The 72,089-nt window shown below is 33.3% G+C and overlaps 2 protein-coding genes across 2 annotated transcripts; both read left to right on the top strand.

The window, feature by feature from the left end:
• The first annotated feature begins 27,847 nt into the window (after window positions 1–27,847).
• Window positions 27,848–31,523, top strand: LOC139840076 (uncharacterized). Its single transcript, XM_071830296.1, has 8 exons — window positions 27,848–28,037; window positions 28,361–28,472; window positions 28,706–28,896; window positions 28,986–29,080; window positions 29,461–29,856; window positions 30,086–30,194; window positions 30,331–30,973; window positions 31,198–31,523. The coding sequence occupies exons 1-8, from the start codon at window positions 27,903–27,905 to the stop codon at window positions 31,320–31,322; spliced, it is 1,806 nt and encodes a 601-aa protein (XP_071686397.1). The 5' UTR covers window positions 27,848–27,902; the 3' UTR covers window positions 31,323–31,523.
• An 11,270-nt stretch (window positions 31,524–42,793) lies between these two features.
• On the top strand, window positions 42,794–44,969 carry LOC139844649 (spliceosome-associated protein 49-like). Its single transcript, XM_071834879.1, has 4 exons — window positions 42,794–42,954; window positions 43,930–44,141; window positions 44,470–44,581; window positions 44,743–44,969. Exons 1-4 carry the CDS (start codon window positions 42,921–42,923, stop codon window positions 44,829–44,831), a joined length of 447 nt encoding a protein of 148 aa, XP_071690980.1. The 5' UTR covers window positions 42,794–42,920; the 3' UTR covers window positions 44,832–44,969.
• The last annotated feature ends 27,120 nt before the right edge of the window (window positions 44,970–72,089 follow it).

Raw genomic sequence — 72,089 nt, forward strand, 5'->3', positions numbered from 1 at the left:
AAGAGCCTAAACTGCCCAAAATGCTAGCAGGCAGTACATCCGACATCTGAACAAGGAAAATAAATTTTCCATGTCAGTAAGTCAAAAAGCAAGCACGTATTAGGCCAACAGTTTAAATCATGTATAACAATAAGTAGCATGGCAATAACAGCAAATCGTACGAAGGTAGCATGCAATCGAAAGCAAGTAATATCATGCAGTAGTGAAATCATGTAATAGCATACGGCATATAGCAATAAAAGTAAGCAGCAGCATGCAGTAAGCTCAGCAGAAACACGTAAACTTGCAAGTTGTAGATTAGTCCTATTAGTGAATCCTACTCGGGTCGGTCTTAGACTCACTAATGCAACCTAATTCCCTACAACCAACGCTCTGATACCAAATGTGATGTCCCGTACAAAACCATCGTGTACGAATCATCAACAATAGGATCATTACAAGGTTAAGTACTATATGCGTTTTCAAAAAGAGTTTGCATTCATAAATTAAGTGATGTCTAAACCAACATCGAATGTTTTACAATCCAAAAGCATGCTTCACTAAGTAGAAGCAAATAATAAGTGTACGTGACCACAACGGTCGTTACAAGTCATAGTTCAAAAGTACTAATGTTTGAATGCAAAATAAAGTAGTTCATGCGATGACAACTCTAAGCAGCGGGTGTCTACAGCATGACTAGTACACAGCGGAAGCTAACCTCAAGCACCTAAGAAAAACATGCTTAAAAACGTCAACACAAAGGTTGGTGAGCTATAGTTTAAGTATAACAGTAAGTAAGGTAGGCCACGAGATTTCAGTGCTACAAAGAGCGTTTCAAAACAGTATGATAAAGTATATGTTAACCGTGGGCACTTGGTAACTAACTTAACGTTTATACCCCCTGAAAGTACACTTGGAAAGTGCGTATGTCTACGAAGTATTAAGCACTCGTTAAATGCTAGCGCTACTAGCCCGAGTGGGGATGTCAAACCCTATGGATCCATATCTAAGATTCGCGTTCACGGTTCAAAAACCAATGATTAAACGTTACCGAGCTAAAGGGAATGTTTATACCATTGTATAACCCACACATATATAAGTTTAAGTACTCTTGCCTAGTATGTAAAACATAAAATCCACATGTATTCTCAGTTCCCAAAATAAGTTAAAGTAAAAAGGGAATGCTATAAATCACAATGATAATGTAGTCGTGAAGTCGAGTCGAGAAAAGTGTGCAAGTAATCGGTCCGAAGGTCCTCAACCTAAGGCAAATAGTACTAAGTCAGTAAATCGTCTTAATAGGTTTAAAAGTATGTAAATAAGGTCTCAAAGGGTCATCATCATTCATCATCAAACAAAAGGCGTAAAGTAAGTTTCGTTTATGAAAGTAGTTTAAAACAAAGACTGACTTTGGTCAGTCACCACGGCCTCTACCCTTACTGAATTAAGGTGAGACCAGTGTCCATGGCTCTGTATATGAGTCCTTTAAGTGTGGTAAAATTTACAGAAGCAAACTCGTCTTCGTTTAACCGTGGTGACGGTTTAAGTGCGAGTAGGTCTGAAATTTCTGCACAACGTTAAAAGGACCTAGTGACGATCGGAGGGCCATAAATCCTAAACCGTAACTCGGATGAAGACGAGTCTTAAATGAAAAGTTATCTACTCGAAAAGATCTATTTGAAAATAATAATCACAACAGACCAGGTTGTAGTGACCCGAAGTTTTCCATGTTTATATATATTAAATGAAATTGTTATTTACATGATTAAGTGTTTCCAACATGTTAAGCAATCAAACTTGTTAAGACTTGATTAATTGAAATAGGTTTCATATAGACAATTGACCACCCAAGTTGACCGGTGATTCACGAACATTAAAACTTGTAAAAACTATATGATGACAACAAGGAGTTTTAAAAGAGGGAAATTTAAAGGATGAAATACCCAAAGGATCGGAGAAGCATCTTAATATTCGGGAAGACGGAACCCGGTATAGAGCTGAAAGGATTTGGGTACCAAAATTTGGAGATATGAGAGAAATGGTACTTAGAGAAGCTCATAAAACCAGATACTCAATACATCCTGGAACGGGGAAGATGTACAAGGATCTCAAGAAACATTTTTGGTGGCCGGGTATGAAAGCCGATGTTGCTAAATACGTAGGAGAATGTTTGACGTGTTCTAAGGTCAAAGCTGAGCATCAGAAACCATCAGGTCTACTTCAACAACCCGAAATTCCGAAATGGAAATGGGAAAACATTACCATGGATTTCATCACTAAATTGCCAAGGACTGCAAGTGGTTTTGATACTATTTGGGTAATAGTTGATCGTCTCACCAAATCAGCACACTTCCTGTCAATAAGAGAAGATGACAAGATGGAGAAGTTAGCACGACTGTATTTGAAGGAAGTCGTCTCCAGACATGGAATACCAATCTCTATTATCTCTGATAGGGATGGCAGATTTATTTCAAGATTCTGGCGGACATTACAGCAAGCATTAGGAACTCGTCTAGACATGAGTACTGCCTATCATCCACAAACTGATGGGCAGAGTGAAAGGACGATACAAACGCTTGAAGACATGCTACGAGCATGTGTTATTGATTTCGGAAACAGTTGGGATCGACATCTACCGTTAGCAAAATTTTCCAACAACAACAGCTATCATTCAAGTATTGAGATGGCGCCATTTGAAGCACTTTATGGTAGAAAGTACAGGTCTCCAATTTGTTGGAGTGAAGTGGGGGATAGACAGATTACGGGTCCGGAGATAATACAAGAAACTACCGAGAAGATCATCTAAATTCAACAACGGTTGAAAACCGCCCAAAGTCGACAAAAGAGCTAGGCCGACATTAAAAGAAAAGATATAGAATTTGAAATTGGAGAGATGGTCATGCTTAAGGTTGCACCTTGGAAAGGCGTTGTTTGATTTGGTAAACGAGGTAAATTAAATCCAAGGTATATTGGACCATTCAAGATTATTGATCGTGTCAGACCAGTAGCTTACCGACTTGAGTTACCTCAACAACTCGTGGCTGTACATAACACTTTCCACGTCTCGAATTTGAAGAAATGTTTTGCTAAAGAAGATTTCACTATTCCGTTAGACGAAATCCAAATCAACGAAAAACTTCAATTCATCGAAGAACCCGTCGAAATAATGGATCGTGAGGTTAAAAGACTTAAACAAAACAAGATACCAATTGTTAAGGTTCGATGGAATGCTCGTAGAGGACCCGAGTTCACCTGGGAACAAAAAGATCAGATGAAGAAGAAATACCCGCATTTATTTTCAGAAGATACGTCAACACCTCCAACTGCTTAAAATTTCGGGACGAAATTTATTTAACGGGTAGGTACTGTAGTGACCCAAACTTTTCCATGTTTATATATATTAAATGAAATTTTTATTTACATGATTAAGTGTTTCCAACATGTTAAGCAATCAAACTTGTTAAGACTTGATTAATTGAAATAGGTTTCATATAGACAATTGACCACCCAAGTTGACCGGTGATTCACGAACGTTAAAACTTGTAAAAACTATATGATGACATATATATGGATATATATATAGTTAACATGATATTATGATAAGTAAACATATCATTAAGTATATTAACAATGAACTACATATGTAAAAGCAAGACTACTAACTTAATGATTTTGAAACGAGACATATATGTAACGATTATCGTTGTAACGACATTTAATATGTATATATCATATTAAGAGATATTCATACATCATATTATCATGATAATATAATAATTTAAAATCTCAATTGATATTATAAACATTGGGTTAACAACATTTAACAAGATCGTTAACCTAAAGGTTTCAAAACAACACTTACATGTAACGACTAACGATGACTTAACGACTCAGTTAAAATGTATATACATGTAGTGTTTTAATATGTATTCATACACTTTTGAAATACTTCAAGACACTTATCAAAATACTTCTACTTAACAAAAATGCTTACAATTACATCCTCGTTCAGTTTCATCAACAATTCTACTCGTATGTACCCGTATTCGTACTCGTACAATACACAGCTTTTAGATGTATGTACTATTGGTATATACACTCCAATGATCAGCTCTTAGCAGCCCATGTGAGTCACCTAACACATGTGGGAACCATCATTTGGCAACTAGCATGAAATATCTCATAAAATTACAAAAATATGAGTAATCATTCATGACTTATTTACATGTAAACAAAATTACACATCCTTTATATCTAATCCATACACCAACGACCAAAAACACCTACAAACACTTTCATTCTTCAATTTTCTTCATGTAATTGATCTCTCTCAAGTTCTATCTTCAAGTTCTAAGTGTTCTTCATAAATTCTACAAGTTCTAGTTTCATAAAATCAAGAATACTTCCAAGTTTGCTAGCTTACTTCCAATCTTGTAGAGTGATCATCCAACCTCAAGAAATATTTATTATTTACAGTAAGATATCTTTCTAATACAAGGTAATACTCATATTCAAACTTTGATTCAATTTCTATAACTATAACAATCTTATTTCGAGTGGAAATCTTACTTGAACTTGTTTTCGTGTCATGATTCTGCTTCAAGAACTTTCAAGCCATCCAAAGATCCTTTGAAGCTAGATCCATTTTTCTCATTTCTAGTAGCTTTATCCAGAAAACTTGAGGTAGTAATGATGTTCATAACATCATTCGATTCATACATATAAAGCTATCTTATTCGAAGGTTTAAACTTGTAATCACTAGAACATAGTTTAGTTAATTCTAAACTTGTTCGCAAACAAAAGTTAATCCTTCTAACTTGACTTTTAAAATAAACTAAACACATGTTCTATATCTATATGATATGCTAACTTAATGATTTAAAACCTGAAAACACGAAGAACACTGTAAAACCGGACATACGCCGTCGTAGTAACACCGCGGGCTGTTTTGGGTTAGTTAATTAAAAACTATGATAAACTTTGATTTAAAAGTTTTTCTTCTGGGAAAATGATTTTTCTTATGAACATGAAACTATATCCAAAAATCATGATTAAACTCAAAATGAAAGTATGTTTTCTAAAATGGTCATCTAGACGTCGTTCTTTCGACTGAAATGACTACCTTTACATAAACGACTTGTAACTTATATTTCCGACTATAAACCTATACTTTTTCTGTTTAGATTCATAAAATAGAGTTCAATATGAAACCATAGCAATTTGATTCACTCAAAACGGATTTAAAATGAAGAAGTTATGGGTAAAACAAGATTGGATAATTTTTCTTGTTGTAGCAACGTGAAAATTGGTAACAAATCTATATTAATCATATCCTAGCTAACTTATATTGTATTATACATGTATTCTAATATATTATGTAATCTTGGGATACCGTAGACATATATGCAAATGTTTTGACATATCATATCGACCCATGTGTATATATTATTTGGAACAACCATAGACACTCTATATGCAGTAATGTGGGAGTTAGCTATACAGGGTTGAGGTTGATTTCAAAAATATATATATACTTTGAGTTGTGATCTAGCCTGAGACGTGTATACACTGGGTCGTGGATTGATTCAAGATAATATATATCAATTTTTTTCTGTACATCTAACGTTGGACAACTAGTTGTAGGTTACTAACGAGGACAGCTGACTTAATAAACTTATAACATCAAAATGTATTAAAAGTGTTGTAAATATATTTTGAATATACTTTGATATATATGTACATATTTGTTATAGATTCGTGAATCGACCAGTGGCCAAGTCTTACTTCCCGACGAAGTAAAAAATCTGTGAAAGTGAGTTATAGTCCCACTTTTAAAATCTAATATTTTTGGGATGAGAATACATGCAGGTTTTATAAATGATTTACAAAATAGACACAAGTACTTGAAACTACATTCTATGGTTGAATTATCGAAATCGAATATGCCCCTTTTTATAAAGTCTGGTAATCTAAGAATTAGGGAACAGACACCCTAATTGACGCGAATCCTAAAAATAGATCTATTGGGCCTAACAAACCCCATCCAAAGTACCGGATGCTTTAGTACTTCGAAATTTATATCATATCCGAAGGGTGTCCCGGAATGATGGGGATATTCTTAAATATGCATCTTGTTAATGTCGGTTACCAGGTGTTCACCATATGAATGATTTTTATCTCTATGTATGGGATGTATATTGAAATATGAAATCTTGTGGTCTATTGTTATGATTTGATATATATAGGTTAAACCTATAACTCACCAACATTTTTGTTGACGTTTTAAGCATGTTTATTCTCAGGTGATTATTAAGAGCTTCCGCTATCGCATACTTAAATAAGGACAAGATTTGGAGTCCATGCTTGTATGATATTGTGTAAAAAATGCATTCAAGAAACTTATTTCGTTGTAACATATTTGTATTGTAAACCATTATGTAATAGTCGTGTGTAAACAGGATATTTTAGATTATCATTATTTGATAATCTACGTAAAGCTTTTTAAACCTTTATTGATGAAATAAAGGTTATGCTTTGTTTTAAAATGAATGCAGTCTTTGAAAAAAAAAAACGTCTCATATAGAGGTCAAAACCTCGCAACGAAATCAATTAATATGGAACGTTTTTAATCAATAAGAACGGGACATTTCAGTTAGTATCCGAGCGTTGGTCTTAGAGAACCAGAAAAATTTGCATTAGTGTGTCTTATCGAGTTTGTTAGGATGCATTAGTGAGTCTGGACTTCGACCGTGTTTTCTTTAAAAATGATTGCTTAACATTTTTGTTGGAAACTATATATTATTAATATGTAAATATTATGTGATATATTAATCTCTTAACGTGTTTGATATTATGTGATAGATGTCTACCTCTAGAATAAGTCCCATTGACTCACCTAATAATAATGAAGAGTCAAATGTAAATTGGAATAATTCGTTGACTGATTCACAAGTTCCCGAAGAGGAACCGGAATAAGAGTCGGAACCGGAAGAAGAATCGGAACCGGAAGAAGAATCGGAACCGGAAGAAGAAATAGAACCAGTGGGGGAAATAATAAAACGGTTAAGTAGAAGAAAATCCTCAACCAACCGACCAAAGTTAATTATGGTCAATGGTGTTTCCGCCAAGGAAGCAAAGTATTGGGAGGATTACCAATTCTCCGATGAATCGGATCCCGACAAGGAATCTGATGATGTTATAGAAATTACCCCAACACAATTTAATAAGGCAAAAGAGAACAATAAGGGAAAGGGCATAAAAATAGAGAAATTTGATTCCAAACCCGATGAACTTTATATGTATCGTCAACACCCGTATTTTTTAAGTTGTGACAATAACCCGGGAACCTCTAAACCACCAGGTTTTTCTAAACCAATGTGGAAAACGACGGCTCGTATTAGGGGAACATCATATATCCCTAGAAACTTGTCAAAACGAACCAAAACCGAAGAAGAAGAAACGAGCGAGTCGGAATAAGATAGTTGTATTCGTGTGGTGTAATATATGTAATATATTGTGCTTATGCTTTATGATATATGTAAAAATTACTTGTATTAATAAGGTTTTTATTTTATTTTTATGAATCTAACTCTTGTCTATTTTACAGTATAAAAACACAAAATGGATAGACAACCCAATATTTTAAGAGACCTACCCGGAGACATGATTGATGAAATCTTGTCTAGAGTCGGTCAGAATTCCTTGGCACAACTATTTAAGGCGAGATCAGTTTGTAAGACATTCGAAGAACGTTCCAAGAATTCCTTGATTTATAAAAGGCTTTCGTTCGAAAGATGGGGGATATCACATTGGGAAATCCATAAGTTACGATGTGTTTATTTTGACGCATATATTGCGGGGAACCCAAATGCTATTTTACGCAACGGGTTAAGAAATTATTTTGACTCAATATATCCGAATATAGGACTTCGTGATTTAGAAAAAGCGGCTAACATGTAACATAAAGAAGCATGTTATACTTACGGCTTAGTAATGTTCGCTTCTCACCAAAGTGAGAACAAGAACATCGGGCTACAATTATTAAACAAAACGTTCCCACAAGTGACGGAGTCGGTAATTGGGGTAATAAATGAGGTTTTTATATTGTTAAGGGACTGTTGGATATTACGTAACCCTCATCCCTTTGACGACATTACAACACGCTGTCTTATCAAAGGCCATAACGGTTATGTTCCACAAGACCAAGGATGGGAAGTAGTACTAGTAAAACTAGAATGCATGACTTATTTCTGGACGTATGAATTACGTGTCTTTATTGCCTTTACTTAACGACTTGTGTACTAGCTAGAATTATCTTCACAACTATCTTGTATCAAAGTTATTGTGTGCTATATTTCATGCTATATGTAAAATAAGCGGTATTGTAAGTTTGTAAAATATTGTGTAAAAGTTTGAACGCGAAATATTATTATAATCAGTTTTTCATATAGAATTGTAGTAGTTGAATTGTATATTAGCTACTAAGTATGAACTTAACGGGTAGGTACTAACCGAATTTAAACTTATAAAATGCTAATATGAAGAAAAAGCTTTTATAAATGAGTTCATATTATGCTACGAGATACTATTGACTACTCTTAATATTCTGTATAATTAACTTGTTTCATTTGACTATTTGAAGGAAATGGCACCGACTACTCGACAAACCTTGAATATGAGTGAAGAGGAATTTCGTGCCTTTCTTGCTTCAAATATAGCCACAGTACAAGCTGCGCTACATACCAACAATAACCTTGGATCTAGCAGTACAGGAAATCGTGTAGGATGCACCTACAAAGAATTCGCTGCCTGCAAACCTTTGGAATTTGATGGAACCGAAGGACCGATCGGATTGAAACGGTGGACCGAGAAGGTCGAATCGGTGTTTACCATAAGTAAGTGTACTGAAGAGGACAAAGTGAAGTACGCTACGCATACCTTCATAGGTTCTGCGTTAACATGGTGGAATACCTATCTAGAGCAAGTGGGACAAGATGATGCTTACGCACTACCGTGGTCAGCATTCAAGCACTTGATGAACGAGAAGTACCGTCCCAGAACGGAGGTCAATAAGCTCAAGACAGAACTTAGAGGGTTACGCACCCAAGGATTTGATATTACCACGTACGAAAGACGATTCACAGAATTGTGCCTATTGTGTCCGGGAGCGTTCGAAGATGAGGAAGAAAAGATCGACGCGTTTGTGAAAGGATTACCGGAAAGAATCCAAGAAGATATAAGTTCACACGAGCCCGCCTCTATACAACAGGCATGTAGAATGGCTCACAAACTAGTGAACCAGATTGAAGAAAGAATTAAAGGACAGACTGCTGAAGAGATCAATGTGAAGCAAGTCAAAAGAAAGTGGGAGGAAAACGGTGATAAGAATCACCAATACAACAACAACAGCAATTACAACAATAATCGCAACAACTATCCCAACAATCGCAACATCAATCGCAACATCAATCGCAACTACAACAAATGGCCCAACAACAACAACAACAACAACAACAACAACAACAACAACAACAACAACAACAACAACAACATCAACTACAACAATCATCCCAACAACAATAATAACCGCAACAACAACAACAATCAGAAGCATCTATGCCAAAGGTGTGAAAAGTATCACTCGGGGTTCTGCACCAAATTTTGCAACAAGTGTAAAAGAAATGAACATAGCGCGGCGAAGTGTGAGGTCTACGGACCAGGGGTTAACAGAACAAAAGGAACAAATGGTGTCGGAATGAGTAATGGCGGAGCAAGTAGTGTCGGAGCAAGTTATGCCAATGTAGTTTGTTGTAAATGTGGAAAACCGGGCCACATTATTAGAAATTGCCCGAACCAGGAGAACACGAATGGACAAGGCCGTGGAAGAGTTTTCAATATTAATGCGGCAGAGGCACAGGAAGACCCGGAGCTTGTTACGGGTACGTTTCTTATTGACAATAAATCTGCTTACGTTTTATTTGATTCGGGTGCGGATAGAAGCTATATGAGTAGAGATTTTTGTGCTAAATTAAGTTGTCCATTGACGCCTTTGGATAGTAAATTTTTACTCGAATTAGAAAATGGTAAATTAATTTCAGCAGATAATATATGTCGGAATCGAGAAATTAAACTGGTTAGCGAAACATTTAAGATTGACTTGATACCAGTAGAGTTAGGGAGTTTTGATGTGATAATCGGTATGGACTGGTTGAAAGAAGTGAAAGCAGAGATCGTTTGTTACAAAAATGCAATTCGCATTATACGAGAAAAAGGAAAACCCTTAATGGTGTATGGAGAAAAGGGCAACACGAAGCTACATCTTATTAGTAATTTGAAGGCACAAAAACTAATAAGAAAAGGTTGCTATGCTGTTCTAGCACACGTCGAGAAAGTACAAACTGAAGAAAAGAGCATCAATGATGTTCCCGTCGCAAAAGAATTTCCCGATGTATTTCCGAAAGAATTACCGGGATTACCCCCACATCGATCCGTTGAATTTCAAATAGATCTTGTACCAGGAGCTGCACCAATAGCTCGTGCTCCTTACAGACTCGCACCCAGCGAGATGAAAGAACTGCAAAGCCAATTACAAGAACTTTTAGAGCGTGGTTTCATTCGACCAAGCACATCACCGTGGGGAGCTCATGTTTTGTTTGTCAAGAAGAAAGATGGTACATTCAGGTTGTGTATCGACTACCGAGAGTTGAACAAACTTACCATCAAGAACCGCTACCCACTACCAAGAATCGACGACTTATTTGATCAACTACAAGGCTCGTCTGTTTATTCAAAGATTGACTTACGTTCCGGGTATCATCAAATGCGGGTGAAAGAAGATGATATTCCAAAGACTGCTTTCAGAACACGTTACGGTCATTATGAGTTTATGGTCATGCCGTTTGGTTTAACTAATGCACCAGCTATGTTCATGGACCTTATGAACCGAGTGTGTGGACCATACCTTGACAAGTTTGTCATTGTTTTCATTGATGACATACTTATTTACTCAAAGAATGACCAAGAACACGGTGAACATTTGAGAAACGTGTTAGAAGTATTGAGGAAGGAAGAATTGTACGCTAAGTTTTCAAAGTGTGCATTTTGGTTGGAAGAAGTTCAATTCCTCGGTCACATAGTGAACAAAGAAGGTATTAAGGTGGATCCGGCAAAGATAGAAACTGTTGAAAAGTGGGAAACCCCGAAAATTCCGAAACACATACGCCAGTTTTTAGGACTAGCTGGTTACTACAGAAGGTTCATCCAAGACTTTTCCAGAATAGCAAAACCCTTGACTGCATTAACGCATAAAGGGAAGAAATTTGAATGGAAGGACGAACAAGAGAAAGCGTTCCAGTTATTGAAGAAAAAGCTAACTACGGCACCTATATTATCATTTCCTGAAGTGAATGATGATTTTGTGATTTATTGTGACGCATCAAAGCAAGGTCTCGGTTGTGTATTAATGCAACGAACGAAGGTGATTGCTTATGCGTCTAGACAATTGAAGATTCACGAACAAAATTATACGACGCATGATTTGGAATTAGGCGCGGCTGTTTTTACATTAAAGACTTAGAGGCACTACTTATATGGGGTCAAAAGTATTATATATACCGACCACAAAAGTCTTCAACACATATTTAATCAGAAACAACTGAATATGAGGCAGCGTAGGTGGATTGAATTATTGAATGATTACGACTTTGAGATTCGTTACCACCCGGGGAAGGCAAATGTGGTAGCCGACGCCTTGAGCAGGAAGGACAGAGAACTCATTCGAGTAAAATCTATGAATATAATGATTCACAATAACCTTACTACTCAAATAAAGGAGGCGCAACAAGGAGTTTTAAAAGAGGGAAATTTAAAGGATGAAATACCCAAAGGATCGGAGAAGCATCTTAATATTCGGGAAGATGGAACCCGGTATAGAGCTGAAAGGATTTGGGTACCAAAATTTGGAGATATGAGAGAAATGGTACTTAGAGAAGCTCATAAAACCAGATACTCAATACATCCTGGAACGGGGAAGATGTACAAGGATCTCAAGAAACATTTTTGGTGGCCGGGTATGAAAGCCGATGTTGCTAAATACGTAGGAGAATGTTTGACGTGTTCTAAGGTCAAAGCTGAGCATCAGAAACCATCAGGTCTACTTCAACAACCCGAAATTCCGGAATGGAAATGGGAAAACATTACCATGGATTTCATCACTAAATTGCCAAGGACTGCAAGTGGTTTTGATACTATTTGGGTAATAGTTGATCGTCTCACCAAATCAGCACACTTCCTGTCAATAAGAGAAGATGACAAGATGGAGAAGTTAGCACGACTGTATTTGAAGGAAGTCGTCTCCAGACATGGAATACCAATCTCTATTATCTCTGATAGGGATGACAGATTTATTTCAAGATTCTGGCGGACATTACAGCAAGCATTAGGAACTCGTCTAGACATGAGTACTGCCTATCATCCACAAACTGATGGGCAGAGTGAAAGGACGATACAAATGCTTGAAGACATGCTACAAGCATGTGTTATTGATTTCGGAAACAGTTGGGATCGACATCTACCGTTAGCAAAATTTTCCAACAACAACAGCTATCATTCAAGTATTGAGATGGCGCCATTTGAAGCACTTTATGGTAGAAAGTACAGGTCTCCAATTTGTTGGAGTGAAGTGGGGGATAGACAGATTACGGGTCCGGAGATAATACAAGAAACTACCGAGAAGAACATCTAAATTCAACAACGGTTAAAAACCGCCCAAAGTCGACAAAAGAGCTAGGCTGACATTAAAAGAAAAGATATAGAATTTGAAATTGGAGAGATGGTCATGCTTAAGGTTGCACCTTGGAAAGGCGTTGTTCGATTTGGTAAACGAGGTAAATTAAATCCAAGGTATATTGGACCATTCAAGATTATTGATCGTGTCAGACCAGTAGCTTACCGACTTGAGTTACCTCAACAACTCGTGGCTGTACATAACACTTTCCACGTCTCGAATTTGAAGAAATGTTTTGCTAAAGAAGATCTCACTATTCCGTTAGACGAAATCCAAATCAACGAAAAACTTCAATTCATCGAAGAACCCGTCGAAATAATGGATCGTGAGGTTAAAAGACTTAAACAAAACAAGATACCAATTGTTAAGGTTCGATGGAATGCTCGTAGAGGACCCGAGTTCACCTGGGAACGAAAAGATCAGATGAAGAAGAAATACCCGCATTTATTTTCAGAATATACGTCAACACCTCCAACTGCTTAAAATTTCGGGACGAAATTTATTTAACGGGTAGGTACTATAGAGACCCGAACTTTTCCATGTTTATATATATTAAATGAAATTGTTATTTACATGATTAAGTGTTTCCAACATGTTAAGCAATCAAACTTGTTAAGACTTGATTAATTGAAATAGGTTTCATATAGACAATTGACCACCCAAGTTGACCGGTGATTCACGAACGTTAAAACTTGTAAAAACTATATGATGACATATATATGGATATATATATAGTTAACATGATATTATGATAAGTAAACATATCATTAAGTATATTAACAATGAACTACATATGTAAAAGCAAGACTACTAACTTAATGATTTTGAAACGAGACATATATGTAACGATTATCGTTGTAACGACATTTAATGTATATATATCATATTAAGAGATATTCATACATCATATTATCATGATAATATAATAATTTAAAATCTCAATTGATATTATAAACATTGGGTTAACAACATTTAACAAGATCGTTAACCTAAAGGTTTCAAAACAACACTTACATGTAACGACTAACGATGACTTAACGACTCAGTTAAAATGTATATACATGTAGTGTTTTAATATGTATTCATACACTTTTGAAAGACTTCAAGACACTTATCAAAATACTTCTACTTAACAAAAATGCTTACAATTACATCCTCGTTCAGTTTCATCAACAATTCTACTCGTATGTACCCGTATTCGTACTCGTACAATACACAGCTTTTAGATGTATGTACTATTGGTATATACACTCCAATGATCAGCTCTTAGCAGCCCATGTGAGTCACCTAATACATGTGGGAACCATCATTTGGCAACTAGCATGAAATATCTCATAAAATTACAAAAATATGAGTAATCATTCATGACTTATTTACATGTAAACAAAATTACACATCCTTTATATCTAATCCATACACCAACGACCAAAAACACCTACAAACACTTTCATTCTTCAATTTTCTTCATGTAATTGATCTCTCTCAAGTTCTATCTTCAAGTTCTAAGTGTTCTTCATAAATTCTACAAGTTCTAGTTTCATAAAATCAAGAATACTTCCAAGTTTGCTAGCTTACTTCCAATCTTGTAGAGTGATCATCCAACCTCAAGAAATCTTTATTATTTACAGTAAGATATCTTTCTAATACAAGGTAACACTCATATTCAAACTTTGATTCAATTTCTATAACTATAACAATCTTATTTCGAGTGGAAATCTTACTTGAACTTGTTTTCGTGTCATGATTCTGCTTCAAGAATTTTCAAGCCATCCAAAGATCCTTTGAAGCTAGATCCATTTTTCTCATTTCTAGTAGTTTTATCCAGAAAACTTGAGGTAGTAATGATGTTCATAACATCATTCGATTCATACATATAAAGCTATCTTATTCGAAGGTTTAAACTTGTAATCACTAGAACATAGTTTAGTTAATTCTAAACTTGTTCGCAAACTAAAGTTAATCCTTCTAACTTGACTTTTGAAATCAACTAAACACATGTTATATATCTATATGATATGCTAACTTAATGATTTAAAACCTGGAAACACGAAGAACACTGTAAAACCGGACATACGCCGTCGTAGTAACACCGCGGGCTGTTTTGGGTTAGTTAATTAAAAACTATGATAAACTTTGATTTAAAAGTTGTTCTTCTGGGAAAATGATTTTTCTTATGAACATGAAACTATATCCAAAAATCATGATTAAACTCAAAGTGAAAGTATGTTTTCTAAAATGGTCATCTAGACGTCGTTCTTTCGACTGAAATGACTACCTTTACAAAAATGACTTGTAACTTATATTTTTGACTATAAACCTATACTTTTCCTGTTTATATTCATAAAATAGAGTTCAATATGAAACCATAGCAATTTGATTCACTCAAAACGGATTTAAAATGAAGAAGTTATGGGTAAAACAAGATTGGATAATTTTTCTTGTTGTAGCAACGTGAAAATTGATAACAAATCTATATTAATCATATCCTAGATAACTTATATTGTATTATACATGTATTCTAATATATTATGTAATCTTGGGATACCGTAGATACGTATGCAAATGTTTTGACATATCATATCAACCCATGTGTATATATTATTTGGAACAACCATAGACACTCTATATGCAGTAATGTGGGAGTTAGCTATACAGGGTTGAGGTTGATTTCAAAAATATATATATACTTTGAGTTGTGATCTAGCCTGAGACGTGTATACACTGGGTCGTGGATTGATTCAAGATAATATATATCAATTTTTTTCTGTACATCTAACGTTGGACAACTAGTTGTAGGTTACTAACGAGGACAGCTGACTTAATAAACTTATAACATCAAAATGTATTAAAAGTGTTGTAAATATATTTTGAATATACTTTGATATATATGTACATATTTGTTATAGGTTCGTGAATCGACCAGTGGCCAAGTCTTACTTCCCGACGAAGTAAAAATCTGTGAAAGTGAGTTATAGTCCCACTTTTAAAATCTAATATTTTTGGGATGAGAATACATGCAGGTTTTATAAATGATTTACAAAATAGACACAAGTACTTGAAACTACATTCTATGGTTGAATTATCGAAATCGAATATGCCCCTTTTTATAAAGTCTGGTAATCTAAGAATTAGGGAACAGACACCCTAATTGACGCGAATCCTAAAAATAGATCTATTGGGCCTAACAAACCCCATCCAAAGTACCGGATGCTTTAGTACTTCGAAATTTATATCATATCCGAAGGGTGTCCCGGAATGATGGGGATATTCTTAAATATGCATCTTGTTAATGTCGGTTACCAGGTGTTCACCATATGAATGATTTTTATCTCTATGTATGGAATGTATATTGAAATATGAAATCTTGTGGTCTATTGTTACGATTTGATATATATAGGTTAAACCTATAACTCACCAACATTTTTGTTGACGTTTTAAGCATGTTTATTCTCAGGTGATTATTAAGAGCTTCCACTATCGCATACTTAAATAAGGACAAGATTTGGAGTCCATGCTTGTATGATATTGTGTAAAAACTGCATTCAAGAAACTTATTTTGTTGTAACATATTTGTATTGTAAACCATTATGTAATAATCGTGTGTAAACAGGATATTTTAGATTATCATTATTTGATAATCTACGTAAAGCTTTTTAAACCTTTATTGATGAAATAAAGGTTATGCTTTGTTTTAAAATGAATGCAGTCTTTGAAAAAAAAACGTCTCATATAGAGGTCAAAACCTCGCAACGAAATCAATTAATATGGAACGTTTTTAATCAATAAGAACGGGACATTTCACAGGTCTACTGGTCTGTTACAGAAACAGCAGAACAGTAGGCAGAGAACAGTATGCAGAATAAAAATGGGTTCCGGTGAGTTTGGTGCTTGATGTTCATCATGATTCTCATCCTTGATGCCTATAGCTTCAAGTGTACAACTCATTGATGTGTTTGCATCATCTTGACCAAGATTTAACCATCATAACCCAAGTGCAAGTCTAAGACATGAAGCACAACTCACTTAAGTGTTGCAAGTGTTTTGATGAACCAAAGTTACATCAAAGTCTTAGATCTAACACATACATGAACTTTAAAGCTAATAACAAGTTACAAACTTGAAAGTAAACTAACTAATCAAGATCTTTAAGATGTAGAACATAGTTCTTAGTTAGATCTTGAAGATCCAAGACCCAAAAGTCTAGATCAGGCATAAGTATACAAAGTTATATTTAAAGAAAACTTATTTACATGTTCTTGAACTTTTAAGTTATCTTTAAGTTTCAAGAAAGTATGAGATCAAGACTAACTTGTAGTACTTTACCAACAACAACAACAAACATGAAATTAAAGTGTACAAAATGATAAAGTAAACTAAGTAATCAAGTAAAAGTTCATGGTTTGTTCATACTTTTAAAGATTCAACCAAAGTTTTGATCTTTAAGTAAAGTAAACTTTAAGTTTACTTTAAGAACTACAAGTATGAATTTAACAACTATGAATTTACAAACTTTTGAAACAATGAAAGTAGAATCATAAACTAGTAAGTTTATGTTCTTGTGTTCTTGATAAATACAAGATATTATGAAGAATCAAACTAGTAAGTTTGATCTTGTAACTAGTAAAGAATAACTAACAATTACATGTAACAAACTAACAACAACAAGTAATCAAACTACAAGTAACAAAAGATGATGATGATACATGTGTATAGGTGGCGGTTTTTGTAAGAAAAAAAAGAAGAGAAGAAATAACTTGTTACTTACAAGTTAGAGAGAAAAGTAAGAGAAAAATGAAGTGCAAGTTGAAGTGTGTTTTGAATGAGAGAATGAGAGTGAGTAAATAATGAAAATTGAAAACAAATCTCTCCCTTTCTCTACCCCATAACCGACGGCTTTTGGCTCCAATTGGGGGGGGGGGGGAATTAGTTCAATGGATTATTACATGTAAAGCCTTCAAAAGTGTGGTTATTAGGTGTATGTGCATGGGGATTGTGATGACCCGAAAATTTCTGACCAAATTTAAACTTAATCTTTGTATGATTAACATTTCCGACACGATAAGCAAAGTCTGTAATATTGAGTCACGACAGTTTTGGAACTATATTCATATAATCAATTATTCTTTGACTGTTCCCTATGATTCACGAACAATATATATATAACTTAATGTGCATATATATATATGATTTCAAGTTATTTAGTAAACGATAGTAACATTCGTTTGTTAATTCGATTGATATTTAGATAAGTGAACTAAAACGTTTAAAATAAACAAGTAAAACACTAATTTGCTACAGTATTTTCGAATTGCTAGAGTACCCAAAATGCTACAGTGTTTTCGAAAATCACTATTTGATACAGTAAAAATTGACTTTGCTACAGTGAATTGCTACAGTAAAATTGACTTTGCTACAGGAAAACGCTATTTCAAAATAAAAAAAATGTATATATGTATATGTATATACTACGAGACGATAATTTATAGAAGTAAATGACCAAAACACTCGAAAGTTTAAGATACACTTTGAGTGATATAATTTAGGGATAATTTAAGTTTATATTTTGACAAAGGTACGAGTCACGAAACAAAAAGTACTAGTTTTCTCAGCGTACGAAAGGGCGTTCGAAAAACCGGAACCGGGACATAAGTCGAGTGACAACGTACGACTTATCGGAACAAAAATTACAAGTCAACTATGCACGTGAATTTAATATAATATATAATTAATTAATTTAAATTATATATATTATATTTATATTTTATTATGTCGACAAATGTTAGGACAAAAACACGTGAGCTGGAAAAATAGGGCCATGCGATCGCATGGCCTGTGGCCTTCAAACCCATGCGATCGCATGGGAGGTCTGGCCAGGCGAGGTCTATAAATTTCATCGATTTCAGCTCAGTTTACACACATATATATTCATCTTACTCCGTATTTATATTATTATTTATATTATTATTATTATTATTATTATTATTATTATTATTATTATTATTATTAAGATTAATATTATTATTAATCTAATTATTATTAGTATTATACCTAAAATACTACGACGAGGTCATGAGCGTGTCACTTTCAAAATATGTTTTCAAGCGGGATAGAGTTAAGGAAATTATGGGTTATTGCCATGGAGGTTATGGGTAATGTTCGGGGGTATATTTATGAATCAAATCTAGTGTTTATTATCTCCGTTACGTCTACGTACTTTTCTACAATATTGATATGTTGAGATCTACAGTTATTTGGTAATCCGTGTTTCGATCACATTTTGGTGAACGACTTTATATGCTGCTAAGGTGAGTTTATAGTATCCCTTTTTAAATACTTTAAATATTTTTGGACTGAGAATACATGCAAATGCTTTATTAACCGATATACAATATTTATATGCGTGAGTTTCATAAGATCCCTTTTACTCTCTACATTTTTGGGATGAGAATACATGCAAATACTTTATTAACCGATATACAATATTTATATGTGTGAGTTTCATTTGCTCCCTTTTTAATTGCTTTTGCAATATATATTTTTGGGCTGAGAATACATGCACTTTATTTTAAACGCAATGGATACAAGTACATACTAAATTCTACACTGAGTTTGAACCGAAAATCCCTTAGCTTTGGTAACTAGTAACTGCCGGTTATAAGAACTGGTGGGCGCGAGTAGTTATATATGGATCCATAGGGCTTGATATCCCCGTCCGAGCTAGAGCACTAGCCTTTTAACGGACGTATGCTATTTGAGAAGCGTACACGTTGGTTTGCGTGTATTATTAAGATGATTATACAAAGGGTACAAATTATATATACGTTAAGTTTAGTTACCAGGGTGCTCAATTTCGTAGAATATTTTGATAAACGTTTCTGGATGAAACAACTGAAATCTTGTGATCCACCTTTATATACAGATTATACGAAACATTAAAACTATGAACTCACCAACCTTTGTGTTGACACTTTTTAGCATGTTTATTCTCAGGTTTCCTAGAAGTCTTCCGCTGTTTGCTTAGATGTTAGACAAGCTATGTGCATGGAGTCTTACATGACATATTTTTCAAGGAAACGTTGCATTCACCAAATCATCACCATGTATCTTATTTTGACTGCATTGTCAACGGAAGTACTGTTGTAAACTATTATTTATGGTGATTGTCTATATGTAGAAATCATCAAATGTCGAAAATCTTTGATTTAAATATTCATTTATGGTGTGCCTTTTCAAAAGAATGCAATGTTTACAAAACGTATCATATAGAGGTCAAATACCTCGCAATGAAATCAATGAATGACGTATTCGTCCATATGGATTTAGAGCGATCGTCACAGTTGGTATCAGAGCGTTGGTCCTAGCGAACCAGGTCTTGCATGAGTGTGTCTAACTGATAGTTGTTAAGATGCATTAGTAAGTCTGGACTTCGACCGTGTCTGTATGTTAAAAGTTTTGCTTATCATTTCTTGTCAGAAATTACATGCTTATCATTCTTAAGTCTAGACACGTTTTACTGCATTGATTGCATGAATAGTGTATAGACAAAATTCATATCTTAGCGTATCTGTTACTATTAACTTTGACTGACATCTTCTGAAAATTTCTCCGTAATTTACGGAATTTTGGTATTATATATACATATGTAAATTATGTATTGAAGAGTACCAATCTAAATTCTATTTCATATCAAAAATCATCTATCTAATTTTACAAGATGGATCCCTTATCCAATTCAAATTCCTTAAATTTCGACAGCTATTCAGATATGGATATTCACCTGAACTCTGAAGAAAGTGTAACCGGAATGGATAAACCAATTAGCCATCATCTATTCTGGATGAATTGGGGATGGGTTCGTAGCCTACTTAATTATTGGAGACAAGAAGAAGGCGATCCCTTCCATCCACCACATTGCCCTCTTAGCGAAGAACCTGAAGCACTTACCGGCGAACCTGTTCGTAATACCATTTTCTCTCTCATCTCCAGAATATCTCGTCATGATCATATACTCTCTCAAATTCTGGATCTTATTCATCTGCTCGTCCGAACCGCCAATCATCCCGGTGTAGTAGAAGAAGTCAACGAGCTTCGTGCTCGGGTAGTGGCTTTGGAGAATATGGTGCAAAGGTTACAAGCACCAGCAGCATCACCGGCATCAATAGTACCACCGACAACAACACCAACAGTACCATTACCACCACCAACAACATCCGCATCGCAAACCTTAACTTCACAATCTGTTCCACGAGCATCAACGTCATACGCACCGTAGATACCAAGAAATACCAGCAACAATAACTGATGAAGTATTAACTCATTTCCCCTGAAGAAATTTTATGTATATTTAATATATATGAATTTTGAAATCAAAATAAATCTTTTCGTACCAAGTTATTACGTGTGAATCTTAACTGGTAGGTACTACTCGGTTAATTCATATTACTAATATGCTATGATGTACATCCTTCGTTAATGACTTAACCATCGTTAACTACAATCTCTGTTTCCAACTTAATGAATTCCGGTTCATAATAAACTAAGTATATTATTCAATTATATGGTTGATTTTATACTTTCATCTTCGATGTATTCGAAACTTTCTAGAAAACATCATTCGTACCTTGCGAAGTTAGCAAGAGTTCCATGAGCACCAACATGATTCACTGAGAAAATATCAATAAAACTGAGTATTGATTACATTAGTGAAATACTCCGTAAAGATTATTAAATCTTTAATGTTTTAGAGATTATTCATTTCTAATTCAAGTCAAAAATCAAATGAGCTTAATATGATATTAACTCATCAAATCTGTATTACATCTGAAGAAAATATACATACATATATTTTCATAAAGACGGTAATAAAAATTCTTTTGTACAAAATATTACTTGTGAAATCTTTAACGGGTAGGTAATTCCCGGGAAATATATAAGTTCACAATTAATATGTTATACTGTACATTCTTCAACTTTGATTCAAAAATTATTAACTATGCTCACAACGATATACAATCATTTCCATACAAATTCAATTACATATTCTGATATTGACGGATCAGAATCCAAGTCAAGATTTAACGGGTGACATCATTCTTAGATCTCTACATCTTTCAAAGCTATACTTTGACTTCAAAAATGTGAAAGATCCTTTAGCATTGTTATTACTGAAAATAACCTTGCAATTTCTTTTCAAAGTATCCAGTATTATCAACCGTTCAATCAGTCAACGACGACCTTTCAGACTTGTAACTTTGGCATATACGTTTTTGTTATCAGGGAATCTTTCATGTTCCACCACATTAGCAGTAAATTTACCAACAACTTCATTGATCTTTGACCTTCCGAAAAATCCTTATACTCATTGAAACTGTATCATGTACTCATTCACATCTTGTAACGGCAATTGCCATACCAACTATCGGGAATTAGCAATCAGTATCTTGAAATCTTGTAGCACGTCTACGCCAACAGTTATATGTGTACATATAACGTCTACCTCATGAACTTACATACTTCGAATGTGAAGTTTCCGAAAAACACCCCAAACTACGAAACTAGTTCTCCGAATTTTGGAAAAATGTTGATGAAGCAGCAAAAACTGTAAACGACCTTAACAGTCAAAAGTTTGATGATAAAGAATAGTATGGTGGTAAAGCAGAGAAAAAGAGAAGGTTTGGAATTGAAAAACGGATTGAGCAGACCATGAAGGAGGCTGTGGACAAATCACAAAGACTAAATCTACATTCAAAGAATCCAAATGATTCAGAGTCTGCTGAAATCTGAAATCATTAACGAATACCTTACTCCTTACACTAAAATCTTTGCGGACAATATTCTTCATCATCATCTTATCTTAAATATTCTAAGATATCATCGTATCTCCCATTATAAATATCCTCCATATTTCTGAAAATATTTTTTGAAACCATTCTTATCTAAAATCATTACCTCTTCGCGCTATCTGTGTTGCATCATAAAAGAAACTATTTTAATTTCTAAAATCTGAAAAATTCGAAAAAAATGGATGTTTTGAAGTAATGTTGGGAACTGAAGCATGAGTTAGTATAATATAATGACACTTGATCAACGTGATTATATTACAGTAAGTCATGTTGAGTTTCTAATGGAACGTGACAAAGGTTCACAGATCACACCCTCATCATAAACCATGTTACATAACTCTTTCATTCTATATAATCTCCAAATATATCAAGAAAATATATTTCTTGATGATTCGGTCTTTTTCAGATATTCTGGTAATTTGACAAGTCAGATTGTGCCATTACCGTTTCTTTCTTAGAACATTAATTATGTTTATTCTGAAATTCATACCTACGAATTCTGGACTATTATTCGCTTGACTTAAGGTCGGGAAGAGAAAACGAAAGCATGAAGCTCCGAAATATAATGGAGAACATAAAGCCCGATAACAACCCCGAAATTACAAACCGTGTATATCAATGCGTATAGCAATATAAAGACACGGGAGAATGAAAAACACTATAACCCCAAGGTAATAGTAGAAGAAAATAACTTCCTCTGGTGGTAGATGAAAAAGAAGAATGACAGATATGAAAGTTAGGAGTATATCAAGAATCAAAACTGGATGAAGCATTTCACAATCTTTTGAAAGTATGAAATGAGGAAGAAGATGTAGGAGTAGTGAAAACAATGAAACGGAAGAGGTCAATTTATAGCAAAATATCGGACGCATCAATAGAGGCAGATTACGCATTTAATCAAAGAAAATCCTAATTTCCGCAAATTCCGAAAAATCAAATCTTATTTAAATTATGAAGATTTTCTATTCCTTAAAATCCAGAAATCAATCGTTACTACATCAAGAGATAAGACACATCTCTATTCTCCATTTCACTTGATTACGATAACTTCTCTCATACGCTTCGAGTAATTGGATTATTTTATCCATATTATTCAAACATAGATAAAACTCTATTATCAACTCATATTCGTCATTAAAACATTTTTATTGATAGCCATGACGACCTCACTCAAATTTCGGGACGAAATTTCTTTAATGGGTAGGTACTGTGATGACCCGAAAATTTCAGACCAAATTTAAACTTAATCTTTGTATGATTAACATTTCCGACACGATAAGCAAAGTCTGTAATATTGAGTCACGACAGTTTTGGAACTATATTCATATAATCAATTATTCTTTGACTGTTCCCTATGATTCACGAACAATATATATATAACTTAATGTGCATATATATATATGATTTCAAGTTATTTAGTAAACGATAGTAACATTCGTTTGTTAATTCGATTGATATTTAGATAAGTGAACTAAAACGTTTAAAATAAACAAGTAAAACACTAATTTGCTACAGTATTTTCGAATTGCTAGAGTACCCAAAATGCTACAGTGTTTTCGAAAATCACTATTTGCTACAGTAAAAATTGACTTTGCTACAGTGAATTGCTACAGTAAAATTGACTTTGCTACAGGAAAACGCTATTTCAAAATAAAAAAAATGTATATATGTATATGTATATACTACGAGACGATAATTTATAGAAGTAAATGACCAAAACACTCGAAAGTTTAAGATACACTTTGAGTGATATAATTTAGGGATAATTTAAGTTTATATTTTGACAAAGGTACGAGTCACGAAACAAAAAGTACTAGTTTTCTCAGCGTACGAAAGGGCGTTCGAAAAACCGGAACCGGGGCATAAGTCGAGTGACAACGTACGACTTATCGGAACAAAAATTACAAGTCAACTATGCACGTGAATTTAATATAATATATAATTAATTAATTTAAATTATATATATTATATTTATATTTTATTATGTCGACAAATGTTAGGACAAAAACATGTGGGCTGGAAAAATAGGGCCATGCGATCGCATGGCCTGTGGCCTTCAAACCCATGCGATCGCATGGGAGGTCTGGCCAGGCGAGGTCTATAAATTTCATCGATTTCAGCTCAGTTTACACACATATATATTCATCTTACTCCGTATTTATATTATTATTTATATTATTATTATTATTATTATTATTATTATTATTATTATTATTATTATTATTAAGATTAATATTATTATTAATCTAATTATTATTAGTATTATACCTAAAATACTACGACGAGGTCATGAGCGTGTCACTTTCAAAATATGTTTTCAAGCGGGATAGAGTTAAGGAAATTATGGGTTATTGCCATGGAGGTTATGGGTAATGTTCGGGGGTATATTTATGAATCAAATCTAGTGTTTATTATCTCCGTTACGTCTACGTACTTTTCTACAATATTGATATGTTGAGATCTACAGTTATTTGGTAATCCGTGTTTCGATCACATTTTGGTGAACGACTTTATATGCTGCTAAGGTGAGTTTATAGTATCCCTTTTTAAATACTTTAAATATTTTTGGACTGAGAATACATGCAAATGCTTTATTAACCGATATACAATATTTATATGCGTGAGTTTCATAAGATCCCTTTTACTCTCTACATTTTTGGGATGAGAATACATGCAAATACTTTATTAACCGATATACAATATTTATATGTGTGAGTTTCATTTGCTCCCTTTTTAATTGCTTTTGCAATATATATTTTTGGGCTGAGAATACATGCACTTTATTTTAAACGCAATGGATACAAGTACATACTAAATTCTACACTGAGTTTGAACCGAAAATCCCTTAGCTTTGGTAACTAGTAACTGCCGGCTATAAGAACTGGTGGGCGCGAGTAGTTATATATGGATCCATAGGGCTTGATATCCCCGTCCGAGCTAGAGCACTAGCCTTTTAACGGACGTATGCTATTTGAGAAGCGTACACGTTGGTTTGCGTGTATTATTAAGATGATTATACAAAGGGTACAAATTATATATACGTTAAGTTTAGTTACCAGGGTGCTCAATTTCGTAGAATATTTTGATAAACGTTTCTGGATGAAACAACTGAAATCTTGTGATCCACCTTTATATACAGATTATACGAAACATTAAAACTATGAACTCACCAACCTTTGTGTTGACACTTTTTAGCATGTTTATTCTCAGGTTTCCTAGAAGTCTTCCGCTGTTTGCTTAGATGTTAGACAAGCTATGTGCATGGAGTCTTACATGACATATTTTTCAAGGAAACGTTGCATTCACCAAATCATCACCATGTATCTTATTTTGACTGCATTGTCAACGGAAGTACTGTTGTAAACTATTATTTATGGTGATTGTCTATATGTAGAAATCATCAGATGTCGAAAATCTTTGATTTAAATATTCATTTATGGTGTGCCTTTTCAAAAGAATGCAATGTTTACAAAACGTATCATATAGAGGTCAAATACCTCGCAATGAAATCAATGAATGACGTATTCGTCCATATGGATTTAGAGCGATCGTCACAGGGATGATATGTAACAAGATTCTATAAGTCTTAACCAACTAGTTACTCTCCAAATAATACTTACACTTTGAAAGACATGGGCTAAGTAGCTCATTAAGATGTAGGGTGGGCTTATGAGTCTTTATTCATGAGTCCATTAACTTAAAACAAGCCCAAGTTCCAATAATAACAAGTTAATCCAATTAAAGCCCAAGTAACTAACTAATAGTCTTAGTTAATTAAAATGATTAATAAATTTAATCATGAATGTAAATAATACTTGAAAATATTATTCGTGTAAGTTCCGGGTGTCACAAAGACGTTTCGGGCACTTAAAAGTCAAGTACGGGCAATTATGGCAGCATGTAAATGTAATAACATACATTCGTTTTATCACAAGTATTAATAATAGCAATTATTAATAAATAAATGTTGGAAAATCCAGGGTCGTTACACTAGAGTTCCAGGTAGCATGAATATATAGAAATAAAAGGTTATCCGTAAAAGTACAAAAATTTTATCCAGAAAATCAAGAAAATCTTATCCGGATAAGACGCGAGACGCGAGACGCAAGACGCAAGGACGCAAGGCTCTTTTTGCGCTTGTGAGGGAAAATTGTCAAAGTTTTTTTTTTAGGGCTGTCAGTCTTCAAACTTCAAAATAATGGGCATTTTGGTGATATTCCCAGCCTATTAAGGGTGGTATGTTTGGCCGACGAGATTTCAAGAGCTCATGAAAGCTTATATGATTTTAATAAGCTTCAAGTCATAAGTTTTGTTTAGTTGCAAATAAAAAATATACCTTATAAAAAAATAAGCTCTTAAATATAAGCTTCTTACTAGTAGCTTAAGAAAAAAAAGTAGAATTTAGGAGTACAACTTCTAAAAGACCATCCATTATTATTTTAAATATTGTGATTGTTGTCTTTTTTAGTAAATTTACAATAGTAAGTCTCAACTCTAGTTACTTTACCAAACATTTATGTAAACTAATAAGCTCCAGCTCCAGATTCAGTCATAAACTTCGACTACGACTTCAGCCCTTGAGGAGTTTAACGGCTGTATATTTTCTATTTAGGTCAACAATGAAAAAGTGAAGTAAAAAAAGTAATTAAATACACATATGCATATGCATATGCATATGCATATGCATATGCATATACATGGGTTATTATTCAAAAAGCATTTTTTTTCTTTTTAATTATACTCCGTAACAATTGACCATTAAAAAGTTACAAAATTGCCCTTGCAATTCGCAAGGGATACTTACGAATGTGCAACTGCAAGATTTTTGATCATGACCGAGAAACTTCACATCGTGATTACAAAATCTCATAGCACGATCGAAATTATTACGTTTATGACTATTTTTTCTTGTGACCTTGCGAATAAGACTAAAAATCATATTCGTAAGGTTATTGGAGACTCTTACAAATGTCAAAAATCGAATACGCAAGTTCGCAAGTGACTCTTGTAAATAACCTGAATTTCATATCGTGATGTCTCTGAGATATTATATCATAGACGTTTATGCGACACCGAAGATGGTACCGATGATGATACCTTAGGGTGTTAATATGTTAAAATAAATAACCTAGGGACTTATAATTACAACAGATAAAAACGTAGGGGGGACAAATTAGGTTCCAAAAGCGGCATAGCAACTCTTCTAGACTTCTACAACCTTCTTCTATTCATCTTCTCAATTTCTCACCTCTCAAACACGTAAACACTTTTTCGTTTCCAATTAAAATTAAAAAATATGTTCAAGAAATCAATTGAAGCAAAAGCGCAGCAACGATTATCAGGTGCAGACCGCAAGAAATTAAAACGTACAATCAAAGATCGCTTTCCAAACGCTTCCGATTCTGACCTCGACATTTTAATTCCTCCGAAGGTTTATTTCATATCCGTGTCTGTTACGCCATTATTAGGGTTTATGATACGTATCTTTTACATTTTTATTTTTATTTTTTCAGTATTGTTTAACGCTTAAAATAAATTGACGCTTATGTGTAATAGTTATATTTGAAATTAGGTCACATGATAGTACCAGTTTATACATTGATTAGTTAATTAATAAAAATATAATACTGTATTAATGAAAGTGATAGATACACGAAATTAGGGCGAAAATTACTAATTTAGGGTTTAAGCGAGTATTATTTTTTGTATGGGAATTGTCGGTAAGTAAATTTCAATTGACTTTGTTATTTGTAGGTAGAGGTTACAGTATCAAAGCATCCGAACCGTGTACTTATATACAGTTTGGAAGGTGGATTGCCTATCTTTTTCGATGTTGATAGCAGAGGCACAACCATATATCCAACAGGTATACAAGTAACTGAAGTATGTTGTTATCAGTTGTATGTGAAAACGTTGTTTGATCTTGAATTAGTCATTGTACATATATAGATTACGCGTTGGGTTACCCCAAACTTATTTATTCATCTTTAGATATCTGTCATTGGTTTTATATATAACATAATTAGACGTTGGCATGTGACTATTTTATCTGGAATATACCATCGGCCATTAGTAACGTCTTGTTATCTGACAATGCAGTTTATGCGCTATGGAAAGTTCCTCACCTTCTACCAGCTTTCATTTTGAAAGGGGGTGAGGTTTCACGTTATGTGATTGGAGGGGCAGATCTAATGTTCCCTGGCATATATATCACTGAAGAGGGTCTCCCTGAGTTTTCAGCTGGAGAACCATGGGCTGTTATAGTTCCTGGTAATCCTGCTCCAATTGCGGTTAGTGTCTACGCTATTTTTGTTAATAACTTTACATATCTTTACTCGTTGAAGTTTGCTAGAATGTTTTTGATTGTTTTTCTTGACAGGTCGGGTCTACCTGCATGAGCAGCACTGAGGCTCTAAAAGCTGGTCTTCGAGGAAAAGCTTTAAAGATAAGCCATCACTACCGGGATGCACTTTGGTAAGTGAAGGATGCAACTAGGGCTGACAAGTTGTAGTTTATTTACTCTTGGTTCGGCTGTCTATTATGTTTTGGGCTTTGTATGCGTGTCTTGAAATGATTGTGTTGAATGATTTAAGTCAGATGATTCGTGTAGTAACAGGTTAATTTGTACGTTTGTTTTACTTTTCGAAGTTTCAATTATTAAATAATCTTGTAGTGTTCAAATATATCATATTATCTAAAATTTAAAGCATAAAGTGATCAAAAAATACATTAGTCACGGTCTTTTTTAAAACTATGCGGGGGAGATGGGCAATTCTTTCTAGTTTGTAGGCCGTAATTGCCACCTCGGTACTCATTGATATGCTATATACTTATCTTTGATAAATTATATTTAGGGAATCAGCTGAAGGTCGATATGTTCCCAATGCTGGCTTTCTGGATGACGTAGTATTTGGAGATCCCTCTCTGTCAACTAATCCTCAACAATCTAATATTGATGGCTCTAGTGATCAAGAAAATGGCGCAGATAACAGAGAATCGGAGATGGTTATGAATGGCCAGGATGCTAGCTTCCCTGATTCATCTTCAGACGCAAATGTTGACCAGCAAATAACTTCTGATTTTGGTGAGCTGAAGGTGACAGAAGACGCTCAGTGCGATAAGGGCACTACTGAGGACCAGAGTACTCTTTCCGCTGAGGATGTAGATGCACTATTGGACAAATGCCTTTTGCAAGCCTTTTACACTACTTTAAAGGATAAAGATCTTCCTATTGCTGGCAGTACATTATGGTATGAATAACTTTTTAATTAATGTTACGTGTACGGCACCATTATATTATTATGACACAATTGATGAGTGGAATTGAATATAGTCAGCTTTTTTTAAGCTGTAATAGATACTATCTGCAAAGGTCACAAATTGACAATGAACATACATAATCTTTTATAATATAAATTCTATATAATTTATCGCTTGCAGCTACAGCCTACACATGTTTATTATACTATGTTGGTGCAGGTCGAATCATGTATTACCTTGTAGGCCACCAGGCACTGTGCTGGATATTAAGAAGTCGTCACACAAAAAGTTGGCTAAGTGGTTGCAGTCCAAGTCATCTGAAGGATTGGTACAATTTCATTACCTCTTGTTACATATTTCCATCTTCTACATATTAATCACCATTCTTCTTTATTTAACTTTAGATATGGAAAATATTTTGCTATATGTTATTGCGTCTGATGTTCAATTTATATTGCAAGCAGATTTCGTCAAAAGAAGATAAGCACATAAAAGAACTCATGGTCTTATCTGTTAACCGCAAGCATCCTGATTACACATCCTTTAAACCCGAAAAGCAACAAGTCGAGAAAACTGAACAAGTCGTTGATCCTGTTAATGAAACCGATATCAACAAGATGATGGAGCTTGTGGAGATTTACAAACCGAGCGTACATGTAAATCCAATTTTCACTTCGGTGGGAGCTGATACTCGCCAACTTTACAGTGCATCGGAAGCCAGTGAAGTTGTCTTCGGTTATGTTGAAAAAGAAAACCTGGTCAAACCAACAAATAAGTCAATCGTGGTTTTAGATGCGATATTGTGTGATGCGTTATTCAAGGGAGCCATTAAGAAAGGATCCACATACCCGTCGGAGATACATAAAAAGGATTTGGCCCCAACGTTTATAAACAGGATGCAAGCCCATCACCAAGTGACTAGAGGAAAAGAATCTGTTGTGCGCAAAGGTGCTCTCAAACCGATGCAGATAATGACTGAACGAAGGCAAGGAAATAAGAAAGTTACAAAGCTTTCGGGAATGGAATCATTTTTGATAGATGCTGAACCATTGGCTTCTGAATTGCAAAAAAAGTTTGCTTGCAGTACGTCTGTAACAGAATTGCCAGGTATGCTTTTAATTATATGAATATGTTTGAATGATTTGACAGAACCTGAACGCATTGACCTTTTTGTAAATAAATATTTACACTTAACTCATTCGACGGTAGTGATAAAAGACAACCTGAGTTTTGATTTGCATGTAAATAGTGTTGAAATTGTTACACTTTTAGATGCACCTTTTGTCTACTTTAAAACACATTTTCTGAATGTGGTGGTGTGATGTATGCAGGGAAGAAAGGATATGAGATTTTGGTTCAAGGCGGGGTGATTGATGTTCTTGCTAGATATCTCGTTGAACAATATGGGATTCCGAAGAAGTACATTGAGGTTCTCGATAAAACGGCCAGAAAATAAGACTGTTACTTTACTGGTTGAAAAGTTTTTGGCTTTTAATGGTGTTTTCTTCTTTGAGCTGCTAGTATATAGATGCTATTTTGTGCACTTTGTTAACCGTTTCTTCTATATGATCGATCTTATGAATATTCCTGATATTAAAGTCGTTGATCAGTATTACTTTACTTTGTAAACCGCAAGTTATAACCAGTGAAATCTATTGAGAAGATTATTAACTCATTTAGTGATAAGCTACGTTAAGTTTTTCAAAATCTTTTCATAATATAACATTTAATCAAAGAAATCAAGTACCGTACAAAATGTTCATTTGTTTTCACTCCCTAGTATTTGATAAAACAGATTTAGCGTGTATTTAGTGCACAATTTCCACAGGCATTGTGGTAGATAAAAGTTTAAGGTGGTGTTTGTTTTTCACCCTGCTTCCCCCCTTGCCTCTCTTATAGAGGGTTAAATCACCTACTTAACACTAACTCAATAGAATAGAATCAGAAAAGCATAACACATTTCACAGTTCCTCTCGCCGGGAAGCACCTAGCTGAATTCTAGAAAGAACCCAAATGTCGAGCTAGTTTTGACTCCTAATAAGCTCTTAGGTAAGCTAAGTTCCTTAAGCATAACACTCAAGTTGCAGATCTTATTAGATCTTATTGTGTTTTATGTCTGCGCCTTTGCAGACGTTTTTACTGCACGTTTATTTTTTTGAAGACAAGTTTAAATAATGTCCTATTCTGCCTGCAAACTCGCAAACATTGAAATAGGCATCTTAGTGTTGTAGATGCCGAACCTGCTGCCCCATTGACTAAGAGGGGGCGGGCACAACAACTATTTCTTTTTCGCCATATTTCATTCTCTTTTTTTTAATTGGATGATGGAAAAAGAAAGTGATTCTGTTCTCTGTCTTTTTTTTTTTTTTTGAATTCTGAGGACGGACTCACATGAGTAAGTTATTTTGAAGATATAAAAACAAACAGTTTCACTACTTAGCATACATACCTTTAGATTACATAATTTCTATACACATAGTCCGCAGATTTTCTGAAAAAATGAGTTAATCCTCTCACACAATTTCTTTTTCGCCATATTTCATTCTCTTTTTTTTAATTGGATGATGGAAAAAGAAAGTGATTCTGTTCTCTGTCTTTTTTTTTTTTTTTTTTTGAATTCTGAGGACGGACTCACATGAGTAAGTTATTTTGAAGATATAAAAACAAACAGTTTCACTACTTAGCATACATACCTTTAGATTACATAATTTCTATACACATAGTCCGCAGATTTTCTGAAAAAATGAGGTAATCCTCTCACACAACTTTTTGATCCACGCACACCTAATTATCTATTATACCCTTAATTATACTTAGAATAATAATATAAGTTCAACTACATAAATTAATCTGAGGGTATAACTATGAGTTTATGAGACAAAAGTGTATATGGATCAAAAAGTGGTGTGATGATCACCTCCCTGTTAATAGGGGGTCATCATATTAAATAATTGTTTAAGGGTTGATACTTGATATGTAACGACCCGTCAAAATCGCTATTGACGCGGCACGTTAATCATTGATTCCACAGTGAGGTTTTGACCTCTATATGATACGTTTTGATAAAATATTGCATTCATTAAAATAAGTGACTTTCTAAACATAGAAAGTTATAAACATGTGGGCGAGTGCTTAGGTATAAGCAAAACCCCGAAATACATAAGTCTTTAATTTACAGGTTGACATCACAGTCCAATTATTTATTACACAACGCAGTTTTATTTTGAATGCAATAAACTTTGTACAAAGCATGAGAGACTCCATGCAGGCAACACGCACATCACAGCGGAAGCATTCTAAGGACCTGAGAATAAAACATGCTAAAAAGTCAACACGAATGTTGGTGAGTTATAGGTTTAATTGCTCGAGTCATAAACATGTATAAAGATAGACCACAAGATTTCATCAAAAGTTTATCAATAGATTCTACGTAACAGAGCACCCTGGTAAATAAACTTAACGCTATAGTGATAATTACCCCATTCGTTTTAATACACGCAAACCAACGTGTCTTAAACTCAAATAACATACGTCCGTTAAAAGGCTAGCGCTCTAGCTCGGACGGGGATGTCAAGCCCTATGGATCCATATACAATTATTCGCGCCCACCAGTCCATATCCTATGTACTGGCAGCTACTAGTTACCAAAGCTAAGGGATTTTCGGTTTAACTCAGTGTAGAATTTTGTATGTACTTGTGTCTTATTGCGTTTAAAATAAATTGCATGTATTCTCAGCCCAAAAATATTTAAAGTATTTAAAAAGGGAGACTATAACTCACAGTTCAATATTGCGATTCAATATTGTAGGCAAATTGCGTAGACGTAATGATGGTAGACGACTGTATGGTTGGTCTTGGATTCAAGAACAATACCCCGAACAATACCCAAAATTTCCTTATTTTAAAACGGTTTGAAACCCGAATTAAAAATACCCTCGAATATACTTTATTATTATTAAACTTAAAATTAAAATTATAATTATAATTATAAATATAAAATTTTACGTAAAGAAATTATTATGAAAAATTCGTCGAGCAAAACTGACATTTTATAGTACTTTTCGATTTACTGTAGCTCATGCGATCGCATGAGTTTTCAGTGTTTTTGCCATGCGATCGCATGGCCGCCTTTTCTGTTTCTGTTTGCTAGTTCGTCGACATCAAATAGTTTTTACTGTAGTAAATAGTGTTTTACTGTAACAAATAGTGTTTACTGTAGCAAATAGTGTTTACTGTAGCAAATATCACTGTAGCAAAGTCGTTTTCACTGTAGCACTGTAGCAAAATACGGTTTCACTGTAGCAAATAGTGTTTTACTGTAGCAAAGTCATTTTTACTGTAGCAATTAATGTTTTACTGTAGGAAAGTCGTTTTTACTTGTACATCTTATAATATATATATATATATACATACATATATGTATATATACATAATATTAAATCATAAAGAGAATTGGTTTAAATTAGTCGAAATTTTTCGATTCATCACAGTACCTCCCCGTTAAAGAAAATTTCGTCCCGAAATTTTGAGTAGTACCTGTTTCATGAGCGATATCAGTGAACAAATGTGGATACTTTTGCTTCATTTGATCTTCACGTTCCCAAGTAAACTCGGGTCCTCGTCTTGCGTTCCAACGAACTCTAACTATCGGTATTTTGCTTTGTTTTAATTGTTTGACCTCACGGTCCATGATTTCAACAGGTTCTTCGATAAAATGGAGTTTATCATTGATTCGTATTTCGTCAAGAGGAATTACGACATCCTCTTCAGCTAAACATTTCTTCAAATTTGACACGTGAAATGTGTTGTGAACACTACTAAGTTCTTGCGGTAGCTTTAATCGATAAGCAACTGTTCCAATTCTTTCGGTGATTTCAAAGGGTCCTACGTACCTAGGACTTAGCTTTCCTCGTTTACCGAATCGTACAACGCCTTTTCAGGGTGACACTTTCAACATGACTTTGTCGCCCACTTGAAATTCTAGCGGTTTTCTTCTTACATCAGCATAACTCTTTTGGCGACTCATGGCCGTTTTCAATCGCTGTTGTATTTGAATGATCTTTTCGGTGGTTTCATGAATAATTTCTGGTCCAGTAAGTTGTCTTTCTCCTACTTCACTCCAACAGATAGGAGATCTGCACTTTCTACCGTAAAGTGCTTCAAATGGCGCTGCGTTGATGCTCGTATGATAGCTGTTATTGTATGAAAATTCTGCCAACGGTAAGTGTCGATCCCAACTGGTTCCGAAGTCAATCACGCATGCCCGTAACATGTCTTCCAATGTTTGTATTGTTCTTTCACTTTGACCATCTGTCTGTGGGTGATAAGCGGTGCTCATATCTAATCGAGTTCCCAATGCTTTTTGTAATGACTGCCAGAAACGTGATGTGAATCGGGTGTCGCGATCAGATATGATAGAGATGGGTACACCATGCCTGGAAACTACTTCCTTCAAATATAGGCGTGCTAATTTCTCCATACTGTCTGTCTCCTTTATTGGTAGGAAGTGAGCTGATTTAGTTAGACGATCAACTATCACCCAAATAGTATCATGACTACTTGTAGTCCTTGGCAATTTCGTAATGAAATCCATGGTTATTCTTTCCCATTTCCACTGCGGAATTTCTGGTTGTTGCAGTAATCCTGACGGCTTTTGGTGCTCAGCTTTAACCTTTGCACACGTCAAACATTTGCTTACATAAGTAGCAATTTCTGTCTTCATATTAGGCCACCAATAAAACTTCTTGAGATCGTGGTACATTTTCCCGTTTCCTGGGTGAATTGAGTACCTCGTTTTGTGTGCTTCATCCAGTACTAGTTGTCTTAGGTTACCATGTTTTGGTACCCATATCCTACCAGCAAAATACAGGGTTCCATCGGCTTTTACTTCAAGTTGTTTTTCTAACCCTTTGCTCATTTTGCCTTTTTCGTTTTCTTCTTTTAAAGCTTCTAACTGTGCTGCTTGAATTTGCTTTGTGAGATCAGTACGAATTGTAATATTCAAAGCTCGAACCCTAAGAGGTTTTACTCTTTCTTTTCGACTTAAGGCATCAGCTACAACATTAACCTTTCCGGGGTGGTAACGGATTTCACAATCGTAATCGTTTAACAACTCTACCCAGCGACGTTGCCTCATATTGAGTTGTTTTTGATCAAAAATATGCTGAAGACTCTTATGGTCGGTGTACACTGTACACTTGGTGCCATATAGATAGTGTCTCCATATTTTGAGTGCAAAAACTACAGCTCCAAGTTCCAAATCGTGTGTTGTATAGTTCTTTTCATGAATTTTTAGTTGTCGTGAGGCATATGCGATAACTTTTGTGCGTTGCATTAATACACATCCTAAACCTTGGCGTGAAGCATCACAATAGATCACGAAATCATCATTTCCTTCCGGTAATGACAAAATGGGTGCAGACGTTAACTTCTTCTTTAATAACTGGAATGAGGATTCCTGTTCCGTGGACCAATCATACTTCTTTCCCTTTTGAGTCAATGCAGTTAAGGGTTTGGCGATTCTAGAGAAATCTTGAATGAATCTTCGGTAGTAACCAGCAAGACCTAAGAATTGGCGAATTTGTGTTGGAGTCTTCGGGGTTTCCCATTTACTAATGGCTTCGATCTTGGCGGGGTCAACTTTAATTCCATGTTTACTGACAACATGGCCCAAAAATTGTACTTCTTGTAACCAGAAATCACACTTCGAAAATTTTGCGTACAATTCTTCTTTCTTGAGTATCTCCAGTACCAGTCTTAAGTGTTGCTCATGTTCTTCCTTGTTCTTCGAGTAAATCAATATGTCGTCGATAAAAACAATGACAAATTTGTCTAAATACGGTCTACAGATGCGATTCATTAGATCCATGAATACTGCTGGAGCATTAGTTAATCCAAAAGGCATGACTAGAAACTCATAGTGACCGTAACGGGTTCTGAACGCGGTTTTAGGAACATCTTCTTCCTTCACTCTCAGCTGATGATATCCGGAGCGTAGATCAATCTTAGAATAAACACTTGATCCTTGCAATTGATCAAACAAATCATCAATCCTCGGTAATGGGTACCGATTCTTGATCGTTAATTTGTTTAATTCTCGGTAATCTATGCACATTCTCATAGATCCATCCTTCTTCTTGACGAACAGAATAGGAGCACCCCAAGGTGAAAAACTAGGACGAATAAATCCACGGTCCGATAATTCTTGCAACTGGTCTTGTAATTCTTGCATTTCTGAAGGTGCAAGTCTATATGGGGATCGGGCTACAGGTGCGGCTCCTGGTATGAGATCAATCTGGAATTCTACACATCTGTGTGGAGGTAGCCCCGGTAATTCTTCTGGAAATACTCCGGGATATTCTCTTACAACCGGCATATCATTAATGCTTCTTTCTTCAGTATCGATCTTCTTTATGTGTGCCAGAATAGCATAACAACCTTTTCTTATAAGTTTCTGGGCCTTCATACAGCTGATAAAGTTCAGCTTTGAGTTGCTCTTCTCCCCATAAATCATTAATGACATTTCATCCTTACGAGGGATGCGAATTGCTTTCTCAGCGCAAACAACTTCCGCTTTTGTTTTGGACATCCAGTCCATGCCAACAATTACGTCAAAACTTCCTAATTCTACGGGTATCAAATCGATTTTGAAGGTTTCACCAGCGAGATTCATTTCGCAACCATGGCAAATTTTATCGGCTTTTATCAGTTTACCATTAGCTAATTCTATAGTATATTTATCGTCTAGAGGTAATGATGCACATTTTAGTTTAGAACTAAAGTCTTTACACATATAACTTCTATCAGCACCCGTATCAAACATAATAGAAGCTAGTTGATTATTAATGGTAAACGTACCCGTGACAAGATTAGGATCCTCACGTGCTTCACTGGTACTAACATTAAATGCCCTCCCACGTGCGGGTTCTTTGTTCTTCTCCTTATCAGGGCATTGATTTATAAAGTGACCAGACTTCCCGCATCCAAAACATTTCTTGACATCGGTCAGTTTTGTCTTTACTTCAGAAACGGTGGCATAACAATCTTTCGCCACATGTCCTTTCTTGTTGCACTTATCACAGACCACTTGACAATAACCTGCATGATGTGTGTAACATCTTTTGCAGAACGGATGGGGTCCCTTATAGTTTGGACTTGCAGTTGCCCCATCTTGTTTACCTTTAAAAGTTTCTTGTTTCTTCAGATGAGTACTTTTGCCCTTATAGTCTTCCCATTTCCTCTTTCCTTCAGTTGTCTTGACTTCGGTAATTGGTGCCTTAATCGAACTCTCTGTGATCTGGTCCATGAGTTGGTGTGCCATTGTCATGGCTTCCTGCATCGTATTTGGTTTGGACGATGTAACATTTCCTTTGATATTGATTGATAAACCGTCAATATACATTTCTATCTTTCGTTTCTCGTTTGGCACCAATTCGGGACACAACAAGGCTAGTTCCATGAAACGCTTTTTATAGTTATTGAGATTCGCGCCGATAACCTTCAGATTACGTAACTCAGATTCCATTTTTCTGATCTCGTTTCGAGGACAGTACTCCTCGATTAGCATCTTTTTCAGTTCTTCCCAAGAGATATCATATGCCGTATCTATTCCTTCTGCTTTAGCATAATTGTTCCACCAAGTAAGTGCACCATCTTGCAACGTGCACGAAGCATACTTTGACTTGTCTCCGTTCGCACAATTACTGATTTTGAAAACGGACTCCATCTTTTCAAACCATCGGGTTAGACCGACTGGTCCCTCGGTTCCACTAAACGTCTGTGGTTTGCATCCTTGAAAAGTTTTGTATGAGCATCCGTTTCGTGAATTTGTGTTTACGGCTGCTGCTTTGGCTGCTGCTTCGGCTGTTGCTTTTGCTGCTTCGGTTGCAGCAATTCTTTCATTCACACGTTTCTCGACTAGTTGCTCAAACTCAGCATCCGACATTTGAGACATGTTTCTTCAATAAACACAACAGATATAATTTAATCATATAGAATATTATAGGTAAAATGAGTTGTCAATAGTTAATCGTAGCATATTAATAATATGAACCGATTATTATAAAAGCCTTTTCTTCTTATTAGCATTTTATAATTATTTCTAGGGTATTACCTACCCGTTAAGTTCATACATAATAGCTAGTACCAGGAATTAACTACTAAAATCCTAATAATATTCCACTATGAAAAATTATAGCGAGTTACTACATTATTATGTATTAATAATAATAAGAAGTAGTAATAATACAAATAATCATTCCATGCATTTATTATTAATAAACCAAAATAATACCATACAATACTGATATTTTACATATGCTTATTTTACATAACAAGATAGAGTAGCACACATAAGCAATAAAATAGCGCATGGAAGATTTATGGTTGCGAGGTCGTTCATTCAGAACTATCAGAAACTTCTTCCCATTTGGTTCTCTCTGCCAATTGTTTGTGTGCACATGGTCCGACAGACATTCTGGCAGTGTATTTTATTTTTAGTTGGGGTTTTGAGGTACCCGTTGCCTCAGTGGGTTTAATACAATAAGGGTGGTTACGGATCGAATGGTCCTGTTCTTTTTTAATAACTAAGGACATTTTATTATTGTGGTTGTTTTTATTATCTATTGCAAGTTGGAATTTCTCCTTAGTGATCTCTTTTATTTCATTAGCGAAATCCTCCTCCTTACTGATCTCGTCTGATGACGAACTGTCTGAGTCATGTGTAGGAGAATATGATGACGAACTGCAAGAATATGTACCGGTGGTCATGAACCGAAATCTGCCAGGCGTAATCGGTACAACCCGCCCGTCGGCGGTATATCTGGACCAATGTCCATATTTGTTTAGAAATGGACGATCCTCTTTTACTCCAGGGATCATGGGTCCATGCCAACGATACTGTGGCTCCGGAAAACTAAAGCTGGGTGGAGCTGGAACCTCCTCTGGGTTTACCGGGAGTTGAGATTCCCCGGCTAACACAATTTCTTCTTTAATAGGTATTGGAACGCCCTTTTCAGTTGTGGATAGAATAGATTCAGTGTCCGATTCCGAGTCGTACAAAATGATAGGATTAGAGGAAGTCATCTATCACATAATTGAAACAACAATTACGTTAGCATATAAATATATCACATATAATGTTTTTGACCAAATAATAAGCAAAAATCAGGAAAAACAGATATGGTCATAGTCCAGACACACTAATGCATCCTAACAATTACCAGTTAAACACAATAATGTAATTTCTGGTTCCCTATGACCTCAAGCTCGGATACCAACTGTAACGACCCGTCAAAATCGCTATTGACGCGGCACGTTAATCATTGATTCCACAGTGAGGTTTTGACCTCTATATGATACGTTTTGATAAAATATTGCATTCATTAAAATAAGTGACTTTCTAAACATAGAAAGTTATAAACATGTGGGCGAGTGCTTAGGTATAAGCAAAACCCCGAAATACATAAGTCTTTAATTTACAGGTTGACATCACAGTCCAATTATTTATTACACAACGCAGTTTTATTTTGAATGCAATAAACTTTGTACAAAGCATGAGAGACTCCATGCAGGCAACACGCACATCACAGCGGAAGCATTCTAAGGACCTGAGAATAAAACATGCTAAAAAGTCAACACGAATGTTGGTGAGTTATAGGTTTAATTGCTCGAGTCATAAACATGTATAAAGATAGACCACAAGATTTCATCAAAAGTTTATCAATAGATTCTACGTAACAGAGCACCCTGGTAAATAAACTTAACGCTATAGTGATAATTACCCCATTCGTTTTAATACACGCAAACCAACGTGTCTTAAACTCAAATAACATACGTCCGTTAAAAGGCTAGCGCTCTAGCTCGGACGGGGATGTCAAGCCCTATGGATCCATATACAATTATTCGCGCCCACCAGTCCATATCCTATGTACTGGCAGCTACTAGTTACCAAAGCTAAGGGATTTTCGGTTTAACTCAGTGTAGAATTTTGTATGTACTTGTGTCTTATTGCGTTTAAAATAAATTGCATGTATTCTCAGCCCAAAAATATTTAAAGTATTTAAAAAGGGAGACTATAACTCACAGTTCAATATTGCGATTCAATATTGTAGGCAAATTGCGTAGACGTAATGATGGTAGACGACTGTATGGTTGGTCTTGGATTCAAGAACAATACCCCGAACAATACCCAAAATTTCCTTATTTTAAAACGGTTTGAAACCCGAATTAAAAATACCCTCGAATATACTTTATTATTATTAAACTTAAAATTAAAATTATAATTATAATTATAAATATAAAATTTTACGTAAAGAAATTATTATGAAAAATTCGTCGAGCAAAACTGACCTTTTATAGTACTTTTCGATTTACTGTAGCTCATGCGATCGCATGAGTTTTCAGTGTTTTTGCCATGCGATCGCATGGCCGCCTTTTCTGTTTCTGTTTGCTAGTTCGTCGACATCAAATAGTTTTTTACTGTAGTAAATAGTGTTTTACTGTAACAAATAGTGTTTACTGTAGCAAATAGTGTTTACTGTAGCAAATATCACTGTAGCAAAGTCGTTTTCACTGTAGCACTGTATCAAAATACGGTTTCACTGTAGCAAATAGTGTTTTACTGTAGCAAAGTCATTTTTACTGTAGCAATTAATGTTTTACTGTAGGAAAGTCGTTTTTACTTGTACATCTTATAATATATATATATATATATACATACATATATGTATATTTACATAATATTAAATCATAAAGAGAATTGGTTTAAATTAGTCGAAATTTTTCGGTTCATCACATGATACCAATTATGTTTAGCTAAACCAGGTTCGATTCTCACTTCAAGCAGAGAGTTTTCAACCTTTAATGGTAATGCCAACATCAATGCGATTTCGGAAGGTCTCTCGGTGGTTTTCGCAACCTTCGATGATACTGCCAACATCTTTACGAATTGGGTTTTCTGCTAACGCATGTGTGAGTGACAAATGAGAGCATTCAATGTCGATATCGCCCCGTTAAAAAAATTATGTTTAGCTAACTTTGTATTTCTTTTAATAATAAAATGTAAATTTAGAAGTAAGATAGATTAGATTATCATAAAGTAATGGGAGGTGATTCTCACACACCATTTATTGATCCATGTATATTTTTCTTTCATAAACTCTCAATTATGCCTCTAGATTAATCTAAGAAGTTGAACTTATATTACAGAGTATTATTGTAAGTATAATTAAAGGTAAAATAGGTAATTAGATGTATATTGATCAAAAAATAGTATGTGAGGATCACCTCCCTCCATAAGGGTCTGTTCCAGAGATTTGTATTGGAAGGGGAAAAAAAAGGAACCAGGAAGAAATAAAAAAAATGGCGTTCCTGAGTTTTGGTTGGAAAGAAAGGGAAGGGACTGGATTGATTATTTTGTCATTTCCTTCCCAATCTTTCCTTCCAAATTGGAAGGATCTCACTCACCTCTCTTTCATTCACTTCATCTCATTTCTTTTCTTATATATATGAACTCTGTAACAAAGCCTAAAGTAACACGAGAAAAAAGATTATCATAAAATTTTTCATTGCCTTAAAAAAAAAAGATTATCATCAAGTAAAAACTTAGAAAGAGATTACTTTTAAATTTTTTTGTAGCGTTATAGTAATACGCAAGGTTGCAAAAATCGGAAAAATCTTTCGAGTTCTCGCCAAGAAATCGTTTTAGAGTTGCTGTTGAGTTCTCATTTTGAAATCGGCTAAAAAATCGGTCAACGGCCAGTTTAATCGGTCAACGACCAATAAATTGAGTTTCTCGGCCAAAAATCGGTCAAACCGGTCAAATTTCGAGTATCATAAAAATTATCATTTTTATCCCAAAAGTCAACGAAAGTCAACCACCGGAAACTCCTTGATTTCTCCACGAGTTCATGGTCCCGCCGAGAACCCAAAGAATTCAGATTTTTGGTAACTTTTGGTAATATGGAAGGGAAAGGGAATTTCACTATATTCTGAACTTCTGCTTGTCTCCCTCATCGGTTGCAATTACCTTCATTACGTCGTCCGATCGCCGATCATGGCATCCGATCCAAACTGCACTGTTTACGTCGGTAACTTTTCAACACTTTCACCACCTCTTAATTCATTTAATGATTTCTTCACTTACATCAATTAAAGTTTAATTAATCGCTATACGTATTACGCACACGATCAAATCGTAAATTGATGTTCATAGGTTTATCGATCATTCATATCTGATTGTAATAGTATAATTCTATCTGATTGTCACATGTTTACAATTGTTATTCATTGTTAATTTCTATTATCACATTGTTCATCAATTTCATTCGATTAAAAGGAATCCAAACAGCACAACTAAGTTACTTGAAATTTATTACTAAAACGAACATTATTTGTAGAAATCGGAAACATTAGCCTCAAGTTATTACATTATCTTAATCTGCTCATCTACTACATCATTAGTTTCTGATAATTTAGAGTGTGTGTCACTGTGTTGTACAACCTTACTTGAACAGGATCTGTTCTATAGGCTTGTACCTCTGTAATCATGATTCTTAAGAGTTTGTGTTGTATCGTCTTCTTAGAATACAACGCATCGCGCATCTAATTATGTGCACACAGTAATTATTTTCTGATCAGATATTAATATCATGGTTATCTTATAGATACACTGCGTAAAAGGACCTCTTAGACATTACTTAAAAACGGTGTCAAAAGTAAGCGAAAATACAAATCGATAGTTACATCATTGAAGTATAGGGATATGATTCGTGTTGCTAGTAGGATGGATTGCATACTGTCATATGCTGGATTGAACACATTCCAACGTATAGCCAATTGGTTTATTTCATAGGTTATCTTGATAAAAGAAAAACTGAAAAAAGTCGTTAAACTGCAGATACTGTTGAATTTGGATGAATATCCAGAAATATTTCTTTATAAAAGATTAGTGACTGATCCTTTAACTTCTATACTTTTGGTTAAAGATGTTTGTTAAGTTACATGGAGTGTGCGTCCATATGCTGTTTTCACAATGTGGTTGTAGCTGATATTTTATACTGCAGGTAATCTGGATGAGCGAGTAAGTGATAGGGTTTTGTATGATATTCTTATTCAAGCTGGTCGCGTAGTTGACTTGCACATTCCTCGAGACAAGGAAACAGATAGACCAAAAGGCTTTGCATTTGCAGAATATGAAACAGAGGAGATTGCAGATTATGCTGTCAGGCTTTTTACCGGCCTAGTCACTCTTTACAACCGAACCCTGAGATTTGGGGTATATATAACTTCCCTACTTGATCTCAATGAATTTCATATCCTCTTTGTTCGTAGGTTCAATTTCAAATGTGATCTTATGTTGAAGTTGAATCTAATATACGAGTAATTATATCTGGTATTCTTAAGGCGATGCTAATGATGCGGGGATTTAGCAGCTGAAATACTACTCATTTTACATATTCAGAATAACAGTCGTAACAGATTGTCTGATTATTGTAGCTTCAAACGTTAGAAGCACAACTAGACATCTCCTAAGTCCATTTTTATTACAATTGATTACTCAATTATTAGGTAAGCTAAATATGATGATATATGAATGTGGACAGATATCTGGACAAGACAAGGCCACTGCACCATCGATGCTTACATCTAATGCTCCTTATAAATCAAGGTTCCATGAAGATGTTTCTACAAGCCCTTTGTCGCGACACACTCACGGTAATATATTTTATTATTCAATTACTTTCTACTTTTACGTTTTTGCTTCTCATACGAAGCTCTTCAAAACGTATTATAATAACAGTAAGTTTTTTCTCCTTTCTTTGTGTGATGGCCAAACTCATGGTTCATGACAACCTTCCTATATGTCCGAATGCCAGTTTCATCTAGATCACATGAGGATCACAACAATCATGGACGTCAAAGACGTATTGGGACTACATGGGATGGTATTACCCATTCTAGGTGAAGTCACTATGATATAAGTATCCGAAAACATTATGCTCCATATTAACAAATCAATTATAATCATCCTCTTATTGTTGTTGTCAACTCGAGTATTACAGTGGTGGTTAATAACTAAAGCCCTCTCTTTAGTATCTGAATCTGTATCATGAATGTAGCTAGCTATCATGTTGATGCACATAGCGGCCTTGATCTTTTTGTTATATACCGTTAGTTATTAAGTTGATTTTAGTCCCCTGTCAATCATTAAGAATTGAGACTCTCTATTATGATATTTCCTTCTGGCTGAGTCATCAATGTTCTTGAATCCTTCATTATCTGTGTCACTGTGTGGTCCTTGTAATTGAGTGACTCATATACATCTACAGAATATAGTCGCTTGATGAAATAGTCTACAATGATTTTGTTCAGGTAGAATGAGGTAGCAACCAATGATTTTGTTCTTGAAGAAAATTGATATATATATATATATATATATATATATATATATATATATATATATATATATATATATATATATATATATATATATAATGACTTCTGGTGTCCCTCAAAATTGATATCTATTTAGGTTGATCGTTTATAAGCATGTACCACTTAATCCCAGTGTTGATGCTTCAATGGTACCTTGTTTTGTCCGTATTTACTATAAGCAGCAGCAGCAGTATAAATTTTTTGATGTACCATGAGTTATGTATATTTTTTTTAAGTAATGGGCTAAGATTGGACAAATCATTGGATTAATAGAAAAGGGTTACTTAGCATTAGAAAATATAAGTTAGACTAAAAAGGGTGAAATTAAGGAATAGAACAAAAAAAAAAAAAAGTTTTTGATGAGTTTTTTCATCCAATACATTGTCAATAACCTCCTCAGAAATTATAAATTGGAATTGGAAATATACATATATATATATTTTTTTTTTATTAAATTGAACGTATATTAATAACAACTATCGTCATTCTTTTGGTAAAGGGGTTGACATTATGATTCTTGTATACAAGTTTAACTATTTATATATTTTTTTTTTATTAAATTGAACGTATATTAATAACAACTATCGTCAATCTTTTAGTAAATGGATTGATATTCTGATTATTATATAAAAGTTTAATTATTTATATTAAGAGTATTTATGTAATCATATGGATAAGGGTATAATTGATAAAAGTTGACTCTATATTTTGGCTACGAGCTTTTTGAAACTTTTATGAGAAAAACTTGTGTCTAATTTTTTAGCTTAATTTGGGTTTACTAGCTTTTAGCTTTTAGAAATTTTAAAAAGCTCCAATACATTCCAATTTTAAACGCTACAAGAGTTTAGAAAAAAAAAAAGGCTTTTGGCCCATTAAATACTTAAATACCCTTTATCGTAAAATAAGAATCTCGCAACCTTATTTTTTCCATACGACGGGTGTGTTTGGATGAAATTAGCTGGAGCTGGAGCTTATAGCTGGAGCTGGAGCTTTTAGCTGGAGATGGAGCTTATGGGCTAGAGCTGGAGCTTATTTTTAAAGCTGGTAGCTGGAGCTTATTATTTTTTATAAATGTTTGGTAAACTAGTTGAAGCTTATTTTTCAGTTCATAAGCTCTACTTTTTTTCATAAGTTACTGAAAGTAGCTTATTTTTCTAGAGCTTATAATTTTCATAAGCTCTACTTTTTATGTCTACCAAACAAAGCTTATTACTTAGAGCTTATTAAAATTATAAACTCAAGCTCCTATAAGCTCTCACGCTAAACACACCCGACCTCCAAGATCATACATCGACTGCATCATTCACTACGATCACTCACGGCCTCTTCTTCTATAGTCGATTGCATTATTCACGGTATGTATGGTCATGTTTATCATTCACAATCGTATATGTTTGTGTGTTGTATATATGTGTGTATTTGTGTCTGATTAGAATAGTAGAAACAATATTAAATAATCACACACATTCACGATGGGATGGAATTTGAAGAAAAAGTAACAAATCAAAGTGTGAATTCATTGATGATTGTAGCCAAGATTATTACATAGAATCCACAGCTTGCTTGAACTTATAATCTAATCTAAAACATAAATAAAAAATAGAAAATCGATGTGGTGGTGCTACGGTGGTGGTGGGTGAGGTTAAAGGGTGATTACTTGATGGTTAATGGTTGACTTCCAATTACTAGTTAATCACATAGTTATATTAGGCTGCTTAACTGACTTGTTTGTTTAGGTTAATTGTACTATATAGCCACTAATTCATAAAAACTAATTATAATATACATGATCCACTAACCTAATCTATACATACATTACATACATATATATATATAAAGCGTATCCCTTTAATCTTACGTGTCAATTTCTCATTAATTTGAATTAAATAAATCTTACGTGTTATTATATTAATCAATCTCAGATACAGAATCTTACGTGTCATTTTATTATTAAAAACTCAATTAAATAAAATATGCTCCAAGCGTACATTCTCTTTTGCATTCAATATATTAAATAAAATATTTTGTTACCTATTATATTTTGTTGCCTATTACACACGCTCAATTTGCAAGAAATACAAACTTTTAGTTTGTTAATTACGGAGTATTATAGTTGATAATTATTTACGTAATCTAATTATTATTCTTCTTATTATAATTATAATTATAATTATAATTATAATTATTATAATAATTACTTCAAACCCCATATTATTAGGAAAGTAGAAATCATAATTCTCAGTTTGCTTTAGTTTTGCAAAAAACACTATTATATTTTGTTGCCTATTACGCACACTCAATTTGCAAGAAATACATGAAAGGACCCGTTCATATACATTATAAACGATTCTCAATAGTTGATTACATCGCGAGGTATTTGACCTCTATATGATACATTTTTCAGACATTGCATTCGTTTTTAAAAGATAAACTTTCTTTACATCGAAAATTGACAGACATGCATACCATTTCATAATATCCAACTATAAATGACCTAATCTGTCATTTACTTAATAATAATCTCTATTTAACTCAACGACTTGAATGCAACGTCTTTTAAAATATGTCATGAATGACTCCAAGTAATATCTTTAAAATGAGCAAATGCACAGCGGAAGATTTCTTTAACACCTGAGAATAAACATGCTTTAAAGTGTCAACCAAAAGGTTGGTGAGTTCATTAGTTTATCATAATCATTCATTTTCATCATTTTAATAGACCACAAGAATTTCATTTCCAGTTCTCATAAATATACGTCCCATGCATAGAGACAAAAATCATTCATATGGATTGAACACCTGGTAACCGACATTAACAAGATGCATATAAGAATATCCCCTATCATTCCGGGAAATCTTTCGGACATGATAAAAATAACGTCGAAGTACTAAAGCATCCGGTACTTTGGATGGGGTTCGTTAGACCCAATAGATCTATCTGTAGGATTCGCGTCAATTAGGCGTGCACTAATTTTCAAAATTAGTGATGTTCCCTAATTCTTAGGTTACCAAGCAAAAAGGGGCATATTCGGCTTCGATCATTCAACCATATAATGTAGTTTCGATTACTTGTGTCTATTTCGTAAAACATTTATAAAAATTGCGCATTATTCTCAGTCCAAAAATATAAAGGGTAAAAAGGCAAATGAAACTCACCTAATGTATTTCGTAGTAAAAATACATATAACGTCATTGAACAAGTGCAAGGTTGGTCTCGGATTCACGAACCTAAATTAATTATATACATATATATATGTTGGTCAATATTTGTCTAGCAATTAAGTCAGGTCATAGTGTACCACAATCCTAATGTTCGAGACTAATATGCAAAAGTCTACAAAAAATCAATTTGACTCAAAATGATTTCCAAAATTTATACATAATTATAATCTATTTTAAATATCGTCGTTTTATATTTTTAAATATTTTAAAAAAATTTATTAGAGTAAATAATATAATTCATTTATTAATAAATAAAATTTCATATTAAAATTTATATACTAAAATATACTTTTATATATATTAAGTAATAAAATTTATAGAGTTCATTTAATATCATAAAGATAATATTTATTAAAGTAATTTATTACACGTAGTAAAATATGTTTGTATCACAAATTTATTTGATAAAATAATATCTATAATAATAGTAAGTAAAAGTTGTATTATTTTGTAATAATAATTATTATTATAAAAATATCAATATTTATAATTTCTAAGATGACATTATGATAATACAATAATTCTAATTATGATAACTTTAATATTTACGATACTTTTTTTTAATATTATCATTAAAAATAATAATTCTATTTAAAATGATAATAATAATGATATTTTATAGTAACAATGACATTTCTATTAAAATGATAATTTTCGTTAAAATGATAGTTTTAATACCAACGATACTTTTAATAATAATAGTAATGATAAAAATAATAAGAACAATAATTTTATCTAAATCAATAGCTTATAATATATTAATTTCATCATGATGCTCTTACTTATTATTTCCTAATCGTTTCGTTTAATAGCTTTTAATCGTCTTTTACATCGTGTTCATAATAACGATAATAATAGTAATTAAAATAATTAGGTGTTACTAATATTAGTTTTAATTACAATAATACTAATAATAATAATTACTATGACTTTATTAACGATAATACTATTAATTATTTTAATGATAATATAATAATAATAATAACAATAACCATTTTTGAATAATGATATATATATATATATATATATATATATATATATATATATATATATATTAATGATAATAATAATAATAATAATAATAATAATAATAATAATAATAATAATAATAACTTTAACGATAATAACGATAAAAATAATAATTTTCAATGATAAATCCCTTTTATTGATAATAATAATAATAATAATAATAATAATAATAATAATAATAATAATAATAATAATAATAATAATAATAATAATAATAATAATAATAATAAGATAAAACTAGAACGACGATAAAAATAATCATTTTTAATAATAATACAAAGATTCAATTGACTATAACTTCTAATCCGTTCATCGAAACCATTCGGTATCTAAAGGAAAAGTTCTTAATTTTTCGCTAGCTTTCCAAGGACATGCATATCTTATACCTTATCTCAACCGCAGGTGTAACTAATTTAAGGTCCAACACAACCTATCTAAGGGCAATATTAAAAGTACAAGTATGCATAATCCTATATACTCGAGCACTAGTCAGGGATACACTATTAGTATGTAAAAATTTATTTACGAGTACTCACGTATCAATATTGAGATTCAATATTGCAGGAAAGGTACGTAGACGCAACGGAGACGATAAACACTAGATTGACCTCATGAGCATACCCATGAACCATACCTATCACCTTCATAGCTACAACCCATAATTTTCTTATCCTTATCCCGCTTCCAAAACGTGTTTTAAAATAACTCGCGCGTACCCTTGTCGTAGTATTTTATGTAATATACTACAAATAATATTTTTAATACTACTACTAATAATTTTAGATTAATAATAATAATATTTAATAATAATAATAATAATAATTAAAATAAATAAATACATACGGAGTAATATCTTAGATAGATATAGAGTGATATGTGTGTGTGCACAAAACTGAATTCGTTCGAACTTTAAGCACCTGAGCCACCAAACCTAGCCATGCGATCGCATGGATTTGGTGTGGCTACACCATGCGATCGCATGAAGCCTTTTTACAGCTCATATCCATGATAAAATTCTTGCCGACACTTTATATTATTATTATATTTATATTATATTTAATTATATAATTACTTATATATTATATTATATTTACGTTCGTGGTAAAAATATAATTTTTACAAAAATGACTCGTACTTTGTCACTCGACTCATGTACCACTTTCGGTGTTTCGAGCGCACTTTCGTACGTTTAGAAAACTAGCCTTTTTCGTTACGCGACTTGTACCTTTATTAATAATTTGACTTTTTCATCAACAAATTACTTTATAAAAAAATGTAGCTTATATAATTGAGTGTTGTGGTCATTTGCTTCTATAAATCAGTGACTCGTTGTTCATCAAAATGTGTTATTTTAAATTAGGACATTTTATGACTAAGTAAAAATATATATATATTTTTATTTAAAATTCTAAATTTGTACATAATATATATGTTAGAAATATTTATCTAATGATATAATATTTAGTCTTTCAAAACCAATTATATTTCAAAGTTCGTTTTATATAATTTAACTCCTTTTAAATATTAGTAGTTATTCTACCAAACAATGTTTTTAATATGAAAAACTAATGGTTGATTTATCAAGGGACACTAGATAATCAAAGTAAAGTACACTTTTAAAATTTAAACGGAAATGATTACTAACTTTTGACTAACTCTCGTTAATGACACTTTTGTAAATCACTTTTACCAAATATTCCGGATACCGTTAAAAAGAAAAGGTTTTCTAATTCAAAGTGGACCTCTTAACAGAGACTCGTAATCGTAATTCAATGTATCTAATAATTCAATCATTTAATATTATCTTTTAATTCCGTCGATAATTATTTTAAATATATTTTAAAACAACAACGTTCATGTAAAGTATTATACGTCTAATACTTGTTAATGTTTTCAAGTTATAATATATACACATATACATATATAATCAGATTTTCTCATATAATGGTTCGTGAATCATAGAAACTTAGGTTTAAATGAATGTATGAACACAGTTTAAAAAAAAAAATTCTTTGAGATTCAACTTACAACTTTGCATATCGTGTCGGGAATATATAAAGATTAAAGTTTAAATTTGGTCAGAAATTTCCGGGTTGTCACAGTACCTACCCGTTAAAGAAATTTCGTCCCGAAATTTGAGTGGAAAGATCGTGAATGATAATAAGTATGTTTTCATGATGCATACGGGCTGAAAATTATAGTTTTATCATCAGCGAATAATTTGGATAAACAATCCATTTATATGAAGAGTACGAACGAAGCTAACATAGAAGAGTGAAATGAGTAAGTGTAGATTCATCTTATCATTTGACGTAGATATGATTGATTTCCAGATTTCAAGGGATTTGAAGAAAATCTTCGAAATAAGATTTGATTCTCCGGTAACCAAGGGTATTAGGATCCGCTTTAAATGCGATCGTCCATTTTAATTGTTCTGTCAGAGATTTTCTTATAAATTCACCTCCTTCGTTTCCTTACAACTCACACCTTCTGTTGATGCATTTTATGCAAGTGCCTAGACATCTACCCACGTCCATTGCAGGTACAACAATTTACAGGCCATCATGATTGCTCGTTATTATCCTATCCGTGTTTGTATGTGGTTACAGGAACTGCAGGAACGAGATTTGGATATTTGACTATGTTAGACTTAGTCAGACGTACGAGTGAAGCCTCACTAGTACGACTGACAGGCTCATACGCACGGTTGATGCTGAGCTAAGTCACAATTACAACCTAAATGAGAAGACACGAGTGAGTGATCACCCTTACGGCTGATGAAGCCAACTCGTACTTGTGATGGATGAATCGTACGGGTGAGTCAACAGCAGGGGTATATAAAGTCTTATGTTCTTCATTTTAGGTTAAGCCTCTCATTTGTTACACACACTCAGATCTGGTGAGCTCCTCAGATTCTCTCTCAGTCCAAATCACCTAGGTGGTGAATAATAGCTCTAGGTGTTGATCTAATCACACTTGATTTAGTTGTGGTTTGACTAAATTAATCCAAAAAAGCTTAACCTATTCACTTATTCCGCCATTGTGTGAGTTAAATCTGTTGATTTCTAAGTTCCTAGTCATGTTTCATCACCTTCTATTCTTTCCCCCTCAACTCATATTTTAAAGTATTCATCAATATGCTCCATCTAGTTCTGATTCTCGATATACTTCTAACTTTCATATCGGTCATTCTTCTTTTTCATCTACCGCCGGAAGAATCTATTTACTTCTACTATACTCTTGGGTTTATAGTGTTTCTAGTTCTCCCGTGTCTTTATATTGCTATATGCATCGATATATATGGTTTATAATTTCTGGTTTGTCGTTGGCTTTATATCTTCCCTTATATTTCAAAGTCTTTGCTTCTGTCTTCTATAATCATTGTCATTTACAGTTAATGCTCTCTTTTATTTGCTGCAATTTATACCCCAATTCTATTTCGGAGTTTTGTCCTTTCGTTTCTTCTTCTTGCGATTAAGCACCACGTGTAATGGTCCAGAATTCACAGATATGAATTTCGGAATGAACATAGTTAATGTTCTAGGAAGGAAATTGTGATGGCACGATCTTGACTTGTCAAATTACCAGAATACGTTGGAAAAGGCCGAATCATCAAGAAATATTTTCTTGATATTTTAGAGGTCAAATAGAATACAAGAGTCGTATAACATGGCACATGATGATGTTATGATCTGTGAATCATCACGTTCCATTTAGAAACTCAGCATGACTTACTGTAATATAATCACGTTGATCAAGTGTCATTATATTATACTAATTCATGCTTCAGTTCCCAACACCACTTCAAAATATTCCTATTTTAAACTTAAATGTTTCAGAATTTCGAAACTAAAATAGTTTCTTTTATGATGTAATACAGATAGCGCGAAAAGGTAAATGATTTCAAATAAGAAAAATTAAGAAAATATCTTCAGAAATATGGAGGATATTTATAATGAAAGATATGATGATATCTTTGGATTTCTAATATCAGAGGATGATGAAGAATATTGTCCGCAAGGGTTTAGAGTCAGGAGCAAGGTATTCGATAATGACTTCAGCAGATACTGAATCATTTGGATCCTTTGAAGGCAGGTTTAGCCTTTGTGATTTGTCCACAGCCTCCTTCATACTTTGCTCAATCCGTTTTCCAGTTCCAACTCTTTTCTTTTTCTGAGCTCTGCCAACACACTACTCTTTATTATCAAACTTTTTATTGTTAAGGTCGTTTTATAGTTTTTTTTGCTGCTTCATCAACAATTTCGAGAACTATTCCGCAGTTTAGGGTGTTTTTCAGAAACTTCACATTCAAGTATGTAAGTCCAGGAGATAGACGTTATATATACACATATAACTGTTGGCGTGGACATGCTGCGAGATTTCAAAATACTGATTGCTAATTCCTGATGATTCGTATGGTAATTCTCGTTACAAGATGCGAATGAGTGAATGATGGGGTTTTGATAAATATAATGATTTTTCGGAAAATCTCAGATCATTACGGTTGCTGATAAGTTTACAGCTAATGTGGTGAGATATGAAAGGTTCCCTGGTAACAATGGCGAAAGGGCAACATATTTATCAAGATTATGATAAGGCTACTCCGAATGAAAAATCGAAGTTTTCTTGCTGGAGCTGTGATAGAATTTGCTACTTTGAAAAAGGAATTGCAAAGTTATTTTTGCTAATAAATGCCAAAGGATCTGACACAGATATGTGTTGAATTATGACTTTGGTTTTGAGAGCTTTTTAAGTACATAACTGTGGGTAATATGTGGTTGGATCATTATCTCGATTGCTCATTAATTGATGTGTCTTCAGAAATTTTTGAAGGGTTTGAATACAAATTGTAATCGTTAATATACATTTGATGTTCTAACACAGTTTTGAAATCAAAGTATAGCTTTGAAAGACGTAGGAATCTAAAAGTGATGATACCGGCTATATCTCGAATTGAATTCTGAGGTTTCAAAATCAGAATATGTAATTGGGTTTGAATGAGTATGGTTGTTTAGATTTCTATGAAAGAATGTATATTATTGTGAAAGTAGGAAGTATAGTTGATAATTTGCTTGATCAGATTCGAAGAATGTAACATATTAATTATGAATATATATATATATATATATATATATATATATATATATATATATATATATATATATCTCGGGTATTACCTACCCGTTAAAAAAATTTCACAATTAATATTTTGTACATAAGAATTTTATTACAGTCTTTGTGAAAATATATATGTATATATTCTCCTCAGATGTAACATAGATTTTAATGAGTTAATACTAAATTAAACTCATTCGATTTACAGTTGAAACTAGAATTGAATAATCCCTTGAAGGCTTTAGAGATTACATAAGTATTTCTTTAATAATATTGAAATTGTGAATCAATACTTCGTTATTTGTTGAGGCGTGATGTTGGTTTTTGTTAAATTTTTGTGAAATTCGCAAAGTACGAATGATGGTATCTAAAAAGTTTCAGTTACATCGATGATGAAAGTGTAAAATCAAATATATACTTGATTTACTATGAATTGGAATTTGTTGAATTGAGACAGATATTGTAGTTAACGATGGTTAAGTTGCGGGCGAAGGACGTACATTATTGCATATTTGTAAGATGAATTAACCGAGTAGTTAAGATTCACACACAATAGCTTAGCACGGAAAGATTTATTGTTATTTCAATATATATATATATATATATATATATATATATATATATATATATATATATATATATATATATATATATATATATATATATATATATAATATACATATAATTTCTTCAGAGGGAATGAGTTAATTCTTCATAACTCGTTGATACAATATACACATTATTGATTCGTAATGATGTCCACGGTGATTTTTGAACTGACGGAGTTTGTGATGTTATAGGTGTTGTTGATTCTGATGTTGACTGTACTGACGATGCTGGTGACGCTGACTGTACTGTTGATGCTGTTGGTAAAACAAGTTTAGCTTGTTAATCACACACCATTTTTGTCAGGGTTTCTACTCTTCCTTCTATCATTTTGGTTCGCTTAACTGATTTATGGTTAGGGCTAGATTAGATAATCTCTAAGACTTTAGAGATTATATAATCGCCGCGGAATGTTTCTCCAATGAAGTTATAAATTAATACTTCGTCAGTTATTGTTGTTGGTACTCCTTGGTATCTATGGTGCGTATGACGTTGATGCTCGTGGGACAGATTGTGAAGTTGAGGTTTACGACACGGTTGTGGTTGGAGGTGGTAATGGTACTGTTGGCGTTGATGATGATGGTACTGGTTATGCTGCTGCTGCTGCTGCTGCTGGTGTTTGTAACATTTGCACCTTATTCTCCAAAGCCACTACCCGAGCGCGAAGCTCGTTGACTTCTTCTATTACATCGGGGTGATTGTCGGTTCGGACGAGCGGATAAATAAAATCTAGAATTTGATGTAGTATATAATCGTGACGAGATACCCTAGAAATGAGAGAGAAAATGGTGTCTCGAACAGGTTCGCCGGTAAGTGCTTCAGGTTCTTCACCAAGAGGGCAATGTGGTGGATGGAAAGGATCGCCTTCTTCTTGTTTCCAATGATTGAGGAGGCTACGAACCCATCCCCAATTCATCCAGAATAGGTGATGACTGATTGGTTGATCCATTCCGGTCACACTGCTTTCGGAGCTTGAGTGAGATTCCATTTCTGAATCCGAGTGACTTGAACTGATGACAAATTCCATTTCGTACGATTGGATAAAGGATTTTCGATATAAAATGATTTTTCGGCTATCGGGTGGTATTCTATTTACATAGGATATCTATATATAGAGATCAAAAGATTTCATAGATTACGGAGGAATTTGCGGGATATGTCAGGCAAAGTTTAAAGTAACAGATACGATAAGATATGATTTAGCAGATACGCTAAGATATGAATTTTGTCTATACACTACTCATGCAATTAATGTAGCAAGACGTGTATAGAATAATAATGATAAGCAGGTAATTTTTTAAGGATGATAAGCAGATGATTTCCGACTAGAAATGATAAGTAAAACTTTTGACATGCAGACACGGTCGAAGTCCAGACTCACTAATGCATCCTAACGACTTATCAGTTAGACACACTAATGCAGACCTGGTTCGCTAAGACCACCGATCTGATACCAACTTTCATATAGTTGGGGACACCACACGTCCCACCCAGTGCCTTCCCAGCTAACCGCCTGGTGACCACTGAGTGTACCTCAGACACCGATTTTACGGTCCTACCTCTCGGCAAAACCAACCATATTCGGACCGCGAGGAGTAAGAGCCAATGCTTCGTCACAGGTAACACTGTGAGAACCCCCTCTACGATTAAGCCGACGACACAGCTTAAACCAGCTCTGATACCAATTGAAATGACCTGTTCATATACATTATAAACGATTCTCAATAGGTGATTACATCGCGAGGTATTTGACCTCTATATGATACATTTTTCAAACACTGCATTCGTTTTTAAAAGATAAACTTTATTTACATCGAAAATTGACAGGCATGCATACCATTTCATAATATCCAACTATAAATGACCTAATCTGTCATTTACTTAATAATAATCTCTATTTAACTCAACGACTTGAATGCAACGTCTTTTGAAATATGCCATGAATGACTCCAAGTAATATCTTTAAAATGAGCAAATGCACAGCGGAAGATTTCTTTAACACCTGAGAATAAACATGCTTTAAAGTGTCAACTAAAAGGTTGGTGAGTTCATTAGTTTATCATAATCATTCATTTTCATCATTTTAATAGACCACAAGAATTTCATTTCCAGTTCTCATAAATATACGTCCCATGTATAGAGGTAAAAATCATTCATATGAATTGAACACCTGGTAACCGACATTAACAAGATGCATATAAGAATATCCCCTATCATTTCGGAAAATCCTTCGGACATGATAAAAACAACATCGAAGTACTAAAGCATCCGGTACTTTGGATGGGGTTCGTTAGGCCCAATAGATCTATCTTTAGGATTCGCGTCAATTAGGCGTGCACTAATTCTCAAAATTAGTGATGTTCCCTAATTCTTAGGTTACCAAGCAAAAAGGGGCATATTCGGCTTCGATCATTCAACCATATAATGTAGTTTCGATTACTTGTGTCTATTTCGTAAAACATTTATAAAAATTGCGCATGTATTCTCAGCCCAAAAATATAAAGGGTAAAAAGGCAAATGAAACTCACCTAATGTATTTCGTAGTAAAAATATACATATAACGTCATTGAACAAGTGCAAGGTTGGTCTCGGATTCACGAACCTAAATTAATTATATATATATATATATATATATATATATATATATATATATATATATATATATATATATATATATATATATATTGGTCAATATTTGTCTAGCAATTAAGTCAGGTCATAGTGTACCACAATCCTAATGCTCGAGACTAATATGCAAAAGTCTAAAAAAAATCAGTTTGACTCAAAATAATTTCCAAAATTTATACATAATTATAATCTATTTTAAATATCATCGTTTTATATTTTTAAAAAATTTTATTAGAATAAATAATATAATTCATTTATTAATAAATAAAATTTCATATTAAAATTTATATACTAAAATATACTTTTATATATATTAAGTAATAAAATTTATAGAGTTCATTTAATATCATAAAGATAATATTTATTAAAGTAATTTATTACACGTAGTAAAATATGTTTGTTTCACATATTTATTTGATAAAATAATATCTATAATAATAGTAAGTAAAAGTTGTATTATTTTGTAATAATAATTATTATTATAAAAATATCAATATTTATAATTTCTAAGATGACATTATGATAATACAATAATTCTAATTATGATAACTTTAATATTTACGATACTTTTTTTTTTAATATTATCATTAAAAATAATAATTCTATTTAAAATGATAATAATAATGATATTTTATAGTAACAATGACATTTCTATTAAAATGATAATTTTCGTTAAAATGATAGTTTTAATACCAACGATACTTTTAATAATAATAGTAATGATAAAAATAATAAGAACAATAATTTTATCTAAATCAATAGCTTATAATATATTAATTTCATCATGATGCTCTTACTTATTATTTCCTAGTCGTTTCGTTTAATAGCTTTTAATCGTCTTTTACATCGTGTTCATAATAACGATAATAATAGTAATCAAAATAATTAGGTGTTACTAATATTAGTTTTAATTACAATAATACTAATAATAATAATTACTATGATTTTATTAACGATAATACTAATAATTTTTTTAATGATAATATAATAATAATAATAACAATAACCATTTTTGAATAATGATATATATATATATATATATATATATATATATATATATATATATATATATATATATATATATATATATATATATATATATATATATATATATATATATATATTAATAATAATAATAATAATAATAATAATAATTATAACTTTAACGATAATAATAATAATTATAACTTTAACGATAATAACGATAAAAATAATAATTTTCAATGATAAATCCCTTTTTATTGATAATAATAATAATAATAAGATAAAACTAGAACGACGATAATAACGACGATAAAAATAATCATTTTTAATAATAATATAAAGATTCAATTGACTATAACTTCTAATCCGTTCATCGAAACCATTCGGTATCTAAAGAAAAAGTTCTTAATTTTTCGCTAGCTTTTCAAGGACATGCATATCTTATACCTTATCTCAACCGCAGGTGTAACTAATTTAAGGTCCAACACAACCTATCTAAGGGCAATATTAAAAGTACAAGTATGCATAATCCTATATACTCGAGCACTAGTCAGGGATACACTATTAGTATATAAAAATTTATTTACGAGTACTCACGTATCAATATTGAGATTCAATATTGCAGGAAAGGTACGTAGATGCAACGGAGACGATAAACACTAGATTGACCTCATGAGCATACCCATGAACCATACCTATCACCTTCATAGCTACAACCCATAATTTCCTTATCCCTATCCCGCTTTCAAAACGTGTTTTAAAATAACTCGCGCGTACCCTTGTCATAGTATTTTATGTAATATACTACAAATAATATTTTTAATACTACTACTAATAATTTTAGATTAATAATAATAATATTTAATAATAATACTAATAATTAAAATAAATAAATACATACGGAGTAATATCTTAGATAGATATAGAGTGATATGTGTGTGTGCACAAAACTGAATTCGTTCGAACTTTAAGCACCTGAGCCACCAAACCTAGCCATGCGATCGCATGGATTTGGTGTGGCTACACCATGCGATCGCATGAAGCCTTTTTACAGCTCATATCCATGATAAAATTCTTGCCGACACTTTATATTATTATTATATTTATATTATATTTAATTATATAATTACTTATATATTATATTATATTTACGTTCGTGGTAAAAATATAATTTTTACAAAAATGACTCGTACTTTGTCACTCGACTCATGTACCACTTTCGGTGTTTCGAGCGCACTTTCGTACGTTTAGAAAACTAGCCTTTTTCGTTACGCGACGTGTACCTTTATTAATAATTTGACTTTTTCATCAACAAATTACTCTATAAAAAAATGTAGCTTATATAATTGAGTGTTGTGGTCATTTGCTTCTATAAATCAGTGACTCGTTGTTCATCAAAATGTGTTATTTTAAATTAGGACGTTTTATGACTAAGTAAAAATATATATATATTTTTATTTAAAATTCTAAATTTGTACATAATATATATGTTCGAAATATTTATCTAATGATATAATATTTAGTCTTTCAAAACCAATTATATTTCAAAGTTCGTTTTATATAATTTAACTCCTTTTAAATATTAGTAGTTATTCTACCAAACAATGTTTTTAATATGAAAAACTAAATGGTTGATTTATCAAGGGGCACTAGATAATCAAAGTAAAGTACACTTTTGAAATTTAAACGGAAATGATTACTAACTTTTGACTAACTCTCGTTAATGACACTTTTGTAAATCACTTTTACCAAATATTCCGGATACCGTTAAAAAGAAAAGGTTTTCTAATTCAAAGTGGATCTCTTAACAGAGACTCGTAATCGTAATTCAATGTATCTAATAATTCAATCATTTAATATTATCTTTTAATTCCGTCGATAATTATTTTAAATATATTTTAAAACAACAACGTTCATGTAAAGTATTATACGTCTAATACTTGTTAATGTTTTCAAGTTATAATATATACACATATACATATATAATCAGATTTGCTCATATAATGGTCGTGAATCATAGAAACTTGGTCGAGGTTTAAATGAATGTATGAACACAGTTTAAAAAAAAAATCTTTGAGATTCAACTTACAACTTTGTTTATCGTGTCGGGAATATATAAAGATTAAAGTTTAAATTTGGTCGGAAATTTCCGGGTTGTCACAATACAAACTTTTAGTTTGTTAATTACGGAGTATTATAGTTGATAATTATTTACGTAATCTAATTATTATTCTTCTTATTATAATTATAATTATAATTATTATAATTACTTCAAACTCCATATTATTAGAAAAGTAGAATTCATAATTCTCAGTTTGCTTTAGTTTTGCAAAAAACACTATATTATAAATACAAATTGAACCGACTATACTAGCCTTACATGAATATTCGTATTATAAATGCAAAATGAATATTCACAATTTTACAACTCTATTTTGAACACTTAATTTGAAGATGCAAGAGTTAAAAAAGGTTCTTATGATTCTGTATAATTTGTTGGTTATCATTTAAACCTAGCAACACACAAATGTGCGTGTGTGAGAGAGATATAATGTAGGCAAGGAAATAAAAAAAACGTTGCTAAAAATCTTTGTAAAAAAGGTAGGTAGTTATATGTGTTAAACGCCATAATAAAGATTAGTCCGTTGGAGCCGATTGTTTTTTAATATAGACATAATCCCTAATGAACTTTACACAATTGATTTAGCGGGTGGTATTTATGTTAAAATGTGGAATTTTGACAAATTTTATTGGGGATATAAAAAGTAAATTAATATTTAATATAAACTCACTAATTAAAATTCAACAAAAATTTTGAAAGATTTTTTTGTTCCCGCCGCGAGTTAGATTCCACCGCCATCATCTTTCAACTCGAATTGATTTTAGGAACTAAACGCAGTAAATTGTATTTGACACCGAGTTTCGATCCACTACCAACAAAGTATTTTTTTTATATGAAAGAGATTTGAATTTATAGTTTAAGTCCTTAAAATATTTATGATCATGCAAATATCGTTATTATAATATTAATTATACATGACGACTCCCCACTGAAACGACTAACAAATTTTCTAAAATTAAACTCGCGTTCATGACAAATTTTCAGTACACTCATATTTTCTCTAAATATTACGTAGTATATAATTTATATATAATTAAAAAGATATTAGTGGTGAGAAATAAAAAAAAATGTTACCCGTTAAGTGACTAACACAACCCAAAATCACTTTTAAAAATTTGTCAACAACAGGGACTCTTAAACTTAAAAGAATAATTTTTTGAAAAAATCAAATAATTTTGCACGATTATTTTACCACCGTCCAACGTACGGGCTTTAAAACCAATACTACGGGCTTTTAAACTCAAAAGAATAATGGTTTAAAAAATTACATTTTTTCACGGTTTTTCACCCACACGTGTAACGTACGGGTTCAAAAACCTAGTGTAAATATATTATACAACTGTTTTACTATGAACTTTTGTTTTCTAGGATAATGTGATGATAACTTCGACTATGGGATTATAGGTATCATCTAAGCTCACCGTCAAATGGTAGCATTGCTAGAGCAGTAGTGTTTAGACCCTAATTGGAACTTGATATGCAATCCAGTTGTCAAACACAAGCATCAGGTTTGCATATTCTTACTTTATTTGAATATGTGAAAATTGGGGGTTTATGGCTAGTATATGAATCTTGAATCTCAAAAAATGACTTTGTTACATAAATAATTTAGTAATAATATATATGTTTTCGGTTATTTGTTAATGTCTATGTTTTATTTAATTAAAATGATGATATTTAAGTTTTTTTTTTTTTTTTTTAAAAGCAAACCTACAATCTACACACGAAACCACGAATATTTAAGTATTTTATCGAGTGTCCATTTTGTCATTTACTTATTTTTTAACAGCTTCAACTACTTTGTCAAATAATTAAATACATTTAAAAAGCTCAAGCTACCAGCTATCGGCTTCCAACTTCAAGCTACCAGCTCGCAGCTACCACCTTTCAGCTACCGGCTAGTTTTGTTAAACATACTTTATGTCTCATATATTGACAAATATATCTTCAAAGTTTGATTTAATGACCATCATTTAAAGTTAATTTTTAATTTTAATCTAAGGGTTGGCCTTTTGCTATGTAATTATTTATCAAAATAACTTGCTAATATTAATTTGTTATATATATATATATATATATTATAATTATAATTATATGATAAAAGAAACTGTATATATAAATGAGATAAATGACCCAATCATTAACAAAGCAACACCAATAATGATAATCCAAGATATAACTAATTGCCTATTTGTTGAGTTTAGAGGATAACATAGGAATAAAATAATTGATTTAGAAATAACTAGGGGCGTTTGGTTCAAGGATTTCAATTCCCAGGATTTGAAATCTCATGGAATTTGATATCCCACAGGATTTGAAATCCTATCTCTGTTTGGTTCGAGGTTTTAAAATCTCGAAATTTGTAATGCGAACCCGAAACGGGAACGCAAAACACAAACCTGAAATCGAAACGTGAATCCAAAATGGGAATATAATTGTGATACGCGAAACCGAAACTGAAATGCGAAGCCGAAATCAAAATGCAAACCCGAAATGGAACACGAAACGCGAACCCGAAACGCGAACCCGAAACGCGAACCCGAAACGCGAACCCGTAACACGAACCCGAAACTTGAACCCGAAACGCGAGCACGAAACTCGAACCCGAAAAGCGAACCCGAATCGCGTATCTGAAATGTGAACCCGAAACGCGAACCCGAAACTCTAACCCAAAACGCGAACTCGAAACGTGAACCCGAAACGCGAGCCCGAAACGCGAACCCGTAACTCGAACCCAACGCGAGCCCAGAACGCGAACCCGAAATGCGAACCCGAAACTCGAACCCGAAATGCGAACCCGAAACGGGAACCCGAAAAGCGAACCCGAAACGCGAATCCGAAACGCGGACCCAGAAAGCGAACCCGAAACGCGAACCCGAAACGCGAACCCGAAACGCGAACGCAAAACGTAAATCGTAGACATAAAATCTTAGAATATGAGATTTCAAATCCCTCATATATACAAAGGATTTTCAAATCCTTTGTCTATGAGATTTTATGGGATTTGAAAAGCAAATCCCTCCAACTAAATTCTCCAACCAAACATGAGATTTCATTGGATTTGAAATGCAAATCCTTCTAAATCCCACGAAATCCCTCGAACCAAACACCCCGTTAGTGTTAGTTTTAGGACTACAAATGTGAAGAAGGACGAATTATGCAATTTACTCTTACTAACAGGTTTGCTTGGATGTCGATCCATATATAAATTTTTACAACTATTCCAAGAACAAATCTTTGCGCATACATAGAATTGGAGGACTTATGCATTGTGGCTTTTTCATTCACGATCAGTTAAGGTATATGATTTGACAAATTTAATCTTAGTTCATGCTCTAATAATTAATTGATGATTAATAACTCATGTACGTATTTTTGTTTCTTTATTCTTTAGGTTTCTTTTTCGTATCGATACATCAATAAATAAATGGGTCAAAGTCACGAAAAGCAGAGGTTGTGTATTATTACACAACATCCCGATGACCCTTTGTGCCCGATTTACAAAAAACTAGACGAGCCACGTTATCAAAAATCTTTTAGGGGAACGTGTCATCGTTTTTTTTAGTGGCAAGTTGTCTCATATATTGCATCACTAAAATCTCAAAAGGGTGTTCTTTGCTACAAGAGTTGAATGTTAGAAATTGTTGTGGAATTACGCTTCCTGGTTGGGAGTCGATTGGATTGCATTGTCAATATCTGGAGAGACTACACGTAAACCATTGCAAGAATCTTTGTGACATTGGATAACTAGCTTTGGGTAATGGTTGCAAACTGTTATTGGTGTTATACATGTCGGGTTGCCCTCAAATTACTTCATCTGAGAAAATAAATTTTGAGATACAGAGATCGGATAAATGGATTTTAGAGGAAATTGGGTTTATACATCTCCCAAATTGGACATATAATTGGCCAAGGTGACCAGCTAAAAGCATATGAAGATTTCCTCACATATTTTGTACTTTAAGAACATCATCAACTGGTTGATGGTTTATATTTTTAATTTGATTTTTAACTTTGGGATTGGTTTAGATATACAATAACTACTTTTTCTATTGAAAACACATTACTTGATATTGATGACGTAACTCTAGAGGTGTACAACTGGTTCAAGACACAACAGACATCAGTCCCAAAAATTTCGACAAGTCTGGTATGGGCTTGTAGTCCTTAAGTAAAACCAAAATTGTAGAATGACTAACTTGAAGACATTTTACAACTACGTACTGGTTATCGGGTAAAAGGGTAAAAGAAGTGAAAATCCGTTTTATGCTTTCTTTTGAAAGGTTGGATAATTAAGTTAAGTGTATTATTGTATTAGCTCCCACAGTAAGCACATATGTGTCCATCCTTATTAGCTCATTTGTCATTTGTAACAACAATTATGACCATATCTAGTGTTTCTGTTTCTTGCATAAAGCACATTCAATTTCAAAGATATACAAAGTATGATTTTTTATACAAAGGTTTAAATTAAGTTGATCCAGTTCCCTGTTTAAAAACACTTATTTTTTATAGGCGAATTGATTGGATCTTAGAATCAATCTAACTCTATCTAGAGCCGGAAAATACTAGACCAAGGTTCAAACGAATAACGGGTCATTCTGGGGATCAAATTAATTAAACGTAGGGCTCAAATTAGATTAGATCGACGCCTAAAAGTTGTTATTTGGTGGTATGGATGTTTGGGGACAATGACAATCGACGACAATCGACTAGGGTTGGGTAGGAGTGTGTAACCTAACAATGAAACCCGTCACCTCTATTTATACTGTCTGCAGTGACAGTCGGTCGACTGACTACGTCAGTCAGGCGACTGTCTCATAAAGTCAATCGATGATCAACTTACACCGACCTTACACTGTCGACTGACAGTGCCGTTAGTCGATCGATTGACTCTGTCAGTCGATCGACAGTCTGGTCAGTTTAACTATTTTAGTAAACATAAACATATACTAACGAATATTGATAGAAAAAGGTTTATGTTACATGATTCAATATTACATGACTGAATTACACATTAAAGTTTATAGAACTAGGGATTACGAATATGCACTAACAAACTCCCCCTAAGACCTAGTTCTTGTTAAGTCATCAGTCATATCAACAAGCTTCAAATAGATGTGTCACCAAATTGTTAAAATAGCAGGCTTTCGCAACACAAACAAACTGATCAGCTTGAACACGATTCTCTTCACGATACTTCATCCTCATACAGCATTCTCATAAATAAATAAAAATAAATAAATAAATAAAAAGATAAAAAAATAAAAGTAAAAATAAAAAGAGACGCCATGAAAAATAGTGGAATCAAATTTTCGTGGGTTTTAAAGCCTGTCTGAAAATTCAATTTATGTTCTAAGCGGCAGTCAAGTCACCAATAAATCGACGTTTGTTGTTGCCTCAATTAATAGAGCCCAAAGACATTAAAGACAAAACTCGAAAGGCATGCCAGATGGAAGTTGTTGCATAATCAAAGAGCCAACCACTGATAACAAACCAAAACACCACTCATGCACATTTATGGTAGACATCCCTAAAACGACACAACTAAAATTGGATATACGCTACAGAGACTAATCTATATAAGTGTATTTCCAAACACAAATCTCAATATGAACGAAGTACTATTATTATATAGGTTAGTTATCTAGGTTAGTCATTTAGGTTAGTTATCTAGGTTAGTCATATAAATATCGTGATCGTGATAACGAGGATGACAATAACCTCAATAACACACCCTTGCTTCATAGAGACATAACTTTGAAAAAAAAAAGTTTAATTGACAGTTTTTTATTTTTAAATTATAAATAAGTTGACACTTAGTGTCGCTTCTTTGACTCGATTCATAACCATCAATTTGACACGTTAGCCCTATTAAAGTTACTTAATGAACATAGGTTATACGAGTATTTGTTTGATTTATGTGACCAAGTTTGATGTTTTCTCTTATTCGGTTATTCCATAGTAACAATGATTTGTATATATCACTTTTACATGAATCCCTAAACTTGCTACCACTTTTAATATATTTAGTGTACAAAAAAGTGGTGTACGAAGTATCACCAATCTGAATTGATATACTGTAGTAGATTATTAGACATGCTATATTACTCCTTCGAAAAGCCTATTTAATTTGTTGATCGGATTAGGCTTGGATTTATAAATACATCATAATGTAGCACTTGTATCGATTGAGTTAGAGGTTCATGTATATTCTTTGTAACCTACATTTTAGTTGATGTTAATGTAGATGAATATTGGGATTGAAGAAATACAACAGAAATGTGGAAATGAAAACCAAAAGGTAGCAAGCATTCTTCGACAAGATCAAGGTAACATATGTATATACAGTGGCGATTCTAGGATCATAACTCAATGGGGTCTCAAAATTTTTTCCAGTACCAATTATATTATATTGCTATTTTAGTGATAGTTTACCTTAAAAAATATTATAAATTCGAAAAATATATGGGGTCCGAGTAGTATAATTTAGTGGTGTCTTATACAATTCAAAGGAAAAACTACATATTTAAAAAATATATGGGGTCATACATTTAAATTTAGCGGTGTCCTATATAATTTACAGGGTATTTTCTACTAAAAATTTTCAAACCAGCGGTGTTCCGTGACTCACGGGTTATAACATAGAATCGCCTTTGTGTATATACAATCTTCTGAATCCATGATTATGAATTATGAACATGAACATAATAAGGGAGTTATAACTTATAAAGTTTCCTCTATACTCCGTATTATATTGTTACCCATGTCTACTTTATGAACTTTTTAATTAAATCAGACTCAACACCCAGAAGCAAAATCATTTTATACTTAATATATACTTGTCTAATCACCTGATCAATATGTGTGTCAAACGTGGGTAGTTAGAGTAAGCGCCTAACATGTTCGATGAAATGCTGAGAGAAATATCGTGTCTTGGACTGTTTTCATTTATGAGTTTGTTTAGTTTGATAGATGATATGGCCGAAACGGACGGTTTTGTTTGTGCGGTGTCGTTAGGCCGCAACACGCCAGAATCAACCACCAAGGGGGTGGGTACTGTTTTAAATTTATTTTTAGCGGGGTCTAAACCGTACTACTCCTTAGTATGAGTAAGGGAAGTATGACCTAGAGTCGTATTTTTGAAATATCAGTAGAATCGAACCTATATTTAAGCCTAAGATAGTTAGGAAGGGGTAGTGGTTACTTAATTTTGGGATTTTCTAATTTATAAGACAGATAAAGTAAATGCGATAAAATTCGTAATTCAGATAAGGTTAAAGTGAGTGCATACTATGACTTCATCAGTTATTCTGCCGAGATTATGGAATGTTGGCTCATGAATAGGCAGAGGCCTTGTATTCATTACACTTGTCCTAAACGCCCATGTCATAAGACATGTCACTGGGTACTGCATTAGGCTTGAAGATTCTGAATAGACAGCAACGTCCCTTACCCCCGAAGCCCGTGCAGTCTGACTACAGGCATACACGTTCAGACGGCTCATCCAATTGAGCGACTCGATTGGGTGACGTATTAACATTCCACAATAGTCTAAACTTTCTTAAGCATAATAGAATACATGGTTTACCATATCCGAGAGACGTGATGTGTTTCAATGCTTTCGTTAATGATTGGTTTTAAAAGATAGTTAGGCCATTTAAAAAGAGTTCAATCATAAAGAACACCATGACCAAGTCAAGCTGACTTCCATGAACACGTTCGGTTATCCTAACGGTCCAATCCTGTATGTGTCTAAATAAACAGTTCCTTAATTAACTAAGAATCCCTCAAGCGGGGTGCAATGCTTGAGACCGCATTATGGTGCAGTGTACTAATCAACACTGACCGGGTTCCATGACCTTACTTAGCAGAGGTACAGCTTACAACAACCACTGTGCTTCAGCGTGCACGTACGAAGTTTATATGCTTGGTGACTACACTAGCATGGATAGTGTCTTGAATTTCGATGATAAATATTTGCAGGTTACATGACGGCCAACTTAAAATATGTGATAGAATGTTTTGGCCAAATGGACGTATCCTAGGATACCAGAATCCCTGTAGTCGCTCTTATCAGTATGCAGTCACACTGCCGGTATGGTCGAGAAAAGGACCGAAATAGTCGAAAGGATGACTAAAAGTTTTGGGATTGTTTCTCTATTTGATCATTATGCATTTTAAAATTGGCATATTTGAATATTGGCCAAATCCTAGACTCATTTATGGAGTATATATTAATGGGTGTAAGGTCTAGTAAAATTAAAATATGAAACAAGAGTAATAAATATAACGACGAATGTAACTTGTGTCGTACAAATTTCCAACGTGTTATTGTACATTGATAAACTCATTATATATATATATATATATATATATATATATATATATATATATATATATATATATATATATATATATATATATATATATATATATATATATATATATATATAGTGAAAGGATCCCTGAAGAACTCTCCTATGGAGAGAACCCAGCGAACCACTATGTGATTTTACCAAACATCAAAATCAATAAAATTGAAAGTTAAAATCGATTGAAACAATATCCTAAGGCAGCGATTATCAACTTCCTTGAAGGATTATACTCCAAATCATCATCGAATTCCTCAATTTCATGATGAACAGTGTCGAATGATGAAGATGAACTGCAACTTTGATTTTTACGATTCAGTTGTTTTCAGACCTTGAATCCTTCACAAAATCTTCTAGCCGCTGCTAATGGAACAAGGTAACATCAATTTCAAACATTAATTCGATTGATTTAAGAATCTGCACATTCGATTGAGTAGGTGAATTTTGTAGATGAACTCAATCTCTGTGCAGATTGAACTCAATCTGTGTGCAGATTGGGTTCAATCTGTACGAAGATTGAGTTCAATCTGCATACAGATTGAAGATCAACCTGCAACAGATTGAATGTCATATGTTGATTTCATATGGTCGATCAATCTGCACATAAAATAAGCTCAATCTGCAAGCAGATTGACTCAATTTACAAGCAGATTGACTCAATCTGCACGCAGATTGACTCCATCTGCACGCAGATTGAAGGTTAGTCTGTGCAGATTGAACTCGATCTCCGCTGGTTCTCTTGGTTCTCTACTACCTTTGGTTCTCCATGGATCCTCACCCTATATATATATATATATATATATATATATATATATATATATATATATATATATATATATATATATATATATATATATATATATATATATATGTGTGTGTGTGTGTGTGTGTGTGTGTGTGTGTTTTAATCAAGAGGGAAACACTTTTTCGGGGGGAAGTAATTTTTTTTCCTTTTTTTTTCTTGATTTTTTTTTTTTCAGGCATTAAGATCACATGAAGGTATGAAGATTTAAAAAAGATACTTCGTGATGAATATTATTATTTTGGCAGAAAAATATTCGAAGAAATAAATGATAACATTCATTGCAATGAATGTTTTGCTACTGAGTTTTTTTGGGGGGTTTAAAAATTAGGATTTGAAAATTAGGGTTCAGAAATTAGGGGTTAAAAATTAGGGTTTAGCTATTAGACCATCTTTATCCCTGAAGGGGATGATGGGCGTGTTGCTGGGTGGGGTGGGGTGCTTGATGAGCGTGTTGTTTAACTGGTAAATAATGGGGTGGTGTGTTGAGTGGCGTGTTGGGTGATGTGTTAAAATCTGATTGGAAATTGGGTGAAAAAGGGGATAAAAACTAATTAAAAAAGGGGAGGAAATACAACACGCTTCAACATCCTTCGTGCTAGCTTGCTGCACGCCGCCGGTTTTTTGGTCCAACACGCCGCGCTACGGCGTGTTCGCCGGCGTGTTGGCCAACCCCTCAACGAGCACGCTACCACTAAAGGTGGTCTTAGGGTTTAGAAATTAAGGTTTAGGGTTTAGATTGAATTTTTAACACGAACTGTTTAGAGTTTAAGGTTTAGGATTTAGGGCTTAGGGTTTTTGGATTTTGGGTTGGACCGGTCGGTGTGGAGCCACCAGAGGGTCGGTTTACCCTTTTGTTTAAAAACTCTAAATCGGGCTAAATTTTTAAAAAAAACTTCACATATGATGAAAAAAATGCTCAAAGAATAACATTACACATGATGCATGTTATTAGTTTTTTCTTCGAGCATTTTTCCGTCAAAATAATTGAAAGGACCCATTCATATACATTATAAACGATTCACAATAGTTGATTACATTGCGAGGTATTTGACCTCTATATGATACATTTTACAAACATTGCATTCGTTTTTAAAAGACAATCTTTCTTTACATCAAAAATTGACAGACATGCATACCATTTCATAATATCCACTATCCAACTATAAATTAATTTAATAATAATCTTTGATGAACTCAATGACTCGAATGCAACGTTCTTCGAAATATGCTATGAAAGACTCCAAGTAATATCTTTAAAATGAGCAAATGCACAGCGGAAGATTTCTTTAACACCTGAGAATAAACATGCTTTAAAGTGTCAACCAAAAGGTTGGTGAGTTCATTAGTTTATCATAATCATTTATTTCCATCATTTTAATAGACCACAAGAATTTCATTTCCAGTTCTCATAAATATACGTCCCATGCATAGAGACAAAAAATAATCATTCATATGGTGAACACCTGGTAACCGACATTAACTAGATACATATAAGAATATCCCCTATCATTCCGGGATCCTCCTTCGGACATGATATAATTTCGAAGTACTAAAGCATCCGGTACTTTGGATGGGGTTTGTTAGGCCCAATAGATCTATCTTTAGGATTCGCGTCAATTAGGGTGTCTGTTCCCTAATTCTTAGATTACCAGACTTTAATAAAAAAGGGGCATATTCGATTTCGATAATTCAACCATAGAATGTAGTTTCAATTACTTGTGTCTATTTCGTCAAACATTTATAAAAGCGCATGTATTCTCAGTCCCAAAAATATAAAGGGTAAAAAGGTAAATGAAACTCACCATACTGTATTTCGTAGTAAAAATACATATAACGTCATTGAACAAGTGCAAGGTTGGCCTCGGATTCACGAACCTAAATTAATTATATATATTTATGTGT

Source organism: Rutidosis leptorrhynchoides, chromosome 4 (genome assembly GCF_046630445.1).
Source record: "Rutidosis leptorrhynchoides isolate AG116_Rl617_1_P2 chromosome 4, CSIRO_AGI_Rlap_v1, whole genome shotgun sequence".
In the NCBI taxonomy this organism is placed as follows: Eukaryota; Viridiplantae; Streptophyta; class Magnoliopsida; order Asterales; family Asteraceae; genus Rutidosis; species Rutidosis leptorrhynchoides.

What these genes read in the sequence shown, in the direction of transcription:
- LOC139840076 (XM_071830296.1), top strand. Translation starts at nt 27,903, where the DNA reads ATGTTCAAGAAATCAATTGAAGCAAAAGCGCAGCAACGATTATCAGGT. An exon ending in CACTACCGGGATGCACTTTG is followed by an intron (nt 29,081 to 29,460) that starts GTAAGTGAAGGA and finishes AATTATATTTAG; the next exon opens with GGAATCAGCTGAAGGTCGAT. An exon ending in GTCTGTAACAGAATTGCCAG is followed by an intron (nt 30,974 to 31,197) that starts GTATGCTTTTAA and finishes TGATGTATGCAG; the next exon opens with GGAAGAAAGGATATGAGATT.
- LOC139844649 (XM_071834879.1), top strand. Translation starts at nt 42,921, where the DNA reads ATGGCATCCGATCCAAACTGCACTGTTTACGTCG. An exon ending in AAACTGCACTGTTTACGTCG is followed by an intron (nt 42,955 to 43,929) that starts GTAACTTTTCAA and finishes TTTATACTGCAG; the next exon opens with GTAATCTGGATGAGCGAGTA. An exon ending in TTTGTCGCGACACACTCACG is followed by an intron (nt 44,582 to 44,742) that starts GTAATATATTTT and finishes TCCGAATGCCAG; the next exon opens with TTTCATCTAGATCACATGAG.